General features: G+C 47.4%; 1 protein-coding gene across 1 annotated transcript; it reads right to left on the bottom strand.

Annotated features, from left to right (window-relative positions):
* Positions 1-24,959: 24,959 nt before the first annotated feature.
* LOC121836395 (solute carrier family 22 member 12-like) lies at positions 24,960-56,035 on the bottom strand. Its single transcript, XM_042291287.1, has 4 exons — positions 55,976-56,035; positions 51,202-51,319; positions 41,708-41,856; positions 24,960-26,773 (listed from the first exon to the last, which is right to left on the bottom strand). The coding sequence occupies exons 2-4, from the start codon at positions 51,296-51,298 to the stop codon at positions 26,450-26,452; spliced, it is 570 nt and encodes a 189-aa protein (XP_042147221.1). The 5' UTR covers positions 51,299-51,319; positions 55,976-56,035; the 3' UTR covers positions 24,960-26,449.
* Positions 56,036-72,089: the final 16,054 nt, after the last annotated feature.

Here is a 72,089-nt window from a genome sequence, read left to right on the forward strand (position 1 = left end):
GTAAAAATGTGTGCGAGGCATTTTATTTTCAAATAACTACAAATTGAAAATTTTCAAGGGGTTAACAAAAGTTTCTTAAACTTTTTACAAATAAAAAAAAAAGATATTCAAACCTAGATCGTTGCACTCTACGTATGCCAAATTCTTGTATTATAAGAAAATATAAGAAAGATTCTTGTCTGCAAACTGAAGACTTTTCAGAAATGTGTTTAAATGTTATCATAGATGTGCAGCGATACTCTTTTGCAGTCAGGAAAAGAATATTTTGGTAATATTTTTCTGTGGAAAATTTAAGCTATAGAAGGCTACTAAAGAGAGGAAATGGCCAGCTTTACTTATTTTAAATGTGATGGCGGCTGTCACAATTTCAAGAACCGCGCAAAAGAAAATTGCTCAAATTTATGCCATTTTTGGCTTGCTTCACTGCTGCTTCACTAGTTATGATCGCCGTTTGGCGATCATAGCTGGCGCTTATTATTTCTTTTTTTTTTTTTTTTTTTATTAAATATGATGACACCAAGATAAAACCCCAAATCAATTTTTTTTTCCTTTTCTTTTTTCTTTTTTTTTTTTAAGTTGTGCTGTGCAGCTTGGGGATTCCGGGCCGGAAGTTCGGGCCCGGGGACTCGGCGAAAAACGCGGACGCACACGCACACAAAAGTAGAATGAGAGGAATGCTATGTGCTTTTCCAACACCCCCACCAAACAGCCCACACCAGCTCTAACAAAACATTGCACAACAAAAGTTCGCTGTGTTTTTGTTTTGGGCTCCACTGGGAAAAACGATCTTGGAGCATGTCCAGTCTGATTGTTTAGTCATTTCTTTGTGTGTGTGTATGTGGAATGTCTGATGCAGTTGTGGCTACCTGCATGCACAGTCAACTTCAGTGCTAGGTGGTTGGTTCAGTAGCAGGCGACTGCACGTTGCAGTCTTCATTTTGCCCGCCCAGTGCTAAGGGCTCCCGCTGTTTCACCTCCCCTGCATCGCGGCTGTGTTCATATTAGGGAAGCAATTCTAGGTTTGTCACTGTGCCTGCAGTTTGTCTATTAAAACAAATGCTCTAACGTTTGGAAGCATCGCAATTTCTATTTTGCTGTGATCTCAGGTACAAAATCCACTTAAAGAACCGCTAAAACCCTATCTTTAGTCAGTAACGGGCTAAGAGTTAGGGGAAACTCCTTTGACCCCATTCCATTTTAGCAGAGGGAGCGCTGAAAGGGAGGTTGCCTCTCCAGCGTTTGCTCTGCTCAAGTGTAAAGGGGTGGGAATGGTTACACTTGTCTGCAGTTACGTGAAATCAGTTACCACGCTGTACTCTTGGACAACTTTCTGTGGCTATGCAGTCAAAGCTGTGGGAGCATGTGCGCTTGCTCATCTTGAGTGCCACTGCCCATCAAGGCTCTCCACGTGCACTTGTCACTTCTGACAAGTGCACGTGGTATAAGGTGTTTTCACTGACATAATTTTGTACACCATTTTGTTGTGAGCTATTGTGTGTGCCAAACTTTAGCATTCCAAGGGTTTACGTATGATCCCTCAAATGCAGACTTGGACGTAGTTCAACTACTCTACTCAAACTACTGCAGTTTAACTACTTTTCCGAGTAACTTGGTAACTTTCAATTACAACTTTATTTGCGTAATTAGTAGTTTAACTACGTTTTTTCAGGTGACTTCTACTCAAATTACTAACTACTTTCAAAATCTAGTGATAATTTTGCTAATCATAAAAGTTTGAGCACAGAAATAAATGAGACTCCTTCAGATGAATTGGCATTCCCGAACAAGGGGCCTCCTCACAATCTGTTCCCACGCCCTTCTAATCGGCAGCTGTAGAAAGTGCATCACAGGCGTCCTTGGGCCAAGGTGGCGACGAGCAGCCGAAACATGACACCGACGCTCATGAACCAGACTTGTACACGTTACTGGAAAAAAGTAACTGATTACAATTACAATTACTACAGTCAAAAAAGTAACCGATTACCGTTACTGATTACTGCCTCCCAGAAGTAATTGAACAATTACTGCAAAGTAATTCATTACTTTTCAAGTTACTTTCACGTTACTTCTTATTGCGATGACAAAAATACACAAATACACAGTAAAATATTGCGTACACAATTTTGTTTGGTTATTGCTCCCTTTTTTGTTTTCAGACCCGGACCTTGTCGTGTAGCTGACGCGTCGACCTAAGGAACAAAGCCCACTAAAAAGTCAATAGCGAGTTCCCGCTTCCCGTCGACTTTATCAGCAATCTGCAACGAGATCCGGAACTCCCCAGCCAAGGCTGGTGGCGCGCTTGTAGAAGAGCGTGGCGTAAAAGAAAAAAGGATTTGCCGACTAATCCTAGTTTTATTTTTTTTTTAGATGTTAAAAAAATGTCAATCATTTTTCCTCCATGGCTGAGTGACTATGCTGATTTTTGTGAGAAAAAAGAATTGTGGGATGAAAAATGTAATTCGTAATTGTGTAATTGATTTTGTAATTGATTACAGGAAAAAAGTAATTGAATTACTCCGAGCGTTACAGCTTGACAAATGCAATTGAAGCGTTACAAAATTACACTTAACTGTAATTGATTACAAGTAATCAATTACTTGTAACGCGTTACGTACAAGTCTGTCATGAACGCAGGCAGAGATGCTTAGTAACAAGCCTTGGTCGAGTATTGACCTAATCCGGTAATGCATGCAAGCGCCGCGCCTCTAGCTACAACCGTGAAAGACTGGAACGCTCCGAGGGTGGTTGTTTTCATGTCTGCGTTTACTGAGTTCCGACTCAAGCGGTTTGGGGTTTCCACGGGAGGCGCCACTGGAGTGACCTCAGAGCTGGGCACCTGTTTCCATGGTCGCCTCCTGTCAGCGCATACTCTCTTGCCAAGCCAGACTCCCCCGCGCACAAACGCAGACACGGCCGGATAATCCATTCATGGGAGCACATTCCCGCTTCCAGCTGCAACTGTACGAGCGACAATGCCTGTTCACGTAATCCTTCGCGTCCCCGACCTTCCACGCCAGGGAGGCCTCCTCTTTTTTTTAAAAAAGATTTACTTGTCAGGTGCGTCAGGATACCGTAGTCGCCGGCAAGGATTGTGAGTCACATTGGGGAAATCCATTTGTTTCTGTAAAACCAAAGCAATTTTTTTTTTTTTTTTAATACTGTAGCACTAACATTGCAAACGAGAAGCGCAGCCGTTCGGATTATTTCATTGTCGTGGAGCGAGACTTGATCCCTTGACGGTCAGGTGCACTCCTTCAGTGTACTCTCAAAATGTCGTGGGAATACAGAGGGGCCAGTCATAACAACCTCAACTCGCCGAAGAAAAAAAAAGAAAAGGCGGAGAGTTTGTTATAAAAAGTCCCTCTAGCTAAGGCAAACCTCCCGACCCTGCACAGCCTGTTTCTGAAATTCAACGCTGCCGTTCCATCCAGTGCGTCGTCGGTGGAACGTCTTTTTAGCTTGCCTGGGGACAACAAATGGGACAACGAGTTTGGCTGGGGACGTCTTTAGGGGGAGAAGGGGAAAACTTTCAGAGAAGAATTTTGAAACTCGACTGCTTCTGCGAGCGAGTAAACTATTTTTGTGAAAATACAAGCCATAAAATGACTGCATTTGTTTTACGCTCGCAGGGTTTTTCACGGATAAAAACTACTGTTCATTTTGCTACCAAGAAAATATAAAAAGTAACCTGGAAAGTAGTTTCAAAAGTAGCTCGCTACATTTTTATGGTAGTTAGTAGCTTACCCAATTATTACAAATGTGTAATTTTACTACCAGAAATCCCTGCATGCAACACGGCGCGCGGCCAGGGAGGAGAGTGGCTTGGTTTCGGTTTTGATCGACAAGAGATACACACAGCGTGGACTATTAACTGCCGTTATCTCGTGCCTTCTGGTCCCGAGAGCGTCATTTGTGTCTCTAAACTAAAGCATGCTTGTATTTTTGTATTGAGCCTTTTAGTTAGCGTTTCGAGGTATGTGGACGAGCCAGTGCTGGGAATCTCGACTCTGCGAAGCTCGAGATCTCGCTTGTGTACGAATCAACAAGCTGTAGCAACCAATAAGTATGCATACATCGAGCTAGCGCCTTTACATTAGTGTTGTTGATCAGGAAGTTTCGTCCGTCCAGACGAAACATAACTTTTCGCAGTTACTATTTGAACACACTTCCCATCTCTATCTGTACTGCCCCGCAGCACTGCACGAAGGGAAGTCCCCACCTGCTTGCATTCCACTAATATTCAACATGGGGTATGCGCATAAAGTTATCCTGCAATCATATAGGCACATTCGCTCATACAAACCGTTTCAGACATCTTAAAGCTAGCCCACCGTAAACAGAAGTTATTCAGAAAAGCTAAGAAAACCGGAAATCCGCAGATCCTTAACCTAGCCCGCCAAGTACAGAGGGAACTAAAGAAGAAAACCCGTGTGTCCTACACGGCCTATGTGCAGCATATCGCAGAGAAGGCCACTAGAAATCCAAAGCTTTTCTGGTCTTTCGTGAAGCGCCACAAAACGACTTCCTCTTCTCCAGTGTTCCAGAACAACGGAATAACAGTAAGAACGGCTCAAGAGACAGCTGCCATTTTCAGTACCTACTTTGCGTCCGCGTAAACACCGCGAGAAAATCCTCCGGCTCATTCCTTTCTGGGAGACCAGCCCCCACTTCCTGAGCCTCTTGCACCTTTGGACATAACCTGTGATGACACCTGGGAGGCATTGCAAAGTGTGAATCCGTCCCAACGAGCAGGGCCTGATGGCATACACCCAGCGTTCTTCAAGGCTTGTGCAAGAAAACTCTGTCCGATCCTCACCATCAGTGGCGTACCAACTTGTTTCTGAGTGGGGGGGCAAACCAGACCCTCCCTCCCAGACTTGTACGTAATCCGTTACAAGTAACGAAATTACTTGTAATCCCTTACATTTATCAGTAATTTAGTAACGGAATAATTACATATTCTCTAGAGTAATTTTAAAGTAATTCCCTTACATTTTTGACGTAACGGATTCCTTGTAATCCGTTACCTTTTTTTGGCAGATCCAACCCCCCTCCCCCCCATTTTAAATAAAGTTTTTTTTTTTTTTCATTTTTGTAAAGTTGAGCGCAGTGACACTGTCACGCGAATCGACCAGCGCAAAGGGAGGCTTTCGAGAAGGAGGTCGAGGCGGTAAGTGCACTGAAAAGAATTAACAATGTCCTTCTCGGTTATAGTTTCATAATGTCACAACACAAGACAACGCTCCGTCTACCCTACCCTTTTTGGGAGTCAGCTTTTTGCGAGCACTTAGAAAATGCTAATGGTCTTTCTTTCTTCCTCTTCCTGTTTTGCCCCAGCAGGACGCATCTTATCTCAAGCAGATATTTTTACAAATGAAACATAATGGTGGCTGACATAGACTTGATATTCTGGGCTTGGGGAGAGAGTAAATTCGTGAGTGGGGCCATAGCGCGGCTTACTTAGTACCCTACCCTTTGCTGCCCGTGACATCAGCGGACATCTATCTGGAGAACACCGGAGTAAACTGCAGTCGGTTCGTGCTCCGTGCGTTTTTGAACGGCACCAAGAAAGGTACACGCGGCAAACGTGCGTTTACATTCCCTTGTATTAACCGACGTTCTAATTAATTGTTGTTACGAGTGTCCTTCCTTTTCTTTTATTACTTATATGTATATATAAGAAACTTTTTTTTATTCACCAACGTCTCAAGTGAGGCTCGAACTGTTCAGAACCAAAGGAAAAAGAATATCGAGCCAACCCTTATTTATTATTTAATTATCACCTTACTGTTACAGCTATGTTTTGCTATTGATGACCTCTACAGCTTCGCGATTTAGACAATGGAGAATTTTAATAGATCGGCCCGATGACTCTAATAACGATATCCGATACTTTGCCGCCGTCTTTGCGTATGCATCATATCGTTATCGGGTGCCGTTATCGCGAGTTTCGGAGGTATCGGAAGGATCTACTCACTCTCTCGAATAGCAGGCAACGGCTGCAATGACGAAGCTTTGCTCTACATTCGAGGTAAATAGTACTTTCCTTGCTTCGCTGAAAAAGGTCAATGCTCAAAGCTCACGAATGCATGAAGCATTCGTGAGGAACAATGTGGCACTCCCATCCAGTGTCTCAGCTCAAATGGTGTTCAGCGTAGCAGTCGACATATTGAATAAGGAATAACGCAAAATGTCTGACGAGACATTCGAGAGCCAGCTGTTGTTCAAAATACTCATGGTCATTAAATGGAACAGGTGGCAACAATAAGAATTTGAATAACCCTCTTCCCTTTGTTTCTTACTTGAGGGCAATAATGTTAAAAGTAACGCCACGAAAGTAACGGATTACTTTTTGTGGTAACGGTTAGTTACTTTCATGGGAGGGTAATTGTAATTGTAATAAATTACAATTGAGCTTTGAGTAATTGTAAATGTAATTCCTTACTATTTTTCAGTAACGTGTACAAGTCTGCTCCCTCCCTCCCTCCCTCCCTCCCCCCCTTCCCCGGGTTGCACATTTTTACAAGTGGTGCACCGAAATTTTGCCGAATAAAAAATTCGGCGCAACTTTTGCCGAACTTTTCTAAAGATTTCGCACTGATTCGGCAAAAATACACTGTTACCAGACTAAACATTGATATCTAAGTTTCTCTGACTAAAAACGTTTTTTTTTTTTTTTCTTAACGAAAATACGACATGTAGTGCCCATTGACACAGTTATGACTAAATAAGGTGATATTCTACAAGATAATTGTATCGGTGTCGCTTTTGTCTGTTTTCTAGTAATTTTAGTGTTTGCTTGCAGAAAGTGGCGTGACAACAAGGTTGGTTAGAACTTAGTAGCCGGCGCAGTCACGAATCCCGCTTCGAGAGTTTTGATTTCGAGGCTTCATCAGCGCACGCCTGCAAGTGTGTTCACATGGTTAAAATAAAGGCAATTACTGCGTTCTTCCTTTCTCTGAGAGTCACCCTTTCGTGTACGAAAACGAATGCAACGGTTGCTGAACCTTCACCAGAATAAATAACAATAATGTAAATATGAATGTTTTTCGATTTGAGTCACTTGACGTCAGTGTTGCATGAAAGTGTGCGTTCCATATTCGCAACGTGCCGTTTTTGAGCTTTAAAATTCCGGTTTCTGGTGTTAGACAACACACGGATGTTTAGGAAGTTAGGGAGAGTGAGGAATGTCGAATGTGCAACGTTGAGAATGATAGTCATGTGTTTAGTTTTATGCAGATACATAGAAAATCCCGAAATAACGCGAACTAAAAAGCAATATTATTCTGTTTTGGCACAAACTACTTGTGAGCCGAAAACAGGATTGTTTTAATAATAATAATGATAATAATAATAATTTTAGTTGCACATACTAGAAGGGGCCCATGTGGTGGTGTGCGGGGCTAGGCAGATGGTAAAAACCCTTACGCAGAGCGCCTGCCAGCCAGACTTGTACGTAGTTCAACTACTTTACTCAAGTTACTGTAGTTTAACTACTTTTCTGGGTAGTTTAATAACTTTAATTACATTTCTATTTTGGTAATTAGTAGTTTACTTTAACTACTTTTCCGATTTTTGCTCAAATTACAAATTACTTTCGAATATTAGTGGTTGTTTTGCCTATCAACAGAGATAAGATGTTGGAAGATCAGCTGATATTTGCAAAGGGGGAAGCATGTGGCGTAGGAAAAGGGGGGGGAGGGGGGGGGGGGGGAGGAAGAAAGTGATTTGGATAGTTCAAAACCCCCAAAAAGTTTTACGAGCCCCCCACTGCTAGAACACTGCTATGACCCACGTAGCAGGAGAACGTTCTGAGAACATTCCGGGAATGTTCAAAATAACATAGACAACATTCATGGAATGTTGAAGATTTACGTAAGAACATTCTATCAACGTTGTCAGAATGTGGCGCAAGCACTTATCGCTACATTCGGGGAATGTCTTCAAAGGGATATTCTTAGAACGACATAGAACAATACCAGGTCATTCAACCGACATTGAAACATCCTAACAACGTTTTAAGAACGTTCTCAGTACATCCGAAGAACTTCTGCAACATTCTCTGAATGTTGCAAATCTACGTAAGAACATTCTTGTCAGAATGTGGCGCAGGCACTTATCGCTACATTCGGGCAATATTTTCTAGGGTACATTTTTAGAATGTTCTGTGCACGACAGAACATTTAATCACCATTCTAACAAGGTTTTAAGAACGTTCCCAAAACATTCAAAGGACATCTGCAACATTCTCCGAGGAATGTTTACAAAAATTCCTCAATTGTGGCTTGCTTAGCTTACAGCGGATATACATCGAAATATATATTTTTCAGGCCTAGCACAATCTAGCCGCTTTTCCAGCGCATTAGCCAGAGCCTGTACTATAACGGCAGCTTACTCCTACTTATCAAAACATACTGCATGCATAACCGATTACTCACTCTGAGCATAAAAATAGATACCTACGGCATCCCACACGCAAGCGGGACATACCTTCTTCAAGGTGTTCAAATCCGAGATGCTAAAAATCGGGTCTATTCAAAACTGCCCCTCTACGTGCGCAGTGAGTGCCAAGCTCATTATCAAATTTTGAAGACCATTGCTTTTCTCCTACACCTTATCTCACATTCCTCGGTAGACTCGTATAAGAAAAACTGATCTCTTATGCTAAGTTTCCAAAACCTCCACTTAATTTGCATATTTTTGGCACAAGGTGGCATACAGTGGATGGTGTTTCGAAACACAGGTTGCTTGAAAGCTCCGTAAAGTTGGCTTCACCTGCGAAAATTCTAGGAATGCTCGCAAGCGAACGTTCCAAGAATGTTGCACATATGAATGTTCAAAGGGGAACGTTCCGAGAACATTGTGCATATGAATGTTCGCCAACAAACGTTTCTAGAATGTTGAGCAGCTTACCTTGTAAGGAATGTTCGCATACGAACGTTCCTAGAACGTTCCGAATGGTGTTTTAACGTTCCTTCAACATTCAGAACACCCAGGGAATGTTCGCACGACATTGGATGCTACGTGGGGAGGCGCGGGGAGCGAACAGACATGACGCAAACGAGTCCGAGTAACTCCGGGATTGGCGCCGAAGACCGGCGTTACTCTGAGTCCCGAAGCTCAAGGAGACTTGACTCTTTTGAAGAAAGGACTGGTCCCCGCTTCTCCCCAACGTAGAAACTATCACCCACTACAGGAGGTGCACACACTGCATCCTCACTCGAAGGAGGTAACAAAGTGCAGCACCCTCTCTGAAGTTAATCTGGTAACACCAACTCATGTTTACAAACAAACCGGAGCGCCCCTAGCGGACGCCACCGGCGCCGCGCATGCGCGGTGGATGGTGGGCAAGAAGCCCGCCGTCGCCCATAAACAAACCATTGAATTGCGTTGTTGTCGGCGTCAATGGGGGTCCCCGTGCTCTTTTTCGCGTTGGAATTGTTGATTCTACGTCCTCCTAACAATGTCTGCTTACTTGAGCGGCTTCAGCAAAACTATCGAGGCAAAACTTTGCGTGAATAATGTGACGTGCGGCGATTCATTTCACGCCGCAGAATGGGCGCTAAAGCCTGACTCCCACGATGAGATTCTGCTCGCTATTTTCAGTCGCGACGTCGCTCGGACTGCAAAAGCGTGGACCGTAGCTGAGATGGCGGACATCGATACTGAAAACCGCAAGTAGAATCGGGCATTACAAGTCGATGATGGCCACTGGTAACAATAATCAACAACTTCTTGTATCTGTTTACACTTAGCCGACTTACCCCAACCAACCTTCAAATGTGTTTTGAGGCCTGCACTTAGTTCTTATCGCAATTACCGGGTCAACGTTTGGTTTACAGGCCGCTGTCGTTTGAACGAGCTGACGACAAAAAGCAGCCAAGTTTGAAAGAGCAGACGACAGTTCGAACGCATGCGTAATGGGGCACGGGCAAGAAGCACCGCGTCCCGCGTCAACAAACCACTCGAATGTCACGTTGTCGGCGTCTGTGTGAGTCTGCATACTCTTTTTCGCGTTGGAGTTGTCAATTCTACGTCCTCATCGCAATGTCTTACCACTTGAATCGCCTGAGCGAAATTATCAAGGCTCGTTACGCCGCTAAACTTTCCGTAAATAATTTGACGTGCGGCGATTCATTCGCATGAACGCTGTAGAAATGGACGCCAAAACCATGAAGAGATTCTTGTAGCTATTTTCGGTCGCGACGACGCTCGTGCTGCAAAAGTGTAAAAGGTAGCGGCGATGATCGACGTCGATACTGAAAATCGGAAGCGGGAACAGACCAAGCGTAACAAGTAGGTGATGGCCACCGGTACCAATAATTAACATCTTGTATCTACTGTTTACACCGAGCCTACTTAAGCCTTTTGAGGCCTGCAATTACTTCTTATTGCAATCACCAGGTCAAAGTTTGGTCTACGGGCCGCTTGTGTTTGAACGAGCAGACGACAAAAAGCAGACAACTTTGAGAGAGCAGACGAAAGTTCGAACGATCAGGCGGCCGTGTGAATTTGAGGACGCACCTGAACCCGTGGGTGGTCCGGACGACTTGGGGTTTTCTCTCGTTCATGTTAGAACAAAGAAAATACATCTGGCGACCACAAATTGTGGCCCGCACACGCAATCGCAGTTCGACAGCGTCTGGTTTGCCCTTTTCACGGCTACTATCCACGTTCCCGGACGAACGGAGGGTGCAAAAACACATGAAAACTGATCTTCAAACCTTTCCAGACTCTCTTGGTACAACCCCCATCGCAGCATTTAGACGAGAAGGCAGGTTTTTTGTCTCGTTTCTTCCAAAGGAACACAGAAATGCATGTCTGGCACGGCGACTTCTGCCCACCGCCCCAGACCGGAAGTGCGTCCGGCGCGCCACCACCGCGGCGTGACGTAGGAGAGTTGAGTTGGTGTTGTGCTGTCTTTCGAGACGTCACGTGGTCATTTCTCTGAGTGAAGAAACGACGGCGATAAAACCGATACAAATAAGTGCCTTATGAGATGTCCTCTGAGGTTGAGCACTGCCTGAGCTTGATTTTGCAGACAGTGTTTGATTGCTTACAGTGTTGCGTAAAGTATATAACCTCTCATTTACTTTATACTTCCAAGTAGTTTTTAGACGTACTTTACGCAACACTGTGAGCAATTAAACACTGTCTGCAAAATCAAGCTCAGGCAGTGCTAAACCTCAAAGGTGAAATGATACATCCGCAGTACATCCTTGACCAAAAAGAAGTACGCAACAATTAGGCATGCAGAAGCAGAACCAGCTATTAAAGCATTTCTGTGAAAACACAAGCCACTTTATATTCGGCTAGCAGAATTTCGCTAACGCATCAAAACCTACGTAAGTACTTCCTTGTTAGCATAGAAAAAAAATGAAAGTAACTTCAAAAGTAATTTGCTACTTTTTTACGGTAATTAGTAATTAAGTGAATTACTCTCCATTTGAGTAATTTCTACTCTACTCATACTACTTTTGAGGCTAATACTCAGTAATTTAACTTAATTACTTGTTTGAGTAGCTTGTACATGTCTGCTGCCAGCCCGCCATCACATAGGAGAAAACAAAACAGATAAATAAATGTACAGAATATACACACTACAGAAAGTACGTAAAAAGGAAAGAAAATGAGGAAGAAAATACGTATTACATTATGACGAGGATGCCAACTGCATCCCCTACATTGTGGCAAGCTCTCGTGACCCTGCCCCGTTTGACGGCAGTGGGCTGCGCACACTGAGCGTAATTGTGCAGTTGTCAGTCAATGTTTCAACTACCTCGTTGCATCAATGGAAACGTCAAATAAAAATCACGTTATCCAGAATGCACCGCATCATTTGTCACTTGCGCAGTGGACTGCGTAAATTACTGGTCGATCTTCTGTTCTTGAGGCAGAAAATATTCAAGAGAACCACACTCGCAAAAGCTCACAAACGCACAGTTGCCGTGCCGCCTGCTCCACACCTCTCCGTAATCGCTGGTTGTACTAAACTGTGCGATGGTAACCGCGCGACTGCGCGGCTTCCATTTGCGATCCATGGCCCCGTCGCGTTCGTGCGCGTGCGCAGACATTTGCCAAATTTTTGCTGTATCTTTGCGAACTTTCCTTCAAAATTTCGGCATGTGTGGAACTTTTCCGTATCTGAAGTTCGGCAGATTTGGTCCATCACTAACTTTTACAGCGTGTGTGTGTGTAGGCGTTGTAAAAGAGGGGGGGAGGAGAGGGCCAATTGTGTATGCGCACCGGGCGCCTCTGGTCACTGGCTCCTTTTACGGCGCAGGCGATAGACTCCTAGCAACGACGTTCACGCCGGATTGGCTGCTCAGCAACGCGCGGGAACTTAAATTTTGGGTTGGGGCGGCGCGTTTCTCATTCGAAGCGCGTTAACCCATCCCCGCGGCGGCGTTCACGCCGCTTCGCGGCGACAGTGTGCGGCTGCTAATAACTAAACTACTATCCCACTTAGCAACCCACCCTACACGCCGCTTCGCGGCGTCCATTCGGCAACCCAATCCCCGCTGTCCCCCATGCACTGCCCTAAATAGAGTCCCATACGATTTTGTTCAGAGATGTTTCGTCAACAACATTCGTTTTTTTCAGTTTTAATCGGGAAAAAAAAATGTCGTAAATATCGCCAAATGCCTCGACAAAGCAAAATGTTCGAGGAAAAAAATAAAAGAAGTAAGCCCACACCATAGATAGAACCCGGGTCTGATACGTATGAGGCAGACATCTTACCACTAAGTTAGGGTATACCGCTTCGGAAACTCGCATTGTATCCGCTGCCTATGTTGACGGCGGCAGCGCCTATCTCCACGAACCAGCCAATCCGGCGTGACCGCCGTTGCTAGAGTTTGTATCGCCTGCGTGTTAAAAATATGCCGGCGGGTCAGGAGGCGGTGCCCTTGGTATTCCTTGGGCGCCGCCGGCCAGTCTTTGCCCTGCCCAGTGACCGCCGTTTTGGGGGGGCAAAACACATGCCTTGCCCCCCCCCCCACTCTGAGAGCTGGGGGGGCAAGCGCCTCCCTTGCCCCCCCGTTTGGTACGCCCATGCTCACCATCATGTTCTCATCACTTCTTGAACAGGGGTCAGTTCTATCCAAGTGGAAAACGGCTTTGGTTAAACCGATCCACAAGGGAAACGGCACTTCCGTCACGTCCGTGCGCTCCTACCGCCCTATCTCTGTTACATCAGTTGTGTGCAGAACAATGGAGCGAATTATTAACACCAAGATGCTTCATCAACTGGAGGAGCGGAGCTTACTCTCGACTCACCAGTACGGTTTCCGCTCACGCCGTAGCTGCGAGCTTGCTCTGGCCACACTGGTGCACCAAGTAAGTGAATGCTTGGACGACCGCACAGCATGCGAGTTGGTCCAGCTGGATTTCAAGCAGGCATTTGACAAAGTCGACCACAGCCTTCTTTTGTGGAAACTGTCGAGCTTTGGCGTGGCAGGTGCAACACACAAATGGATTGCAAATTTCTTAACAGGCAGAAGCCAGAAGGTTGTATTTCGAGGAGCCAAGTCCGAGTCCTTAGAAGTAGTCTCGGGCATCCCTCAAGGCAGCGTATTAGGCCCAACACTCTTCAACATTTTTATTGATGATGTGACCCGTTCCCTCAGTTCAACACCATTTTTATATGCCGACGACTTAACTCTCCTTCTGCCTATCAGGGGCAGAAACCCTTACAAACGGCTACAAGAGGACCTTTGCAAGATTGAAGAATGGTCCGTGAAAAACGGGCTACCCCTCAATGCGGAAAAGTGCTCTACAATGCTGTTCACCACCACCCGACAGCCTCCGCCTCCTCCTGACTTGACGATACGGAACAGCCTTATCACAAGGACGCAGCGCACAAAACTGTTGGGAGTCACACTCGATCCGTACCTCCGTTTTTCCCCCCACATTGCCGAGGTGCTCTCGCGAGCGCGACGCACGCTGGGCTTCGTCCAACGAGTGTCAAGGGGGCCGGCCCAAAGGCACTGCGGAGTTTATACACCGCACTAATGCTCCCGCAGCTTGAGTTCTGCTCGTCGGTGTGGAGCCCTAGACAGGTCGCCGCAATTGCCTCGCTGGAGAGTGTGCAACGGCGCGCGGCCTATGCTATCCTGCGTCGCCAATCGCCGCCGCAGCTGAGGCAATACAGGGACATTGGCACCCCGGAACTTCTCGGAGCTGTAGGGTGGAACTGCCTGTCTGTTCGTAGGCAGGTGGCTTCGCTCCGCCTCCTAGCCTGCACGCTGGGTGGCCCTCCTACGCCTCTCCTAGGGTATGTGAGGAAGAATCGCGCCGATAAACTACAACCCCTCCTTGGACGGACGGAGCGTCATAGAAGCACGCTCCTCCCGAGAACCATCGAGCTCTGGCGCTCCCTCCCGAGTGACGTCACACAAGGGACATTTGAAAGCAAAGCGGACATAAAGGAACTGTGTAAATGTGCAACCATCCATCTGAAAGAACTGTGATCTGACACTCAATCCGACCCAAATCCCAGTGTACATATATATATAATCCCAAATCCCAGTGTATATATATATATATATATATATATATATATATGTATATATGTCTGTGTAGTGGGTACAGTGGGCCTCTATGGCATGGGCAATAGCCTTTTCACTGTCGCCCGGGTTTTAGAAACCGAATAAAGCATTATTATTATTATTATTAAGAAAGCAAAAATCGAGCACTTGTGTGAAGAATGTCGCCCCGTTCGCCGGAAGTGCGCCGGACGAGCATGAACCAAACGAACGAAATTGTTCAAAACGCAGTTGACGGTTTCTAATGGCCATAATATCTGTTATGTGTTTTCTTTCTTTGTGACTGAGTATGCGGGGATAATTTCAGACTCACCGTTCAGCCACAGACCTTGGGCGTCAGGAAAAGCTTGTCCAAAAAGGCTTAGCGAGGAGTAGGGGACGCTTGTTAGGGCCTCCGTCGTAGCTAGCCGATCTCAGCGTTTGCGAAAACTTAACTTTCTATCAGCATAAACTTTGGCTGTGAGATATGTGATGACACGAGGAAGACATCATAGTAATTTTTGTACAGTAGTGAGGATGCGGTTTGCTTTTCGCCCAATGAAGTAACCAGAAGCAGACGCTTGGCAAACAAAATGTGTAGGGCTCAAGGAGGTTAGAAGTACTAAGAGAGGGCACGTTGCAATATTGGTGAAGCCTAGTCATAAAAAGTTTAAACGATGTTGTGGCCAACGTGACCGAAGATCTCTCTGGCAATTGGTGCGCGTGACATGTCACGTGTGAGATGGATGGTTGATTGTAGAAAGACTCCTTGCAGGCTTGCGCGCGCTCCGTCCGGTGCGTTTTATCAGACCCAAAACTAGACTGTGGTGTATTCTAGTACCCCATGGCTAGACTCTAGCTAGACGAAGGCTAGCTATGGTCACGTGGTCTGGTCACGTTACCCTGGTAAGTGAGGAGAGTAAGAAGGAAAATGAGAGAGGCGAGGCGTCAAGGGAGCATGGCTTGTGGAGGCTACGCGGCTGGCGTCATGCCCTCTCCTACCCTTCTATCCTCCTCGGTAGGGCTCAAGGTGACAAAATTTCAGTTGTAGTTCACTGGTACTAGACGGGATTACTGCCACTGCGCTCAAAGATGCACTCTTGGGGTGAGGGGACTAAGCCACGTACGTTTGCATACGCACGCACAATATCCAGTGTTTCGGGAACCAAGGAAAGTGCCCTGGTCTTCGTTTTGTATCGCTCGAGAATGAGTGTATTGTACATCCGTAAAAAGTCAGATAATCGAAAACGCAAGCAGTGCGTTCGGTCGCGGCGTGATAGCATGAGATGATCCTGCTCAGTCGAAACCGAAACTGAGGGACGAGCTAGTTCCCAGAGTGCACTGCGTGGTATTTCGCCGCAATGGGGCGCGTCGGTTTTGGAAGAAGCCCGTCGATACTCGGTAACTTAACTACCTTTTCTGAGTAATTTGTACATGTCTGCTCAAATGCCTAGAGCACAGAAGCTCATGTCTTACCACGCTGGCATCTCAACCGGTTGCGATGTAATCCTTCAAATTAGTAAATTTGTTTGAAAAAAACAAAACAAAATGGACGATTGACGTCATGCGCAAACCATAGAGTTATTATAATAAACGCTACAGGCTCAGCTGGCGCTAGTGTCTATGGGACTTCCGGTTGCAAATTGAAGCAGACAGCATGCAGTCTACTTTCCCAGTCTTCCTGTGTATTCCTATGGAAAAACGCGCGTGAGTTTTGTCTCGTCGCCGGAAAATAACATGAATAACGCTTGTTATTTCGGTTGTACCGTATAGTATGCACCTTTATTACTATTGTGAAAGTGTAATTGCTTTAGTTACAGCATTTTTCTTTTACCCCTGAACGATGTTAAGCTTCGCTGTATTTCAGGCCCAAACCTCTTTCCATGGCAGGTATGTAGAAACGACTGACGATTCTAAGCAAAATAACGATCGAAAGGAATGTAGAGTGTGTTAAAAGTCCGCCAGCATTCCGTTGGTGCTTATATATTGCTAATATGCCTGTCCTCTCACTATAAGAAAATGACCCCGTCGTGCAACTTTACGAGTGGCTAAAAAAACGTTCGAAACGTAAAGAATAAAGTACGTGGGCTACGAAAGGTGTGTTTTCTTATTATTTCATATGTCGGGCAGTTTTTATCGCGCACCTGTTCTCTGGCTTCCTCCTATTTGCAAGATTTGGAGCGTGCGGGTGATGATTTGAGCACAGAACAAGTATCTTCGCACATATTCATGAGCAGAAAGAATAAAGCCGTACTTATTTATTGCAAATCGGACTATATTACGTGACTTTCAATTTATTTTGATCGTCTGCAAGCACAAAGAGTTCTTGCCGTCTCTCTTGGTTTTCCACATGTCCTTCGTTCGTTTGGCACGTATATCCCCCATGCTGGAAAGCGCCGACGCCGTGTTCGCGCTAACAGTGTCCGACAGTGCACATAAATACATGTACCAAACAGTTTTAGCACCGTTCTTCATGCCACGATTTTAAAATAAAAACGCCGTAACTGACCAATTATTTCATCTGCGTGACTGGGAAATTTTCCAATGTGCCTAGTAGGTACGAATTGTTCGTGATATTTGCTCTTATAATCGAGCGCAGGGAGGAAATGCACTCGCTTTTTTCCGTAGAAATGCATTACCGGAAGTCAATTTCGGACTGCTTGCTGTCTGCTTCAATTTGCAACAGCACACTAGCGCCAGCTGAGCCTCTAGCGTTTATTGTAATAACTCTATGGCGCAAACACCCCACCGCCGCCTGTTTCCAGCTGGATGAGCATCGTGCCGGCGTGCGGTCGTGTATCTCTACCGCATGATCCAAGTTAAAAACCCCAGGCTAGCGGTTCTACTTCACTGGCTGAATTACTCATCTACAGCTGCGGGACAAGTCTCCTGTTGAGGCAGACTAACTTCAGGTTGTGTAAGCTCACACAAACAACTGCAGTAACTAGTGAAGCCAGACAGACAGTTTGGGGTGACTTAACTATGATGAAGGGTGTCGTTGTAACCAGGGTACAAGAAGGGAAAATGTGTTTGGCTCATTCTAATTGCGCGTGTAAAAAATGCTAGCATTAACTGAAAAATAATTTTAAAAATCATCATTATTTATGACATAGCCAATTGAAGTTTACATTCTCGCTGCTGTGAACAACAGTTTCCGAGGAATGGATGAATGTAGCAAACTACAATTTTATCAGATTTTTCTATTAAACAAAAGTTAATAGTTGAAGTTTGTCATTTAGAGTTCAAACCCTCAGTTCATTGCAATCCACGTTAAAAAGCCCCTAAAAGTAAAGTTATTTTTTAACAGTTTGGTTGAGAAACGCGTGTCAAAAGATTTGACTTTTACGCGAAAAGAAAAATCTTTAGAGCAATATTGACAGCGCGATTTAGTCGGTAGTCTCCTTCTTTCCAGTTGTTTTACTCGGCATTTCGGGCGCGTGGAGGAGAGGTGGTTCGGCCTCGGCCTCACGTTGAGGTGGAAAGAGCGAATGACCAGTCCGTGACGTCATGGACTTTGCGCGCAGCATTTCAAATAAATCTCTCGCCATCAATATGGCTCTAAAGATCTTTTTTTTTTAGTAAAATTTATCTTTTGACAGGCGTATCTCAATTAAATTGTTTAAAATAAGTTTTTTTTCTTCTTTTGAGGGGCTTGCTTGGTGGTCTGGCAGCACTGTGCACGCGACCATCTTGGTAGCGTCAAGCATCTTGAGTTTCGGTTTCCCAGCATTTCCAGGGCATGGACACTCTGCCACTAAGTGCGATTGGGAAACTATGGTTTTTTGACTTTGGATAACCCAACGTGGAAAAAGCGCGAGGCCGTCGTGCCTTTCATCTTTGGGTGCACTTTCAATTCTTTTTTTTTTTTTCGATGTGAATACGTATGAAGTCGTACTGTTTAGCAGGACTCTCCAGGCCAAGACATAAGACTCAAGGTTTTTTTTCTTTTTTTGGTAATAAAAATTTTTTTTTTCGTTTTTTTTTTTTTTTTTTTTTTTTAAGTTTTGTGTTTTACGAAAAATTGCCCCGGGCAATATTTTTCAGGCGTTGCGGAGAGCTTAATTTGGTTTCAGATAGTATTGACCTCAAGCACAGTTGACGGATATTGCGCTATTATTTATTTATTTATTCATGGTACCTCAAAGGCCCAATTAAGGGCATTACATGAGGGGGGGGGGGGGGGGGTACATTCAGGGTAAGTATCAATCAGAACAAAAGAATAAGAACAAAGTCAATAAAAAAAATAATAATAAATAAATAAAAATAAACCACACACACAGACATTAATTTTCTATTAATGAAGATTTGTTCAACCGTGGCAGGATAACTGCATTGATTTTCTCAAAACTACCCCCGAACTTCTTTGCACTAAACAAAATCTTATCCTCAGCTGCGACCAAAAAAAAAAGGGAGATTGTGAAATGAAGTTGGCACCGCCCGTGTTGCTTCACTTGACGTCCACAACGTAATTTTTCGTCACCGCCGACATAGAAGTTTGGCCACTGCAATCCAACTAAGTCAAACGCCACGTTCGCTGCAATTCAAACGTGACTTTCGACAGAAAAGACAGCAACATCCCGTATCTGTGAATGTTGAGCAAACAGACACATCGTCCGTGTCTGCTGTGTTTTCTATTCTACATGACCACGCTTTAAATATTCAAGAATATTTTATCAACAGACCCCTGTTTATCTTTAGAGGTGTTTTACAACCCTCCTTTACCGACCGACGCCAGATCATGTGTATAGAAATCGCTGCAAAGCAATGATATTGTTTCCTAGCTTTCCAAAGTAATTACTTCTCTTTTTTTTAATGTATGACATTCAAATGAGGGCTGTGTGGTGCTTTCAGCTTCTGTTGTTCACTGTTAACCTTCAATTATGGTTAGTGGTGTATATTATTAAAACTAAACTTCAATTGTCTCGCTTAAAGGGGCGATGAAACAATGTTTGTACTTTGCGCCAACACCGCTTAGAACGAATTCCTGACGCTAATAGGGAGTTTTCGTAGATCGTTATCGCCGTCCCGCAACGCTCTCCGCAACCCGCTACGATAGCCGGAACTCTTCAGTTAATCGGCGCGCAGGCGCAGCATTCGCTTCTTTGTTGCGGAGGGCTTAGCGGAGGGGGGAAACGCAGTCTACGAAAACTCTCCATTGACCTATGCAACGAGCGATCGTTTTTCACTACATGCAGAAGAAGTCGCAGAAAAGTTAAAGAAAAACGAGCAGCGTTCACCCCCTCAACTCTCGCAATCAGAACAAGCGGCCTCGTGATCTGGGGCCCAGGGGTTTCCCCAGGAATTGAAATTAGGAGGGGTGTCTAAATGTTTAGGGTGGATTCGGGACGGGGGCGGCATTGAGAAAGAGTATTTTTTGTGAATTAAAGGGATGCTGAACCAATCATTTCAGTGTCGATAATAAGTGGTGCACAATCTTTCCATGAGTCAGCCAGCTGCCGGTGAGCGCGAGCACACGCAACGAAATTGCCGTCATCATATCCCCCATTCAAGCTGGATATGATGACGTCAATTTCGTTGCGTGTGCTCGCGCACACCGGTGCCTGCTCACTCATGCAAAGATAGTGCGCCACTTATTATCGACACTGAAACAAGAAGGGGTGTACCTTGTAAGGGGGGGGGGGGGGGGGTGCAGGGAAATCACTGCTGGAGTCGATCATATGCCCCTGTGGCGGTCTCCTCAGCGCCAGTCACACCGACAAGCAAAAAGTGCGGTCCACGCGGCAAGAGCAGCGCGGCCCCTTCTCTTGCGGGGTGAAAATAATGAGAACGCGGCCGCCCCAGCGGAGGGTCATAAAACAGGGCCCCCGCGGGGCTCGCCGCTCGGTCTCTTCCGTGCTGCCGCCTGAGAGGACAATAAACAGAACCGTTTTGTACAAACACGGAGTCAGACGTTTTTCCTTCGAGTCGTCAAAAATCTCAGAGCACTGCCCCACATTCCCAATGTTGATCATAGCCACGTGCTGGGGTTAGCAAAGCACAGGACACGCGCTGAGTTCCAGACATTAGGGAGTTTTAGCGAGTCGTTTTTCGAGCATACGGTTCCGAAATCACGAACGGTGCAGCTGGTCCGTTCCGTAAAACCGTACGTGAAATTTGACATATTTTAGCGAATCGTGAGACTGGCGCAACCATGTAAACGATGATGATGATAGTGTTTAACGGTGGCGCCATCTTCTAGTAAACATGTGAAACATTCTGCAACGTGTAAGTCTGTGGCCGCTCGTGTTTCCGGCGTACGCCTGATGTAAACAAGACGGCCGAAGTAACATTTGCCGGTCGGAATTTCAAGATTTGCGAAGCTAGATAGTGTAAAAGGTATCTGAACGAGCGTAAAGGTATGTGGTGTGTAACGTTACTAGAAGCACTCAGTTGGGAACTGCCATAGAGACAGCTTTGAAAACGTGGCCCCGATCTGTCCTCCAGAACCTAGCTAATGGCGAACACAACGCCGCCATTTCTCCCGCAGCGGCCACTGGAGGAACTGGACGTTACTTCTATTTTGGCTTTAATCGGCCATTTTGGCGCCAAAAGAGATACAGCGTAAGAGGTTACAGGGGTGCCATCCCCGTCTCCCCAGCAGGGACGGCGCCAGGCTTTTCATAGTGAGGGGGCAGTGGGGAGGCGCATGGCATTTTTTGGGAGGCATTGGCCTTCGATCCGACTAAAAGAACAAATATTCAGGGACGATGACTTGGCGCTTCGGGAGTTTTTAATAGAAATCAGCTCAGTTTATTTCATTATTTTACAACCTATCTACAACTCTGGTTAATGTAGGATTTCACGTGCAAAATATTCAGGCAATATCTGCTCTTTAGGCAGTCCCCTGCTTCGCGGAAAACCAGACCACGTCAGCGATCATGTAGATGTAGTGACGATTCTCTCTTCTCTGCTGAATACGCCTGGCAGAGGTACGCGGCGAGTGATTTAGCTGCGCCACTCTTCATCTGGTTGAAGGAAGCCGATGATGTTTGGGACACCCTGCGTGTTGCACTGTTGGAGTAGCGTCGTAGACCGCCTTCCTTTTGAGGAACTTTCTTCTAGTTTCGACAGCCCTCTGTCAAAATACAGCACTTCAACTGTTTTGCTCCCTCCCTCCCTCCCTCCTCCCCCCCCCCCCCCCCCCCCTCCAAATACACAAACACTTTCAGCTTTCCTCCAACCTCCTGGGATAGCCCTTCGATCGACTCCGTGCCCCAGGGTCACTAATGATGGGAGCGTGGCAGTTCTCGAACCGCCAGGCTCCGACCTATACCCTTTTCCAAGCACACACAGTCGCCATCACCAAAGTTGCTGCAAGGACCCCATAGAGACTTGAAATAAGCAGGATGGCCTAGACACATCAAAGCCGCCCCTTAATTGGGAACTCGCCAGTCGGCCCAGGCGTCTCAGGAATTTGGAAGATTTCCTCGGTCAGAACATGAACAGTGCCCTCGAGTTCCTTTGTCTGGCAGGTACGAAGCGACGGCGCAGTGCAGATGGGATTCTAAGCCTCTCCGAGTAATCACTTGGGTGAAGCTACTTTCAGGAAGCCTTTTATGGTTGGCGACAGAGGAATTGAGTGGTAGACGACGCTCCTTAGCTTCGGCAAGCCATACCGATATGCATGCATCGTTCTTCACGGGGTACAAAATAAAGCGGACGGCGCGAAAAAGTTGAAAACGTCCGGTATGAGGCCTCTTTAGGCTGGCTATCTTTAAACCAATGCCTTTTCCATGGGACGAGGAAATGAGGAAAATGACGAGCCATGTAGCGTATGCGGGTCTGCGCGCGAAAATTAGGGTGAGGAGGGGAGGTGTAAAGGCTGGCATATTTTTGGGGTGGCAGGACAAATTTTAGGGGAGGCGCCCGCGACCCCTCGCCTCCCATTGGCGCCGTCCCTGCTCCCCAGCAGACGCGCCGCGAATTACTACCAAAGTTAAAATGCACATAGGTCGGGACGCGCTACCTGAAAGCACCGCTGAGGCATGGTTGTATAAAAACAATATTAAGTGTTCCGCAAAAAATTGCAAACTAAATATTATAGAAACATCACGCGCCCTTCATTTTGTATTAAACTCGAAAAACTTAATAAAAAAAGTCTTTTCCGTTTGTTTTTACGCAAAAACAGGCTTTCTAAAAGCACAATGTGACCACAGTACAGACAAATGACAAAGAGTGGCGCTGTTGTCGTATTTAGCTCGGTCTCGGTGGACGCCAGCGGCCCAGGTTTCGAAGGCGAGTTTCCCAACGGAGTGTTTTAGTGACGTTGGTGGTGTGTCTTCGCCATCTTGAAGTTGAACTATCGTTCACGTTGTGTGCCATCGAACCAAATCATTTCGTCTGCTCGCGGTCGCCACGGCAGCTAGTCTGCCCGCAGATCGCAAATATTTACTCATGCGCAGTTTACAGCATTTACGATTGCTTACCATTGTAAGCAGTCCTCGAAATGATTTGCTCCAAACTCTCGAATGAAGCAGAGTAACAGGATGGAAAATCGCCTCCCGCTGTCCTAAGCCTAACGCTTGACGGGGTCGGCGAAGTAAATCGGCGAACCGACCGCCATCTTCTTTCTTTTCTTCTTTTTTTTTTTTTACGCGAGTCGTGAACGGTGCTGGCTGCGTTGCGCTGACGACTCCAGCGGCCGGAATGGGAGAAACGAACGAGAAGAGCCTCCCGACGCCCCGAACGACTCGCGCGCGCATGCGCAGTGACGTCGCCGATGCGTTCGAGGGCGAACCGTTCGCGTGGAAACGACCTGCTAAAATTCGGCTACGGTCGTCATTGCAGCTACTGGACACGGGCAGTGGCACGGGCCACCACCCGTATGCTTGTCGAGCTATTGATTATCACGAGCTCAGATAAAGTGCTCACGCAATGCTCGGGTCCAATCTATGAGCCGCATTAAATATCGTCATTGTGGGATACTGCGACCCCGAGGCTACCAGCATCAAGTTTTGCAAAGGAGAAATGGAAAGAAAACGCTCATTTTTGTCCTTCCTTGAAAATGCGCCGCAACAAAGGAGTTTCTAGTCAGTTAGTTGCGTGCGAGTATACTTGGGTGCCACTATACTCTGTTTCCCCTTATGATGTACCGGAGGAAAGGCTACAAGCGCGAGCTCCTTTTTCTAGGGCACATCTCGGCGGCACAAGCTCTCGTGCATTAAGGGCAGCTGCCAACGCTGTGAGCTCGCGCTTCTAGCCTTCGCTGCGGTACAACATAAGGTGAAGTGAAAAACGTTCCAAGCGAATATCTTTGCACCGCCCCTTTAACAGCCTTGGTCTCGTCCGCATGCATTGAGATTCTTGCGCACCAAGCAAAACGCAGGCGGACACTACAATGGGCATAAAAGAAAGAAAGAAAAAAATGTTGGGAAACCAATTTGGTACAACTTCGTGAAAAGATAGGGCTAGTTCAATTCGCCTCAAGATAGAACCGTGTCGCTACCGTGCGGCCAAAATCTGTAACATGCGAAAGCGGGCATGGCCTCCGATGTCCCGCGCGCTTCGGGATCTCAGAGGCCATCAAGCGTAAAGCCCCTTTATATGGAAAAGTCGCGACATCCTTTGAAGAATGCCGCCTGCTATCTTGGGCCAATCCAAGCGGCGCTACAGTCGACGCGCCGGTGTAAAAAGCAAATCATAAAGACAAAAGGTGTGGGCGTCAGAGGAGGAGGGAGAATGAATGCCTATGCTGGGCGGAGTGCAGTGCATGTTATGAGTTCATGTTACCAATCAAATAACGCCGACTGTTCAACAATTTCATTGTCTTTCTTAGAGCACATTCTTCAAGGCTGGTAGACCGTGACAGTGCGCTTTTAGCCTGTGTGTATGTATTTGCGTGTCTTTCAGCCTTTGACTGGTGGCGCTACAGTTGACGCGCGGGTGTGAAAAAGCAAAACATTATGTTAAAGGTGTGCGCGTCAGAGGAGGAGGGGGATGATGTCGCTACCTTTTTTTATTTGGGGGATTTAATCAAGCGGGGATACCGCCGTGCGTCGTCTGCAACCGGTGCTCTTCCAGTGACATGAATCTCGACGACGCAAGCCCGTTTCCGGCCGAGCTGGAACCCTCCCTATTACCGTATATGCTTGTGTTTCGTTGTTGTCTCTTCTTGCTAAAGGTTGTGTTGTATCGTTTCGCACGCGTGGAAATTCAGCAAAGCAATACATATTAAGTCGAATGCTTCCATAATCTTAGTGCTGTGGTTTGTAGAACTGCTGGTTCTATATATTTTTGTTTTCTTTCGCAATCCATAGGTTTCATAAAACATTGAATGGTGATTGGAGCTGGGTGTTGAATAAAAAATTAACCCGACTGGTCGCACTCTTCTTTAATAGACTCATCAATTGATCAATCCGTTGGTTCATTGATGTCCCATTTCAAACTTGAGGTTGTGACGCCTATAAAGTATGCACACGGAAGCCTTTTCAAGTGAAGACATTTTTAATTTATTATTTAAACAGTATAAACACCCTCGATGACAATCACAAACAATTCACACAGAAATGGTTTACCGTGCACTGACTCCTAAAAGAAATAAAGACCTCAAGAATATAAAAACAGGCATTTCTTTTACTTTTTTCTGTTTTTTTTTTTAGCACAAAACTCCAACTAAACGAGAAAGAAAAATATCGTAATCAATGCATTACTCGCATAATCTGAACAATAACCAAATAACGTCCGCATGTGTTTTCGCGTTGTCACCGATTGTTTTTGTCAAAAGCTGTATTTGAAGTAACAAATAAAAATAAGAGAACAATGCAAACCCTGTTTGCGTTTACGTCACGCACGAATCGAAGGTTTATCGCTGCATCCGCAGCGATAAACCTTCGTTCTCTTGGTCGAAGCGCGGCCGCTGGTTTACTTACATGGGCTAAGCTCTTTGACGGTCGGGTCTCTGGTTTCGTTTTCTCGCCGCCGCCAAGATGGCGGACGTAGTTCTCGACGCGCTACTAGATGGCGCTTTACATTTCGCGTATAATTTATTGTGTTTCAAGGGGAAAAAAATTGTGTCGTACGTTTATACAGCCTGAAGTTATGTGCCTCAAGGGACAACTTCTCTCTCAGCTATAGATGAGCAATTTAGACAGAAATTGCAGTTTGCAGGTGTTTATAAGGCCCTTTTGTAAGCGTGAATGAACGCACAGATAGAGGTGGCTACACCCCTGGGACAACTTTCTGTGGCATTTTTGACGAGAGGAATGCACATGCACAGTTCGTGCAAGCGGTCAATATAACTTTGACCGCATCGCCAAAGAAAGTTGTCTTCGAGTATAACAGCCATATCTTTGGAATCTCCAAAACACGGCTGCTGCCAAGTCCAGTCCTGTTAAAGGTAAGAAAATTTCGCTGCGCTGTACAACCCAAACGTAATAACACAGTGGAGCACCAGCAGTGGAACTCTGAAAAGTACCTTGAATAGTTAATGCTTGAAAACGTCGCTTGTTACTATCCAGATACTGTGTCGTTCCTTCTCTTCTTGCCATTCACTTCGACATCAGAACCTGGGTATCACATCTCCCCATCTATTTATTGGGGTTTCTTGATTTATTTCGTCCCTGCGCTAATATGTTTTTTTGAACCTTTCAATGTTGAAGGTGATTTCTAGAGATCATTTCCAGCCGTTTTTGACATTGGGACGAAGAAACAAAAATGCATTTTGGGTTTTCAGTGCACCTTTAAAGCCCTAATAGTGGGGCACTTTCGCATCTCCAAATCTACCAGAATTATTTGGCATAAATAACTTCTGAAAAGAGAAACAAATCTTTTGTTGCAATAACGAGGCACTCTTATCGCATTACTTAAAAGTCAGTGAAGCGAACACAGTGTCACAATTAAACAGTCCTATTTAAGGATGTTCACGGGAGTTGGGCTGCCGTGTGTGTCTTCCTTATACCATAAAAAACAAATATATATATATATCTTCAGATTGATCCAGTTATTTCTTGGTGTTGTACGCTCCTTGGATGCACCCATGGTAGATCCGCTGTGTGCAGAAAGGATGTTCGCCCTGGCTCGGAGCTCGACCGGCCTCGCGACTGCAGCTGTAGCTGCTGCTGATGCCCGGTCGGCTCTGCGAACTGCGCTCCGTCGGAGGACGGCGTCGGGTGGCCCCCGACACCGAACTCGTGGTTTGGCAGGAGCTGGTTTCGGATGTCCGGGAGTCGTCTGGACAGTGCCGCTCCGGCCAGGCACATCACGGTCACCAGGGCCAGGCTCGGCCGAGGGTCCCAGAGGTCTGCGTCGGCCTGAAGAGAAATTGCTCGCTGCACTGGTGAGTGCAGGCATCCAGTTGGTGAGTGCAGGCATCCCTGCCGGGCGTTTAAAATAGTGGCTGCAGGATGAATTTTCGGAGCACGTGACCGACTTTTTATTTGTATATGCTTTATTTTGAGTGCAACACAAACAGCGCTAGGTCTTTTTAGTGGTGCACTAAAAAACGTAACGTCCAATCCACAAAACAAAGGTCTACACTTTGCGGGGAAAAGCGCATCGTACCCGCCGCCACTGTTCCGTGCTTATGCAACAAATATTTGGCATCGAATCCGTTCTTGGCGAGAAGAGTAAGTTCGATGGTGTGAAATGTATGCTGCAGAAGGCACGGGTGCGGAGCAATGGCGGCTGATGTGACGTCAATGCAAGAACACTTCAAAACGCGCGTAGCGCCACTAGCGGAGGAGCTGAGCCTGCGGCGCCTTTTCGCACGCGAAGCTGTGGAGGTGAAAGCGCGCACGGACAGAACTTTGGTTCTTTGAGCCGATACGTCGAGGGTGACGTTGCATGAGGGCTGAGGCAGACTTAAGAAGGTCATCTAGCTTCTTATATATCCCAAGATATATAAGAGGTTTCTTACATATATCCATGCTTATATATCCTAGGAAATGGATTTTACATCTATCAATCACAGTGCATGCTGGCTTCCGACGATAAACCTTCCCAGCTCCTAGAAGGTGCAACCGCTGCACTTTTTCTACAAATCGACGAGGCGTTGATATATTAATATTAGCCACCATAAATTCATTGAGTTCAGGGTGGAGAATAAAGATTAAGATAATTTAAATCGTGATTTAAGCCACGAATATCACTATGATCACAACTAATTTCATAAATATGTTTTGATTGGTGCGTAATTTGATGCCGCCCATGTAAACTTATTGTTTTTAATTAAAAAGAAAGACAGGAGGACACTCAAGACTTCTTACGCGTAGGAAGGCGAAATGCCTTACAGTCCCGCGGGAGAAATGTTTTCGAGTAATGTTTCGAGAGATTGACACTAAGTATGGCGTCTAGGACGACCTATACGACGACATCGAGGACGGCGTCTAGGATGACGCCGAGGACGACCTGAAGGACGGCGTCTAGGACGACCTTTGAAACGACGTCGAGAGCGACGCCTAGAGGACGACCTCAAGGACGACACTTAGAGGACGACGCCTAGGATGACCTTAAAGGAGCGGTGCAACGATTTTCAGTCTTTGGCCAATTAACTGCGGAAATAAATCTGTGTCACCGATGGAACGAAGAACAGAAAACCGCATTTTCTTACGAGCGCTGGTTTTTATGTAAAAAAAAAAAAAAAATAAAAAAAATAAATAAAAAGAAACAAATTGAAGGTCAAAGTGCCTCTCAACTCTCCACGTCGCCTTCCGAGTGACGCACTCTGGGGGATTACGTGGTTTCCACTTGGGTTCACTCTTCAGATACCCCAGCCGCCTCCTCCGCGATTATCGACTTCTAATGGCGAATTCCACTGGTCGTTTTGGAGCGCGCCGCGATCGACTTTTCTGGAGCGAGCCTATTTCACTGGGCGATCGGGATCGAGAAGGACGTGTTCGTATGGTCGTTTTGGATTAGCTCCCGCTTCAGATCTCGATCTGGATCCGAGAAAAGTCGCTCCCACGATTCCGGCGGATTCAACCGGAAGCCAGCCGGGCCAGCCCACGGCGCACACACGTGACTTCCTTTCTCGCGGGGCATCTGGCCTGTTCTCGCCTCAGAAGAATTCATAATGGCCACTTGGTTACCCCCCGCCTCGACAGGTTCGATTTCCAGGAAGGAGAAGAGAAGGTTTTGCCGCGCTACGGGCATTCCGGCAATCTTTGCTAGAAGCTCCTGAGCCATTCCTGCCGCTCGTGCGTCGAACATTGCGAAAACGTCTTCGAAACGAACGCGGCGGCCGCAGAAGGGGGATTCCCGGGCAGTTGAATCACGGGAAGGCATCCGCCGATCCCGGAGTTGTGGGGATGTTCCACTGGGAATCCGTAGGCGGCGCGACCCAGTTCGGATCGTGTGCTCCATTCCGGATCTGGTCAACTCATCCCGGCGCGCTCGGAAACGCCCAGTGGAATTCGCCATAAAGGATTAACATCGTCGAAGGTCGCGGCGAGCGATCGACACAAAAGACGGTTCGCCACGGGGGTGACGGCGAGTGTAACAGTGGAGGGGGACAGGTTTTGTTCACTTCCGCGTATCCCGCAGAGTACGTCACATATGCCTATTGAAGTTAGCATCGCCTGTGTTGCTTCACTCGACGTCCGCAGCGTAACTTATTGCCGCCGCCGACACCGAAGTCCTAACCGCTCTGATGAACGCAGACTCGTACATAACGCGTTACAAGTAATGGCTTACTTTGTGGCAGGGGGGTAAAGGTGGGTGAGGAGGAGTGGCAAATCCCGTGCGCCGACATCCTGGGTCCCGAGTGAACGATCGCAAAAGAGAGCGACAGAACACGAGAGAAAGAAAGCAACGTTGCCATGGTAAACGCGAAGAGTGAAACTCTCAGCAATATAAACAGTGATAATTTAACGTTGTAAACTAAATTCTGAGCTATTCTAACGCTTATAAAAAGCAATAAAGTCATTACGCTGCATTAACTTCCATTCTGTCGAAATCTCAGAAATCTGGTGGTTGCGCAGTTTCGTATTCCTCAACCGCGCCCATCCGCGCCCCACTTGCGAAGCCGGGTATATGGTTTAGTTTAGCGTTAACGCGAGGCCGTACATCTGCGCGCTATGCAAAAAGAAAGCTTCGAAAGGAACGCGAATATCTTTCCACCGGTAAGTTCGTGGATTGTTGAACTTCACGAAACTGCTCTGATGATGTAACCGTGTTTGGGACCCCGAGGGTCTGCCTGCATGATCCGCCGCTTGCGGCAGCCAGAATGTATGGGAAAATGGCGGACCTTTTCCTCTAGAGTTAGTATGTAGGATCTCTATGCTTTGTGGGGACCCTCTCCCTGCCTCCTCCGCTCTCCGTGACCTTGCCGCTCCCTGCCGCCGTACTGTCGGGCGCTCCTTCGTTCCCCGTGACCTTCCCGTTTCCTGTCGCCGTCCTGTCGCGGAACGTCCGAACTCTCCGGGAGGAACGGGGCAAGCGCCCCCTCACCCAGCGCTGACGTCGGAGGGTCGGCTTGCAGCAATGTTCCCGATTGGACGGTCGGCGGGACAAGGACTTGGGAAGGTCTTAAGAGGGGAACGGAGACAAAGGAAGAAGGCTTGGGCTGCCGACTAGACAAGGGACTGGTCATGGAGGCGAGCTCGGACGGCGCTGGACGCTGGCGCAGGGAGTGCGGGCACTACGTCGAGTGGCGGACTCGACAAACGGACCGGACAGCGACCCTGGACGACGACGTCCCCATGACGCGGTGTGGACGACCACCGCTGGGACTCGGAGAAGCTGCTGTGGCAGCGGACCCTCCCCCGGCCTCGCTGATGACCGTCCCCCGATCCCGAAACCCCCCAAGGCAATGAGTGAGTGAATAAACCCTTTTGCCGAGAGCGAAATATTGAAGTGTCATATTCATCCGGAGACAGGGTTTGTGGGAATCGGAGGTAGAAGATGCCCGCATAAACTGGCGCCGCAACGTGGGGCCTGATTTTTGATCAGGCAGGCATTCCGATTCCTAACCTGTTTCCGGTTGAATTGGGGCACTGTTTCGCGCTCTTTTTGGGGGTCATCTTTGTCGCGGGAGCGCCGCACGAAGTTTCGTTGCGGGAGCGCCGCACGGAGGCCCTGACATGATCGCCTGTCTGACTAGGAGGCGCAGATTTTGACCGCTGTTTTAAGGGATTAACCCTTTTTCCCAGCCTGTCAGGAACTTACTTATCCCCCGTTACAAGAAGCGCCATTAGTCTTTTGCTGTTCAGCGCGCCGATGAATGCTGGCAGGTTGATCCTGCTAGACAAGAGCGCTGTGTGCGTCGAAATTGCCGCACCCCTCGAGGCCTGTAGCGTCGGGCGTTCCCCCACCTACGCCTCCGGCCGTCCGCGTCCGCTGGGAAAGATGCCGGCTCACGGTTTGGGAGATGTGACGCGCCTAACCGCCTTTGTTCGCGTATCGATGTAATGGTTTGTAACGCTTGTTACTGATCGGACGCGTTAAAGAGGCATCGCTTTGGGTGGAGAACGCTCCCATTGCGGATGGCGGTTGCATGGACTGTGTTTAGAAATTATTCCCGCATTGCATTTTGTCCGTGAGGAGACTAGCGTCTCGGTTTGACCGCATGCTAGCTCCCAGTTGGCCTTGCTTGAGCTGTCAGCGCGGTTTTGAGCTTCGTTAATTTACAGCGTCTCAAGGTACGGATGCGCTCTTGTGGTTCCGACCAAAATCGCTTTGAACGAGTACCTTGCGGCCAGAGGCTACATTTAGGGGCTAAGCCCACTAAATCGTGCCGGATACGCGATGTCTGGTGCGCAGATATTGGAATCCAGAAAGCCACAGAGTTTCCGTTTTCACTTTATCAGTGGCTGTGCGTGTGTAATGCTCCGTGGAGTCCAGTCTGACGCGATGGGGATGACCCGTGCGTTTCTAGTTGTAGAGTCGTGAGGTTGATTCCGTTTAATTGTGCGCACAGTTGGTTCCGGATCCTCACACCGCTATATCGATGGTTGAGCCTCGCGGCGGGAGTTACTCTATCATTTTGTTTTCTCCGCCTCCGGAGGGGCGGCGGCTAGCGCGCGCTTTGCGCTGCCGCCGGATGCAGTACGGTTCTCGGCCGTGCTTTGGTTCGCGTTGGGACGCGAGGGCGTAGAGAGCGTAATTGGTCGTGCAGAGGCCTGGATTAGAGATAAATTATAAATTTAGGGGAGAAAAGACAGCTAGGTAAGAAAAGAGCTGGGCTCGTGCAGTGAAGAGCTGCACGAGGGGAGTGGCGGTCTTGCGAGGATATGTGACGAGTGGTTCATAGTTTTATCCTGTACAGATGCGCGGTTGGCCCGGAAAAACGTACGGTTCACGTCGGCGGTTACGTGCCCGGGAAGCCTAGAAATTATGGCAGCGGCATGGCCGTCGGCGGCCTATAACTGTTGTGCGTTGGGTCAGCCCGTCGCTGTACTAACTGCAGCCTTTGCGTGAATGGGTAGCGAGTGTTGGAATGCGGCGGTAGATGCGGTAGACACTTCGACGCTGCGGAAACTGTTTATGCAGAGCAAATATAGTTTATTAGCTCGTCCATCTCCAAGACTGGCCGGTTAGATAATTTGGCATTTCGGTATCGCGCTCGTTGCGCGGAAGTTGAGAGGTGCGTGTGTGGGATACTTACATTGTTCGAACCCTGCCTGTCCTCACAGTCGCAAGAAGACTTTTCAGTCATGCGGCGTGTTGACTTGGCTGGGGGCGAGCTTTGTGCGTAACCTACTGCGTTTGTATGTGGACACGTTGCTCGATTCGAGAACGTTGAAGAGTCGCGAGACGCGTTGACGGCGTACCTTTATTGCTCGATCCCGGCCGGCCTTGACATCAGCTGGAAGACTTTTTAGTTATGCGGTGTCGGGGTTTGGCCGGGGGAGAACTCTAACGTGCGTCGATGAGCTTATCGCGGTTGTCGAGCCCGTGCGGGGTTCGGTGCGGACCGCAGTTACGCGCTCGTCGCTCCTGTTGGGTGGTCGCCTCCGAGCAGTGAAGCGGTAACGTCTGGTACATGCCCAAACGTTACGGACATGGCCGTGTAAATAGGCTGTCCAATGAGATCTGCTGTTCGCACGATCCAGGTACTGTTCCCTTTGTACGGGTGCAAGTGGCCGGTACCACGGAACAACGGCCTCTCAGTAAGGTGATTACCCCTTCTGATGAAGGCGTGCTGCGTAGCTTGGCTGTAGCGTGTTTGTAGCTCGGGTAGCGTGAACGCCGAGTGCATGAGTGCCCGTCATGGGTTGTTGGCAGCGTGTTCCTTCCGAGTCGCACCTCGCGAACGGGACTGGATTTGTGACCGTTTCTGTTTTACGGAAGGTTATTCTTAGTTTTTGAGGTTTTGTGCGTTCTTCGCGAGTGTGTTGGAGATTAATATTGTTTGTTGTCAGAGGTGTGCGGTTCTGACGCTCTGGTAGATTGCTTACTGTTTTAAAAGAATGCGGTTGAGTTTGATAGGAGCAAATGTTGTATAGTGGGCGTATGTACGATTTGAGTATACAATGAGTGCTCATACTTTTTAGTTAAGGAATAGTTTTCCTCTTATGTACCTCTTGAACGTGTAGCGTGACGTTCTTGATGATTGCCTGCCCGTTAGTATTGAAATGAAAAGTTTTGTTTTTATTTCGTGGCATGTCCAACGATCGAAAGATTTTGGTTTCGTCGCGCTGTCTGATATAGCGTGCCGCTATTCGTTTTTGCGCATTTCGCTGTCTGTTACATTAGGGACGGAAGCGAACTTTAAGTGCCGGCGTGTTGTGTGTGCTTGAGTGCCCGTCCGTGTTGTGAGCTGTGGTGCTCCGGACCAGTTCGTGGACCGTGCTCCGTCGGTCACGAGCTTCCCAGTGAATCAACGTTCACCGCTGACCTGCTTGGTTTGATGCCATCATCATCATCGAGGGTGCTCGTCGTCATCGGTGACACTCAGCTGAACGAGCTCCCTGCCAAGGGTCCTGGGGACCACGCAACCTCAGGCCCCCCGGGGTCCGAGCCTTGAGGGAGGGGAGGTGTGGGGACCCTCTCCCTGGCTCCTCCGCTCTCCGTGACCTTGCCGCTCCCTGCCGCCGTACTGTCGGGCGCTCCTTCGTTCCCCGTGACCTTCCCGTTTCCTGTCGCCGTCCTGTCGCGGAACGTCCGAACTCTCCGGGAGGAACGGGGCAAGCGCCCCCTCACCCAGCGCTGACGTCGGAGGGTCGGCTCGCAGCAAGGTTCCCGATTGGACGGTCGGCGGGACAAGGACTTGGGAAGGTCTTAAAGACCGACCAACGAAACCATTTTCCGCAAGGTAGGAAAATGCCCCTCGCGCCCTCCTCTTTTCACCCTCTCCCAAAAATCACGTGACGGCAGAGGCTTCTTTTGTGTCGGCTTTTTCTGTAGGGATAATCCTCAAAAAGCGCGAAACGAGCGGCTAGCTGCGAGCGCCACAACGACCTTGAGACGTCCAGGTGTCTTCCCTCGTTGACGCGGGCACGCGCAATCCGCAGGATTGAGGAAGCCAGCGCGACCGCACGCTTTTTCCCATGAGCTGCAGGTCCGAGGCCGCTCGGTCGGTGGAGATCGAGGGGTCGTGGTATGCTGGGTTCGTTCCAGCAGCCGCTTGCTGGCATCGCGCGGCTGCTGGAACCATTCCCGTGTCTGCACACGGATTGGCTTGCACAATAAAGGGTTCAGGTCGTCGATAATACATTTATTTCCGAAACTTATAAATCAAGTGGCTTACCCTAATCTCTTCAGTACTGTTTGAAACACGTCTCCTCTCATAGGTTGTTCATCCCATTTTGGATTCTTTCGCGTATTTATTCCTCCTTACGTCTGCTTGATGACTGTTCTGTAACTTGATAAAGACATTTAAATATTGGCGCGGGCTTGCGCGATCAACGCTGTCCCGGATTTATTCAAAATGGGAAAGATTGGCGTCAGGAGGGGTTGAAGAAGCAAACCGAAATTCTTGCTTCTAATGAGGACGCACAATCGTAAGATAGGTCTTTGCTTCACCTGTATCCACAACGCCCCATCGTTTGCACGATCATAATTTCTCAGTGACATAGGTGTATACCACATTTTACTCATGGTCACTATAGATGTGGCCCCACAGGCTTTCCCGTTATCAGCGAGTCGACTTTTTGACGACCGGCGACTCTCCTGAGTGAGAATAAATATTATCACCTTCAAACAACATCCACCCCTTTCTCACCCCCCCCCCCCCTCCCCCCTTTTCCGAGTTGGGGAAATATCAGGCCACTCCAGCAAGCAGCCTGCAGACTGCGCTTTTCGGCTACAGATTCTCAACACATTCGAACGTGGAAGTAAACACATCAATCACAAGAACGACGCCCTGTTTATTTGCAACCTAAATAATGTGGCTCTTCTGTTGGGACCCAATCAATTTCATCATCAATCATTATTTGTTATAACTTCATGGTGAATGTGTGTTCGTAGTGATGCCACAAAGTGGTCGATTCAAAGGGAGAAATAGGTCTTTGTATTTATTTTGCGGAAATACTCGCTCCTGTGACGCTGAAGTGCGCAAGGTCAACGCACCCGAGGCAGTGCGTAATACTTTAAAACTGTCGTTGACGATGAAATATTTGTGGGAAGCGCGTAAAATTGTTTACACCACGAAAACATACCTAAACACACAAAAATGTCGCAATTGCAAAAAAAAAAAAAAAAACGATCAGCCTGCGAAAATTGTTGCTTTCTCCCTCCCCCCCTCCTCTCTTCTTTTTTCGCGCCACTACAAAAAATAGTGGCCGAGCAACCAAATTCTATCAAAACCTGTTTTTATTTTGGCACGGAAATAAGACAAAAATACGTAATAATTTTTCACACCAGTGCAATGCAATACAGACTTCTATTTTCATCAAGCTGCTTTCCGCCATGCTTCCATGTCATCCTCCAGGCCTTGAATGTTTGTGCACAGTGATTAAACTATTTACATCTAAAATGACATGCACTAGAAATCTGGTACTTTCTTTTAAAAGCAGCATGTTAGTGCACATGAATTCTCCCAGAGTCTTGCCTTCTAATCGCGTGGAAGGAAAATGGAAGTATCGCGGGCATGATTCGTGCAGAAGGCTAGATTCAATGGTCGCCCATTATTTCTACAAACTCCCTGGCATATTCACTACCATATAACCTGGTGTCCTTTCTTCAAGAAGCGAGGTTTTGATAAAATTTCGTTGCTCGGCCGCGCTTTTTTTTTTTTTTTTTTTTTTTTTTTGTAGCGGCGCGAAAAAAAAAAAAAAATAGAGAGAGAGGAAAACAACGGTTATCGCAAGCTGATTTTTTTTTTTTTTTTGCAATTGCGACATTTTGGTGTGTTTAGGTATGTTTTCGCGGTGTAAACAATTTTACGCGCTTCCCAGAAATATTTCATCGTCAACGACAGTTTTAAAGTATTACGCACTGCCTCGGGTACATTGACCTTGCGCACTTGAGCGTCACAGGAGCGAGTATTTCCGCAAAATAAATACAAGGACCTATTTCTCCCTTTGAATCGACCACTTTGTGGCATCACTACGAACACACATTCACCATGAAGTTATAACAAATAATGATTGATGATGAAGTTGATTGGGTCCCAACAGAAGAGCCACATTATTTAGGTTGCAAATAAACAGGGCGCCGTTCATGTGATTGATGTGTTTACTTCCACGTTCGAATGTGTTGAGAATCAGTAGCCGAAAAGCGCAGTCTGCAGGCTGCTTCCTGGAGTGGCCTGATATTTCCCCAACTCGGGAAAGGGGGGAGGGGGGGGGGGGGAGAGAAAGGGGTCCCTACTGAAAAAAAAACATTTGGCGCCTATATGAAAATAAACGGGTCCATACCGGTAACAGTTCAACCATACCGGTCACCAGTTTGTCAAAGGGGTCGCCCGTATGGCTCAAAGGGGTCTCCCGTATGAGCCATAACGGTCACCTATTTGGACAAACAGGTCACTCCTTTGTCAAACGGGTCGCTCGTCTGGGCAAATGGGTGACTCGTTTGGGCAAAGTTGTCGCACGTTTGTTCAAACCGGTGACCATGTTGCAAACTGTACCGGTTTAATCAAACGGCTCTCCGGAGCCCGTTTGATACTGAACGTACAGATCGGCGGCGTGGGCACGCCTAGCGTTTCATCCGTGGCAGCCAATGTTTCCGGAAGGCTGGGAGCGCCGATTCATCGATTTCAGATCGTCCGCGTAATGCAAGTAATTTTATTTATATTTTAAGTGCGCTGATGTGCGCTTATACTGCAACTAAAAATAACACCTTTTTTTGCTGTTGTTTTACGTAAACGGGCGACGTTGGTGAGCCGATATTTTTGACAGAACTTTAAAACTTTGTCCATCCTTGTTGCCTCAATTTACTTATTCAGCTCGAATCTCTCTCGCAGAAGACGCGACCGCGTGAAAGAACGCATCTAGACTCCGTTTCACTTTAATTCAAGGCGCAGCGAAGGTAGCACGCGTACACGCGGCTGCAAGAACATCGAGCATTACGAGAGCACGCCCGCCGTTGCAGCAGTCAAACTACGAGCTCGCGCTCAGTAATTTCTTCGCTCGGGCCCGCCGCTATTTCCAAGGTTCGAGCGTGCTAAAATGCGCGCGCGCGTGTTTTTTTTTTTTTTTTTTTTCGAGGTTAAAAAAACACATCTTAGTGCGTGGGGAGAGGGAGAGGGGCCGTTGCTGTGGTCCTCGCCCTCCCTTCTCTCTTGTCACCCGTCACGTGACCCGCTGCCGCGCGCGAGCTACACGCTGATAAGCATCGAGATCCGGAAGGGTGCGCCTAGCAGCCGCTTTTTCTTTGTCTGCTTGTTGTCAGTTCCATCTCGAACTTAGCGCGTCCCTGCGGTCTTATTAGGATGTCTCTCGACAACGTATTGGATGTGCACCAAAGCTATCAGTGTTCAAAAAGTCCTACGTCTATATCGGCAACAAGCGAATCTTCAAAGAAGTCAGGAATTCTCGCGGCTTGGTTGGGTACGGCAACTGACAGCTTCCAAGAAGCCGTTCCCTCTCATTTGTGTTTGTGTGGTTGTCCTGCTTTGACCGTGTCGACAAATATCACGGATTACATGTTTGAAGTCCGCTATTTTTATGGTAAGTGCACTGCAACCTACTTCTTGGCAACGATTGACCGTTCTTCTACTCGTACTCTTTCAGATTATCTACTTAATTATGCAGCCACTATTCTCGCGGCAGCCGGGCGAATAATTTCCCGAAAGTCTACCCTCATAGTCTAGAATTACCTAGGTTCTTGTTTGCTTTGCTATCTTCTCAGTTGTATAAAAGCTTAGAGTGCCTCTCACATTTCACAGATCGCTTGCACGTTTGTAATGTCTACAGAAGACGTAATAAACTTTGAGGAGAATTGAAAACAATCTTTTGTGTCTGTTTTCCTGTCCATTTGCAAGCACCTACGTGAGCACATTTGTTCTACGTGTTTCCTTTATGTTATAAATAGGTTTATGACTTTCGGAACGTCTTAAATAAGTTTAGGATAACCAACCTACCAGACGATTCACGTTTAGGGCTAGCGCATAATTTCCCGAATCGAATGGCACGTTCAAACGTGTGGTCACGTGCAAGGTCGAACGGGCACCTGTATCAAACGGGCACCTGTATCAAATGGGTACCGTTTCGAGCGGGTACCGTTTCAAACGGCTACCCGTATCCCATAATCACGTTTAATCCAAACGGGTCGACAAGTTTGCACCCGTTTGATTTACCAGTTTGCCACCCGTTTGAATTTCAAATGGTTTTTTTCAGTAGGGGTGGATGTTATTTGAAGGTGATAATATTTATTCTCACTGAGGAGAGTCGCCGGTCGTTAAAAAGTCGACTCGCTGATAACGGGAAAGCCTGTGGGGCCACATCTATAGTGACCATGAGTAAAATGTCGTATACACCTATGTCACTGAGAAATTATAATCGTGCAAACGATGGGGCGTTGTGGATACAGGTGAAGCAAAGACCTATCTTACGATTGTGCCGTCCTCATTAGAAGCAAGAATATCGGTTTGCTTCTTCAACCCCTCCTGACGCCAATCTTTCCCATTTTGAATAAATCCGGGACAGCGTTGATCGCGCAAGCCCGCGCCAATATTTAAAGGTCTTTATCAAGTTATAGAACAGTCACCAAGCAGACGTAAGGAGGAATAAATACGCAAAACAGTCCAAAATGGGATGAACAACCTATGAGGGGAGACGTGTTTCAAGCAGTAATGAAGAGATTAGGGTAAGCCACTTGATTGATAAGTTTCGGAAATAAATGTATTATCGACGACCTGAACCCTTTATTGTGCAAGCCAATCCGTGTGCAGACACGGGAATGGTTCCAGCAGCCGCGCGATGCCAGCAAGCGGCTGCTGGAACGAACCCAGCATACCACGACCCCTCGATCTCCACCGACCGAGCGGCCTCGGACCTGCAGCTCATGGGAAAAAGCGTGCGGTCGCGCTGGCTTCCTCAATCCTGCGGATTACGCGTGCCCTCGTCAACGAGGGAAGACACCTGGACGTCTCAAGGTCGTTGTGGCGCTCGCAGTTACCCGCTCGTTTCGCGCTTTTTGAGGATTATCCCTACAGAAAAAGCCGACACAAAAGAAGCCTCTGCCGTCACGTGATTTTCGGGAGAGGGTGAAAAGAGGAGGGCGCGAGGGGCATTTTCCTACCTTGCGGAAAATGGTTTCGTTGGTCGGTCTTTAAGAGGGGAACGGAGACAAAGGAAGAAGGCTTGGGCTGCCGACTAGACAAGGGACCGGTCATGGAGGCGAGCTCGGACGGCGCTGGACGCTGGCGCAGGGAGTGCGGGCACTACGTCGAGTGGCGGACTCGACAAACGGACCGGACAGCGACCCTGGACGACGACGTCCCCATGACGCAGTGTGGACGACCACCGCTGGGACTCGGAGAAGCTGCTGTGGCAGCGGACCCTCCCCCGGCCTCGCTGATGACCGTCCCCCGATCCCGAAACCCCCCAAGGCAATGAGTGAGTGAATAAACCCTTTTGCCGAGAGCGAAGTATTGCAGTGTCATATTCATCCGGAGACAGGGTTTGTGAGAATCGGAGCTGGAAGATGCCCGCAACTTGTAATCGATTGCATTTTACTGTAATATTGTAACGCTTCGATTACTTCCTTTAAGGAGTAACGATCCTTGGAATTCAATTACTTTTTGCTGTAATCAATTACAGAATTACCCATTACAATTTTCCACCTTTTTTTTTTTTGGCTATTGAAGGGGTTGGGGGTTGGATGTCAGAAACGGGACGGGGCTCCGCCGATATTTTTTTTCTTCCCCTACTTACTATATTTTCGGAATCACCACCCTTTACCCTTTCCGGTATACTATCTAGTACCGCAGAATTGGGAATAGTTACCTATCGTGAAATCGGCAAATGAAAATGATACCAAAATGAACATTCAAATATACCCCCGCTTTCAGTGCCGTGCCGTCAGGTAAAGGCCGGCTTGCAGGCCGTTTAGGCAGTCTAAAATATGACTATGCCAGGCGTTTGTTTCGTGCTGCTGCGCGGGTGCTGGAACGAGCTTCCAAAGCATTCAATTGATACCATGAAACTGCTTGTAATCAGTTGGGAAGCAATTCTACAGCGGAAGGCAGAGAGTGAACCTCTGCCTTCCGCTGACATCACCTTTTTATTGCTGCCAACAGAGACTTTCACATTGAAAAACAAAGTGAGGACCAAACTTGCAAATTCAATAACTTCGCATGAAATTAGGATGAAGAGCGCCGTGAACGTAGGCGTCTGGAAAGTCAGGCTGTCGTTGAGCGTTTGTGATTCTACATACTACAACGTTTTACGTGTGTAGCACAATTGCCTAGAAATTTGCCATTAATGTTTAGTATGCTGGATCACCTAGCCGACCTTAATATTTTAGTGTTATATACTGTCTGACAGACTGGCGCTTATCAGCTCGTGGCCACTCGAGGAGCGTGGGCACTGAGCGCTCGAGGCTCGGCGTGCGCATTAATTTGCCATTAATGTTTAGTATGCTGGATCACCTAGCCGACCTTAATATTTTAGTACTATCAAATATCGTTGTATGGGTGCTTTAAGATAATTTTACGATAACGAATAAAAAAAGAAAAGGAAAGACGTTTACAATTCTTTGTAATACGAAATTAGAGCGCAGCTCTCGAGGAGGAGGAAGGGAAGGTACGGAGGGGAAGCTATGCCCCTCCGTAACCTCCCCTCCTGCTCCCGTTCCATTTAGCAGAAAATTTTCGCTAAATTTCCCGCTAAATTTAGTGAAAAATTTCCCGCTAATTTTCCTGCTAAATTTAGCGGGGCATTTAGCGAAAAATTCGCCGCTAAATTTAGCGGACAAGCAGCACGGATTTTGGCCAATGGCCAGAGAAACGTCACTCAACAGCCAAAGGCTGGCCACTGTCTAGCCACTGGCCAAAGGACCATTGCCAGCCATTGGCCAATGATTAACCAACTCTGTGCTATTCGGGAAGTTTCCTCGCTAATTTAGCCGGGAAATCGACGTCACGTGACCTCAACACCAATTCGGTTTCCCCGCTAAACTTAGCGGGGAAACTGTGACGTCCCATAATGCAACGCGCGCGGTTAGGCTGACGGCGACGCCACTCAACCCTGAAACGGGCGCCTAAAGCGCGATCCAAACCAACGCTTCTTTTTGCGCCTGTAGGTCGTGCGGCTGCGGATGTGACGCATTTCGTGTCGTTTTTGCTGTTTCCGGGCGCGCTTTCTGAGTCAGAACCGTGCGCTTCGGTTTGGACGGGCGAAACTTCGGGCGAGCGCGCACGCGCGCACGCAGGCACGAGCGCACAAGCAAGAGAGAAAGAGAGAGAGAGAGAGATCGCGTTGTCATGTTGGAAGAGAATAAAAGGGGGGGGGGAGGAGAGGGCAGCCAGACGGCGAGAAACGCGGAGCCGGAACTAGCTTGCCCTCCACCGATTGGCCGGGACACAGGCGCGCCCTATACGTCACCGCGCGTTTTTGTGCGCGTTGATAAAGAAGTTGAAATCAACCAACTTTTTTATGCGCGCCCGGAAGGAGCGAAGAAGCGGCGCGACGTCACGAAAATACGTCACATCCGCAGCCGCACGACCTACAGGCGCAAAAAGAAGCGTTGGTTTGGATCGCGCTTAAGAGCTGCTCTCTAAAAAGCGCAATATATGTTTTTTGACAGGAAGGTTGGTGCTTGTCTCGGTTCTGCAGCGGAAGCTCCCACGACTCGGATCCGACCTTTGGGCGGCCGCTGTGTAGCGGTGCCTCATACGGAGGCTGAAGAAGCCTGATGACCTCGGAGGTGGCGCGGCAGAGTCCCAGGGCTGATGCGCGGATCCGCGTCGGAAACAGCTCGGCCGTGGACAAAGTGAGCAGGAGGCTGGCCGCACCCGTGGACATGCTCGTGAGTGCCGCCAGAGTCGCCCGAGGCACCAGGACTGCCTCTACAAGGAGGCCGGAAGGATGACGTCGCAAGAGTTTTCAGAGCATACTTGAACAGGCATTTCAAAATGAACACTTAAAAGGAAAGCTTCTGGATTTAATCTTCTGCAGAACATGCAAGCACAAAACTACTGCGGAATTACTACTAGGGAATTACGAAGCTTGACATAAGATAGGGCTTGAAACATGAGACGTGTGTAAGTCGAATGAGCAAGTAATACGTCATGTTCATTGTTTCTGTACATATCGGATTTTTGAAGTCAAAACGTGCTTTGTGTTTTCTCATTAGAGGGGATGCTTCTGCTGTTCGCGATTGTCATCTGCCTCCGCGTTCCGAGGAAAAGCGAATGTACTGAATTTTTTTTTAGAGTACAATGTAAATAAGACATAAATATAAATATGGGCGGTTTTATTTGGATTCAGGCAACGAGGTGCAGTCGTATTTTTTAATTTGCCTCAAATTTTATATATTTTGTGGCGCATGTTCCAAGAAAAACAATCCTTTTTATTTTAATGTCCTGACATGTTTAATTTCTGAGAAAAAAAAAAAAAATCTCAAAGAAGCGGGAAAGAACGACGAGGTTTTGACGACTGTCGTGTGTGGCGTTTTTGAATCGAACCTTAATATTTTATTTTTAAGGTCGGAGCGCGATGGCGATGCTATTTTTAGGGCACCCAAAGTGCTTGCGTACGTTATTCTAAAACCCTCTTATTAATGATCTTGATATTTTGGAGAGCAATAAATCGGACAGGGTGACAGGATTGCGACTTTATTTTCTTTTACAATTTCAAACATTGAACACTCGCGCCCACGGGAAAACATCATAGACCAGAAAATGCCTTCGCCTTGTTGAGAAAGTCCAACAAGGAAATCGTGCCATCAGAAAGGCGACACACTAGTTCTGATAGTTTGCGGTCCCTGCAGACCCACTTGAGCCCCCTGGCCCGCGCGGCGCCACTCTTTGCAAGCTGCTGCAAAGATACCCTTGCCAAACCTCATCCCGTTTGATAAAATCAATGAAGCTGTAAAAGTTCGGGTGAGCCCTCCCTGACACCCTGTTTATCTTACGGTGCCATGTCTCCAAGGTTGTTTCGGGAGTGGGAGATGTGAGGTCAGCAAGGAGGACAGACATTCGACACTTCAATCTAAGCAACTGTTAACGAACAATACAAACGAACCGACCTAAATGATAACAAACAATGGCCGAATTGGGAAGGTTGTTTCAGGATAGGGCGAAATGGGAAAGGATGAAACCAGAGGGTCGTTTTGAGCCGGGTCGAAACGGGAAGGTTGAATTGGGAATGGGTCGAAACGGGAACCACCTGAAGAAGAAGCTCGGTAGAGAAAAACGATCCTCGGTTTGGCGGCGGATCAATTTGCTTTTAACCATATTTTGTCGGCGTCACGGGAAACATTACATGCTTCCAGACACGCTCTGCAAATCTACCGAGACGTAGCAATTGCTGTTAAGTTAAATAGATTTTGTTGTCCGCTGCCCGAGATATCTCTAATGATTATGGACAATTTTTCTATCTACAGCGATGGTCTCACGAGGGCATGCGACCACTAGGGATTTCCCCGTCGGTTCAATGCACGTCGAGTTAAAAACGGGCAGGGTTGGAGAAGCGGTTTATTGTTTTTTTTCCCCGTTTTTCACTCTCAAAGAAGCGTTTTATGATGCTTGGAAGATTGCCGGTACACGAAGCTTTCCTGCGTTCTATCCAAACGCTCGGGCGTCCACCAGGACGCGCTTATTTCCACACCTTCCCCGGTCAAAGTTCTCACACGGAAATCGATTTATGATAAATTTTGTTTATAACCCCTTTCGACTACTGTAATTTTCTAAATCCATCAGAAAAAAAAAAAGGTAAATTACGCAGCACCCGTGATTTCTACACCAAATTAAGGTTGTTGAATCTTGCACCAACATAGCCAAATGATTTTGCTGTAGGCTCGAGTTAATTTCATAGATTATAACGGTTTAATTATGTCTTTGTGCAGAGGCAGTCTAAAGCTCTGCCTGAATAATAAGCGACGAAAATCTATAGAGAAGAACGCTCTCCAGAGAGTGGCCAATGTGCTGACTACGCATGCTAGGAAAAGGTTAGTGATATTTTTTAATTAAATACATTTTAATGCCATTTCGAAGACGCCGGCGATAAATTTGGAGTACTACAAAGCGCTGGAGTGAGAGGCCGAAATTTACATCATTTGGTTGCTACGGTAATCTAAGTAATAAAAAAAAAACTGATTAAAACAGAAAGAAGAGAGAGAGAGGAAAAAAAAGCTTATTGTAATACAGGAAGACAGCACGTTTTTCATAGGCGTTCTATTCCAGACACCCTTTTTAATTGGTACGTACAAACATTTTTTTTTTGTGACTGCATTTGTTTGATAACAGGAACTTCAGGCATTTGCAGGGCTCATCGCCAGTCAGGCACCGAGCCTTCTTTCGACTACATGTACTGACCACTTCCAAGATGCAGCTAAATGCACAAAATGCAGATCTGCAACCTACAGAGCAGCGTTCATTACAGGAGAAGCGAAGTGTTGCGCTTCCAAAATGGCCAAGTGTCCAGACAACAGAAGATTACTGTGCGGCGTTTGACACAGTTCTCGCTGAACGGTGATGAATATGTTAACGTGTCATGGGGCCAAATGCCAGGCGGTTATGTATTTTTTTAGCCGGTGACTGGGTCCGGAAATTTCGTCGAACGCCGTTTCATCGAACGCCATTTTGTCGAAAGTCATTTCATCGAGCGCTGTTTCATCGAAGTCGTTTAATCGAACACCACCTAGTTAGCCAGTACGGATTTTTACCTAAGAAATAGTTGTCTTTTAAAACAGGAAAAATAGCAGAGCTTCCTTTTCTTACAAAGAACGGAACCAATAAAAAAGAAAAACTTTATTTTCTCCGCTAAACTTTTTTCCCCATAGTAACTATGACTTGTGCTTTTAATGTAGCCAATAATAAACAGGAAGGTCTGCTCATCGGGTGCAGTGACGAAAGTACGTCACTCCAACTAGACTTGTACACGTTACTGAAAAATGGTAAGGAATGACATTTACAATTACTCAAGGCTAAATTGTACTTTTTTACAATTACAATTACCTTCTCATAAAAGTAAGTGACCGTTACCCCCAAAAGTAATCCGTTACTTTCGTGACATTACTTTCAACAATATTTTCCTCAATAAGGAAACAAAGGGAAGAAGGTTATTCAAGTTCTTAATGTTGCCACCTGTTCCATTTATTGACCTTGAGTATTTTGAGCAACAGCTGGCCCTCGAAAGTCTCGTCAGACATTTTGCGTAATTTCTTACTGAAGATGTCGATTGCTACGGCTGAACACCCTTTGAACTGAGGCACTGGATGGGAGTGCCGTATTGTGCCTCACAAATATTTAATGCTCTGCATTGAGCTTTTTCAGCGAAGCAATGTAAAGTAGTATTTAGCTCGAAGATAGAGCAAAGCTTTAGCGTTGCAGCCGTTGCCTGATATTCGAGAGTTTTAGCTGAGTTGGTAGCAGTAAGGTGATAATTAAATAATAAATAAGATTTGGCTTGATATTCTTCTTTCTTTGGTTCTGAACAGGTCGAGCCTCGGTTGAGACGTTGGTGAATAAGAGTTTCCTATATATAAATAAAAGTAATCGAGAAAAAAACAGCACCAGGACACTCATAACAACAATTAATTAGAACGTTGGTTACAACAAGGAAATGTAAACACACGATGGCCGTGTGTACATTTTTTGATGCCGTTCAAAAACGCACGGAGCACGGACCGACTGCAGTTTACTCCGGTGTTCTCCGGATAGACGCCCGCTGATGCCACGGGCAGTGCAAGGTAGAGTACTAAGTAATCCACACTATGGCCCCCCTCACGAGTTTCACTCTCTCCTCAAGCCCAGAATATCAAGTGTACGTCAGCCACCATTATGTTGTATTTGGAACAATATCTGCTCGAGATAAGATGCGTCCTGCTGGGGTTTAAACAGGTAGAAGAAAACGGGATACGGCCCATTCGTCACATGTCGATTCGTCATAGGGCAACTGGTAACAGGCCCGTTGTCACAGCGAAACATTCGTCATCGGATGATTCGTCATGCTGGCAGTTCGTCACTCAATAACCCCAGCAGGCACGTAGCCGGGGGGGGGGGGGGGGGGTGCATGGGGCTCGGCCCCCCCCCCCCCCCCCCCCCCCGAAATCTTCCATTTTGCTGGGACCTCCTCTCCCCCCTCCCCCTCATACAGCATCTTGTCATGGGCCGCCCCCCCCCCCCCCCTCCCGAAACAAAATCCTGGCTACGTGCCTGGACCCCAGGATCGTTAAACATTTTTTTTTAATATATTTTGTTTTCTTAGAAAAGTTACGAAAGGGGAACGTTTTTTTTCCTATTTTGTTTTCTTAAAGAAGTTAGGAAAGGGGTCACCCAACCAAATCCGTACAAGGTCAGTGAGGTTGACTACTGTACGAACGGGAACGAAATGACCCCAAGATAAGGCAACATGCAGCCTTTAGCCTGCATGTTGTCTTATCTGGGTCGCCTTACAATAAGAAAAAACCCACCAAACCCGATTCCTTTTTTTTTGTGTGTGTGTGTGTGTGTGCCCCGCCACTGGGCTTACCATGCCGGTTGCTCTTGGTTTATAAAAGACAGATCTCTTTTGCTTCCCATCTCACTCTCGATTTCTGAATGGAGGTTGTTACTACTAGGAGAGGTGGCGATATGCTTCTTCACGAAGGACATTCCCGCACTTGCATTAAAGTTAATGAAACTACGTTGCATTGGGCCTGCCGGCGAAGAGGAGTTTGTAAAACTAAAATAGTCACCGATCACGCCAAGACTCGTGTAATCTCTTATTCCAGTGACCATACGCATGCTGGTGACCCCACCGAGATAAACGTGATTCGGGTTCGTCATCAGATAAAGGAAAAGGCTGGTATGTACCAGAGTCTGTTCCTACTCTTATATTCCCAAAACAAGTTCACTAACGTCCTTCTTTATTCCATTGGAAGGCCGTCTAGCACCGCACCAAAGACTTCCGGATGCGGCTGTCTCTGTCAGTGACGGCACTACATCGTAGATTCCCGCACCGTCAACACTTCGGCGCACAACCAGCAAGCAAAGGCAGCGGGCGAATTTCGAGTACAGCGTACCATCTTGCAGAGCCGACATACGAATGCCCACAGTGTTTAAGGTAAAGTGTATTGCAGCGCAAAATCACAGTGCGCGACATATTATGATAATAATGATTGTTTTACATGTATGCAGACCACAGCCAAAGGAGATTCCTTTTTCCTCCACGACAGCGGAGAGGGCGACAGCGAAAGGATCCTGATCTTTGCTAGCGAGCTCAACTTTAGCTGTCTGGCTAAGGCGACTACGTGGTTCGCGGACGGGACCTTTAAAGTCACCCCGGCACAGTTTTACCAACTGTACATGGTGCATTCCACATTCAATGGCGTGGTAGTGCCAATGGTTTACGGCTTGCTGCCCAACAAATCTGAAGCTACCTACAGAAGGTAAGCATTCAAGAGCTCTGATAAACGCATAAAACGAAACGCTCAGTGGCCCTATTATTGGATACATGTTCAAGCAATTCAAAATATGTTCGCTCTTTTTAAGGTTTTTCGACGTCGAGCTGATTCACATGGGGTCCAACTGCCGTGAGGTGGCTTACACGGACTTCGAGATAGCGGCCATCAACGCGATACAGATCTTGATTGCCGGCGTTAGGACACAAGGATGCTTTTTTCACTTATCCCAGTCGGTGTACAGGAAGGTGTGCTCTAGTGGTCACCAGAGTCGCTACAATTCAGATGAAGAGTTTGCTGTTCTGGTATGCGGAATTCTAATTATACGCCTTATTGTTGCCTTCAGTTAAGCCAGTTGGTTACTTTATTTCTTGTGGATTTTCAGATGAGAATGCTTACAGCATTGGCCTTCTTGCTAATCGCCGACATTCCCGAGGCCTTTCAAAACCTTCTCGAGGTTTTTTCCACCGATGCCTCACTCGTGGCGGCCTACTTCGAGGACGTGCATATCGGGAGACCCCATCGAAACGGCTTGTCATCGGCCACCTTCCCTCCTCTGGTTTGGTCAGTCAGAGAATCAACACTAGCAGAAATACCAAGGACGAACAACAGCATCGAATAGGCGTGGCACGGGGGACTGCAGATAAGACCTAACCTAATCCTCTGAGAACTTGGAAGTTTTCTGTAGCACATTTTGGCATTTGTGCTGAAATGCTCAAAATTTCGGTACGGTGCCCACTCAAAAAGCTTTCTCCACGAGTGTGTGTGTCCTTTTTTTTATGCCAGAGCAACGCGGGCTGCAGTTGTCCCAATATCTGGGCTTCCTTCTCTGCATCAAGGGAGAGCAGCCCTTGACAGAGATGAAACTGGCTCAAGCAGAGGGAGGCACGACATCTCCGAGGGTGTCGAAGAAGCACGCCGACTGCAACCGGCGTCTTTAAATCATTGTGAGCCGCTACGATGGTCGCAATCGTCTTGAAACTTCGAGGGCGGCAGCTCGGAATATCACATTTTAATTTGTTTTTATTTCGCTCAATAAACCTGTTGTTTTCTAAGTACAACGATGACTTGTTTGGATGTTCCATCTCTTCAGTAAAAATAAAATATAACGTACTAATCTTTATTGCATGCAAAGCCAAGTGAATATAAGTTGGGCAAATTCGAATATCCGGTTCGCACAGTGACAAACTTTCCTAGTGACAAATTCCCCTATGACGAATGTTCCGCTGTGACGAACGGGCCTATTACCAGTTGGCCTATGACGAATGCGCACATGACGAACGGGCGGGTCTAGGCCAACTCGTCGAAAGCCAACTCGTCGACGGCCAACTCGTCGGCGGCCCATTCGTCGAATAGGCCCATTCGTCATGGGGCAACTCGTCGAAGGAAAACTCGTCGCAGAGGCCAACTTGTTGCCGCTTTTTTAAAGCCAAATATATAATTTTTTCTTTAAATTTTAAAGCTAATATTGTTCTATAATAATCCGTGTTCTGCCTTTTATGTGTAACTCTTCCGTAAAAAAATGTGCACAATTGATGCTCTCCTTAAAAACTGACCTCCAGTCTGCTCTTTCTTGTCGCAGGTAACACCTTGACGCTTTCGCCACTTTCACGGTGCAGTGGGGCAGGGTCACTACGTTGCTCGTGTATCACTGGGGCGCATGTTAACCTTCCCGGCCCATCAGTTGACGCCGCTTCGCGGCGACAGTTTGCGGCAATTCATTAACAAAATTGTCAACCCACCTAGCCCACCCGTTCACGCCATTCCCGGCGACAGTCTGCGGCGGCTCATTACAAAATAAGTAATAAAAAAGGTAACAAAGGGACGATCCTGAGATGACACATTTTTCAACTTATCTAAAGGTTCTCTCTTGTCTATGCCTTCTTGTTACCATTTTACCATTTTTGAAGTGCTCGCAAAAAGCTGACTCACAAAAAGGGTGACTGAGATGCACATAGCGTGGCAGGAATTCACAAAAAAAGTGGGCACACTCTAGAAGTTGGACTACAAAAAAGTAAGTAGCTCTTAAAACAGGTTCAAATAAAGTGAAAGAAGCAGAACAGAAATACATCCTTTTTTCTAAGAGATGATGATAAGTGTGCAGCGACGAACGAGGAGGCTTGTGGCAATAACACCTTCACATATTATCGCATCTCTTGTAGTGGATTTTAGGGTAGACGGAGTGTTGTCTCGTGTTGTGACATTATGAAAATGGTCGTAGTCACTATAACCGAAAATGAGATCGTTAATTCTTGTCTGTGGACTTACCGCCTCGAGCTTCTCGAATACAATCACTTGGTGTCCTTCTCTCCTTCTTTGTCTTTGTTTTTTCTTTGATCCCAAAGAAAAAACAGACACTAAAAAAAGCGGATATAACTCCCCCCCCCCCCATTTTTTTTGTAGAAACGTTTATTTGGATTTTTTGACATTGTTATTACGGTGTAAAAAAAGAATAGATTCAGGGGCTTGGTTTTGCAAAAAAAAAGAGCTTTGCGTAACTGAAGAGTGCCAAGCCTCCTTTTGCGCTGACGTGACAGTCACTGCGCTCACCTTTACTAAAATAAAAACGACCTTTGTTTTAGAAGGGGGAGAGGGGGGAGGGGGCTGGTCCTGAAAAAAAAAAATTGTAACGGATTACAATGAATCCGTTACGTAAAAAAACGTAAGGGAATTACTTTAAAATTACTCTAGAAAATATGTAATTATTCCGTTACTAAAGTACCGATAAATGTAAAGGATTAGAAGTAATTTCGTTACTTGTAACGGATTACGTACAAGTGTGCCTCCGAATTGCCGAAAAAGCGTTTTTTTTTTTTTTTTTTTTTTAAGCACAAAGACGGTCTTGAGGCAATGACATGTATTCATGTCGCATGAAACAGAAAGAAAAGCGTGTCTCTCTTTCTAATTCTTTGTCATCGTCCCGAACCGTGGACTTAACGGCTTTGCAGTTTTTGTTTTTAAGGCCCGTTCACACTCTTGCGACCGAGTAAGGCCGAGAGAGACCAGACCAGTTTTAAGCCTCTTGCAACTTCTTAGGACCAGCTCCGGTGCAGCGCATCCGGTCCTAAGACGCCGCAAAAGGCTTAAAAACCGGTCTGGTCTCTTTCGGTCGTAGTCGATCGCATATATGTGAACGGCGTTTTAGACAGAAAGCTATAGATTCTCGTAGGATAAAATGAAAACTCAAGTATTTTGATAAATAAAAGAGGCGCAGAGATCCAGATCCAGATCTACCTTTTATGGGTGAACAAATAGGAAACCAAGTATGTGGTGGATTACAGCCGCTTATCTTACCTGAAAACAAAACACTAATTACTACCCACTCAAGTTCTGTTATGCTCTATGATTCAGTAACTAAACTTTTAGCGAAACCGGGGTGGTAATTTTATTTCTGGTGATTCGACAGCACCGCGAAAACAACTCGAGCGATAGTAAATAATCTAAAACGCACTATAATGCTTCAAAATTCGGTGAAGTTAGATAAAATGGCGTCACTCTATTCGATTAAAGGTCCACTTTTTCGATGGCGACCACCAATGTTTCCCGATTGAATTTTGAAAAGGGCTCGTTAAAAACGAGTGCCGCGTCAGTGTTCGGATGGGAGTCGTGAACTCGTGTTCACACTGAATGAACACGAGTTCCAGCCCAACGTACACGCAGCACTCGTGTTCAAACTATGCCCTTCTCTGGTCCTCTTTATGTGACGTAGAAGCACTTTGGCCTAGTCATCTAGAAGGTGTTGACTCAATCCGAGTGTGAACCGGTTAGAACAGTTGCTAGACAGTGGCTAGAAAGTGGGCAGACTCACCGCGAAATAAAAGCAGCTCGAGCGCGGAGAACAGTCCAGTCGTGAGCAGCAGCGATCCTTGGACAACTTCACGCGGAAACTTGGCTGTCGCCAGCATCAAGACGCAATCGGCAGGAACCTGCAGGCCATCGATTATAGAGCGCAGTCACCATCGAGGTATAACCTATAGTAACTAAAACAAATTTCCAGCCACCTTTCTCCCCAAAGATTTATACACCAACTCATGTTTACAAACAAACCGGAGCGCCCCTAGCGGACGCCACCGACGCCGCGCATGCGCGGTGGATGGTGGGCAAGAAGCCCGCGGTCGCTTATAAACAAACCATTGAATTCCGTTGTTGTCGGCACCGGTGGGAGTCCCCGTGCGTTGGTTTTGCGTTGGAATTGTTGATTCTACGTCCTCCTAACAATGTCTGACTACTTGAGCGGCTTCAGCAAAATTAACGAGGCAAAATTTGGGTGAATAATGTGACATGCGGCGATTCATTTCACGTGGACGCCGCAGAATGGGCGCTAAAGCCTGACTCCCACGATGAGATACTGCACGCTATTTTCAGTCGCGACGTCGCTCGGACTGCAAAAGCGTGGACCGTAGCTGAGATGCTATACGTCGATACTGAAAACCGCAAGTAGAATTGGGCATTACAAGTCGGTGATGGCCACTGGTAACAATGATCAACATCTTCTTGTATCTGTTTACACTTAGCCTACTTACGCCAACCAACCTTCAAAAGTGTTTTGAGGCCTGCACTTAGTTCTTATCGGAATTACCGGGTCAACGTTTCGTTTACGGGCCGCTGTCGTTTGAAGGAGCTGACGACAAAAAGCAGCCAAGTTTGAAAGAGCAGACGACAGTTCGAACGCATGCGCAATGAAGTACGGGCAAGAAGCACCGCGTCCTGCGTCAACAAACCATTCGAATGTCACGTTGTCGGCGTCTGTGCGAGTCTGCATACTTTTCGCGTTTGAATTGTCGATTCTATGTCCTCATCGCAATGTCTTACCACTTTAATCGCCCGAGCGAAATGATCAAGGCTCGTTACGCCGCTAAACTTTCCGCAAATAATTTGACGTCCGGCGATTCATTCGCATGAACGCCGCAGAATGGACGCCAAAACAATGATGAGATTCTTCTAGCTATTTTCGGTCGCGACGTCGCTCGTGCTGCAAAAGTTTAGAAGGTAGCGGAGATGATCGACGTCGATACTGAAAATCGGAAGCGGGAACAGACCAAGCGTAACAAGTCGGTGATGACCACTGGTACCACTGATCAACATCTTGTATGTACTGTTTACACCGAGCCTACTTAGGACTTTTGAGGCCTGCAATTACTTCTTATTGCAATCACCGGGTCAAAGTTTGGTCTACGGGCCGCTTTTGTTTGAAAGAGCAGACGACAAAAAGCAGACAAGTTTGAAAAAGCAGACGAAAGTTCGAACGATCAGTTGGCCGTGTGAATTTGAAGACGCACTAAACCCGTGGGTGGTCCGGACAACTTGGCGGGTTTCTCTCGTTCATGTTGGAACAAAGCAAATACATCTGGCGACCACAAAGTGTTGCCCGCACACGTAATCGTAGTCCGACAGCGTCTGGTTTGCCCTTTTCACACAAAAACACATGAAAACTGATCTTCAAACCTTTCCAGACTCTCTTGGTACAGCCCCCGTCGCAGCATTTTGACGAGAAGGCAGGTTTTTTGTCTCATTTCTTCCAAAGGAACACAGGAATGCATGTCTGGCACGGCGACTTCTGTCCACCTCCCCAGACCGGAAGTGCGTCCGGCGCGCCACCACCGCGGCGTGACGTAGGAGAGTTGAGTTAGCGGGGATTGTTTACATTTATTTCGAAGACATTAAACGTTCGTTTTTTAGTTGCGGACGAGAACATGTTGCTTAATAATTTAATTAAAAGGCCTAGGCGCGCCGTCACCTTACCGGATCAGGAGGGTTGACGTCATCACGTGACACCACGGTGACACCGCAAAGTGACGCCAAGTCACGTGAAGTTAATTCCTCAGCTAAATATAGTGGGGAAATTGAAATGATGTTTATGCCACGGTGTGATTGAGAATCACTGATCTCTATGACAATTGCTGGATCGCGCTTCCCCGCTTGTTCGCTGCAGCGCAAGTGAAGCCACCGGGCTTCACTCGCTTGGGATACGATTTGCCGTTTTTGCTAGCCTTTGCTGCGGTTTTCCAGCGTGCTGACGACACGTTTTCTACTCGTTCGTCGTCATTCGCCGAAAAAGCTTTTTGAAGACTCTGTGTATTGTTGAGACTTGCCGTTGTGAACACGTGGAAAATTTTACGAAAGTGCAGTGTCGCAGGAAAAAGGCACAACGCGTCGAAAGGAAGGGCTGGCGGCGTGTTCAAAGCTTCATTGGCACGCCGAAGTGCCGTGTCTCTGTGCCTTCGCACGCTTGGATACCGACCAAGAACCGACGCCGTGTGTATGTGTTCAGCGAGTGCAATGTGCGTGAAGCTGTTCGTGCCTCTGGATCAGCGTCTTTTCCTCTCGCGGTTTAGGAACGAGCTTAATCCAGCGTCCACTAGCGACGGAAGATGGGGAGAAGGTACGTCTTTTTTTCGTCCTTAGACGATTTACACAATACCGTGCACAACAGCTCCTCATCACTGATCAGTGCTGGCCTATTATCAACCTACTTAATTGCACTTGACGTTTGAGCGCGGCTCGCCTAATTGTAATTGGTCAACAGATTGCACACGACCATATCGGCCGCGCTTCAAAGATTTTCATTCTCGCCGTCTTGTACTTTTGCTTTCGAAAACCCCCCTGGCTCCACAACGTTGCCCTATTCGTGCTCCCACGGAATCTATTAGAGTAGATTTGGTACATAGCCATGGTTAATATAGTACATAAGAACACGTACAGATCTCCCCCTTTTATTGATAGCAACTCACCGGAACAGCTGGACGATCCAGAACTCCGTGGCCGATATATATAAATGATCTAAAGGCATCTACGCGCGACACACGTTCAGAACTTTGGCGCGGCGTCAATTCTTGATCGGTATCCAAGCGTGCGAAGGCACAAAGATGCATCACTCGGCGTGCCAAGGAAGCTTTGATCACGCCGCGACACCGGCGACACGTTTTCGACGAGTCGTACCTTTTGATACGGCTTCACGCACATTGCACTCGCTAAACACATTCACACGGCGTCGGTTCTTGGTCGGTATCCAAGCGCGCGAAGGCACAGAGACACGGCACTTCGGCGTGCCAAGGATGCTTTGAACACGCCGCCAGCCCTTCCTTTCGACGCGTTGTGCCTTTTTCCTGCGACACTGCACTTTCGTAAACTTTTCCACGTGTTCACAACGGCAAGTCTCAACAATACACAGAGTCTTCAAAAAACTTCTTCGGCGAATGACGACGAACGAGTAGAAAACGTGTCGTCAGCACGCTGGAAAACCGCAGCAAAGGCTAGCAAAAACGGCAAATCGTATCCCAAGCGAGTGAGGCCCGGTGGCTTCACTTGAGGGAGCGGCAAGCGCGATCCAGCAATTGTCATTGAGATCAGGGTTGAGAATACGTGTAAAATTTATCCGCTAAATCTAGCCAGAAGATTAGCGTCCCGTAACGTCAATTTCCCCGCTAAGTTTAGCGGGGACGTGCACGGACGGACGAACGGACACATTTCTGGGATTACGAGGGAATGGGGGCGTTTCTGCAATTTAATATACGTATTCTTCTATTGTATGGCCGCACGGTACTCCTGTTCAGAAACTAGCAGGGAACTGCACCGTTCGTGAGTCACCGAGATCTTTTACACCGCGGCATTCAAATTGATTCACTATTCTCAACCCTTTTCATGGTTTGCACTTGACGTCATCGTACCCTGTACGGGTTGCGATTCTTTCTCGTTCTTTCCGTGAAAAACAAATTCGAGGGTCCCAAATGTATCCTGCAGCGGAAGATACGCGCTCAGCACCTAGGCCACCATAACGGCAGACGGTGCTATGTAAAGGCATGCCATGAAATTAGATACAGTGCGCGTCCAGCGGCAAGTTGGGTCAAGTTTCAGTGGTTGTGAGGAACAAACGCTTAAGTTTAGCATACACAGAGAAAAGATAAAAAGAAAGACGTTTACAATCCCCTATAACGCCGAATTAGAGCGCAGCTCTTGAGGAAGAGGAGGGGAAGGTACGGAGAGGAGGGTATGCCCCTTCTCATCTGTACCCTCCCCTCCTCTTCTTCACCCCTCTCATTTAGCGGGAAGTTTTCACTAAATTTCCCGGTAAATTTAGCAGAAACAATTCTCGCGAAATTTAGCGGGGAATTCTTTCGCTAAACTTAGCGGGGAATTTTTTCTGTAAAATTTTGGGGGGAAGTATTTCCGCTAAATTTAGCGGGCATTTTTTCCTCTAAATTTAGCGGAGAACTTTTTGTGCCAAATTTAGCGATGAATTTCTCCGCTAAATTTAGCGGGGAATTTGTTCCGCTAATTTTAGCGGAACTTTTTCAGCTAAATTTTGCGGGGAAATGTTTGCGCTAAATTTAGCGGGGAATTTTTTCTGCCAGATTTAGCGGGGAAATTTGCTCATATGCAACGCGAGGTGACGCCAATATAGGAAACGTTCCACATTGCAACGTGCGGTTCTGCCGGCGTCGACGGCGACGCCGCTCAAGCCGGAAACGGGCGCCTAAGAGCTGCTCTCTAAAAACAATACAATGAATGCATAACATGCTTCGAGTAAATTATAACTGTGTGAAAGAAGCATGATGAACACTGTCGATGCTTTTATAGAGTACCTGAACCGCGGCCAGCAGAATCGCTTGCGCGTCTGGTACGAGTGGCTTGAGTGCCACCGACCATGGAAATATTTGGATGGTTAGGGACAGGGCCACCCTGTATAGAAGAGAAAAATTCTGGTTGTCGGCACAGTAATCACACTTAGTCGAGAAAACTTCACGCGTTGTACGGTTTCCTTCAGTTTAACTGAGCAGAATTCAAAATTTGCTATTAATAATAATAATAATAATAATAATAATCTTTATTTCCATTTAAAGAATGGTGGAGCGAAAGGGAACAAGAAGCTTGACTGGCCCTCAGCCCCATCGGCAGCCAGTGAACGAACAGTTTTCGTGCAATAAGAAAAAAAAGAAAAAAGGAAATCACAGAAAATTATACGTTATAAAATGGGATAACAGCAACAAGACTCAGAACACTTAAATATGTAAAAATATATTACGCAACTCTTTAGGAGATATCGTTTCTATATTTTTATTTTCTTCTTCAAAGTTGTTTAGAAGCTTTGGAATTAAATATCGAAGCATTTGTTGCCCATAATTTGACCTGCAAGTGGGAACCTTCCAATATTCATTATGACGGGTCAAGTAAACCGTATTATTTTTTTCTAATCTAACTATCTCGTTTGAAAGAACACTTTCTTTTTTAATTTCATTCTTAACGGTCAGTAGAAGTCTATAATAAGATAGCTTATGAATTTTTAATATTTGCTCCCTTACTTTAATATTACCAGGAAAGTGGAGACTTACACATAAAACCGTTAACCGTTAACGAAAACTTTGCCCGCAATGTTTTCGTCGTTTTGCTTCAGTCGCGAATAGTATCGCTCAGTCTGTGAACGCCCAGCGGAAAGTATAGAAAGTTGCCCGCATTTTCCGTCGGCAGGTCCTAGGAGCCGCGTGTCCGCAGGAAACAAATTCGCGTAAGCTGAATCTACTCCGCTTGCACCATGCCGACAGCAGAGTCACCGCTGCGGCATAAGGTCGTAGGCTTCTGCAGCTCGTTTGACCGCGAGTTAAATGCATTAATAGAATCGAAAGAACACAGACACAAGGAAGTAGACACAACGCGTGAGGGTACGGTGCTCTTCTGCGTTCAGTTCAATTACCCAACGAGAAAATGCTGGCAAAAATTACGGTAACATATACGGACAAAAAAGTGTGGCGCAAGCCGAAATTAAGCAGACGGTAATCTGAAGACGTACTCAGTTGGGCATAGGTTTTTCATCAGAAAATCGTCTTCTTTTGCCGATGGTATGTTTTCACTCGGTTCTTGAACTCTTTATGTCGGTTTATTATTGTTTTTGTAAAAATATAATGCGGTTGCATCGGGTGGGAGCAACATTAAGTTAACTGGCGCTCTACAGTTTGTTTTCTAGCTGTCGCTGTCTGCAAAGGAACCAGGGAATCGACGTTCTTACCAGCAGTAAATCAGCGTAGCGACTTTATCACCGTGGTATCTAGTAGACGAGATCTTGTCGTCGAAGTTCAAGGAATGTTCCCGTCGTTCCTACAAAATATATAATATATTAATTCAATGCATATATGACCATGTACAAGTGGATGCCGCATGCAGTAAGAATATGCGTGACACTTTCGCACAGTAGGTGTTCCTCAGTCAGGTCCATACTCGCCGAAACGACAGAAGGTATCCTCACACCGACTATAGGACACGGTCCGTCGTCCAGAAAATTTCGACAACTATGACTAGACTTCCCTTTTGTAACACAAAAATTAAGAATTGAAATTAACACCAACATTTGAGACCAGCATCCCAGGGTCTGCTCACGTGATGACAACAACCGCAGGGCCTGTGACAGACATTACCCTCGTCTTTATCAACTTCCGCAGCCAAACGGGAAGATTGGACCTGTGACCCAGGCTAAGGCTCGGCACCTCCTTTTAACGGATTATCGCCTTAGTAGCAAGTAGATAGGAACGGGGATTAAGTACCATAGAATAATTCCATTTTATTCTATCTTTATTTATGAGTAAAATTCGAAATTGCAGCTCCAGTTTGCCTTCTGTTCATTTCCCAGCCTTAAAAAAAAAAAAAAGAAAAAAAAAAGATATTTACTGCAGTTTGCGCAAGAAGCCAATTGCCAGTCAAGTCAAGGACAGATTTTGTTAAAAATGTTGAACTGATGAGGAACACAAGCTTGTGAAAATCAATCTCAACGCAACTCGTGTTTACCCCTAATAAATAGGCCCAATAAATGTGCCGAACAAACATGTCAAAAGATTGAACCAAATACATATCCCAGATTAAACGGGACCCCGCAGTTACTAACTGAACCCTACCACCAGCCCAGCGTACGAGCGACCATTTTGTGAAGAACTGTATCCACCTGTCAGAGACTCGGTTGAAAGATTTCTCGTCAAAAAAAAGAAAGAAAAAAAAAAGTGCGCATTTAGAAAGGACAGGGAAGAAGCTTCTTTGGAGGAACAAATACATTAATATAGTCACTGACAAGAAGAGAACGACAGGGAGGAGTGCCCCGCCCTCAGCACGAGCTACCCATTTTCGACAACTCTTCGGCGTATCGTGCGCCTCGAGCGTGCGGGCACAGCCAAAACACGGAGGACGCCACGGAGTGTGTGCTGGAGGCCGGGCGTTCCAAAGACACACCCTGCCGTTCTAATTCTCTCAGCGACTCGAACAAACTACATTCTATTCCGCTCATTCGCGTTACACAGCGTGCCTTGTAATCCACCCCCATCGGCATCCCGCATCCTAGAGGACGCATGCGCGTCACCCCTCCACGTTGTTCCGCTTTCCTGTGGCGCCAAGGGAGAGGGCCTGCGCCAACACACCGAGACACCGTATCTGCCAAGACAGCAGATACGGTTGTCTCAGCTGCGCCGGAGGCTGTCCACGACGATAGATCGTGGCAGCCAACCCTGCCAATTGAAAGGGAGGCTGAACCGAAATTAGGATTACGCAAAATAAGGCCGCAGGAGCGTAGAACGGGACGCTGCATGCCAACTCCAAAACATTACTCGGACATCGATATCTTGAACGGATGGCCGTATTTTTAGAAACTAAGGGCGCGATCGAGTGAGTGCTGTGACGTCGCGATCTTCCTGGTGAGAGTTGAGAATGAGGGGAAGCGGCCTTGCTTCTCTCCTCCTCGCTTCACTTCACCTACTCGAGGGAACGGAGCGATAAGGAGAGGGAAGGAGTATCGTGACGTAACATGTCTCGTCTGCCTCGTCGGCTGTGCTCAGTCGCTGACTTTTCCAAAACTACAGCTAACCGTCTGCTGAGCGTTGGTTTGAGCGCACGCGCCCGCTTGAGTCCCATGACTACGCTGGGCAGGCGACGGAATCAACAGAAGCTCGGCAGATCCTTTGTCAAATTCGAAAGTGCGCGCAGCTTCGCTTCCCTGCGAGCGACTAGGGTTTGTATCCCTGTTTTTTTTGTTCCCCGCATTTATCGAGCTTCCGGTACGAAAAAATACGGCATGTAAATCTTGACACTTCATAGCTCGATATACTCTGACCGGTGGTTGGGGCAGCGAAGAGCCAGATAAAATTCATGAATGGTCATTTCAACTGTAAATAAAATTTCTTTCTCTCCCTCAAACATTATCAAACTCCACAGCCTTTTCTTTTCTCATTCCGATGGAAGCAAGCTTCAAGAACTCGCGCGTTCTAGAAACGTGTTATGAAATGAGCACAAAGCAGCATTTAGGATTTACGAGATTGCAGGAAAATGAAATCCCGTGACGCGATTTTTTTTTTGCACAGCCTTCCAATTTTTTTTCTTCCGTGCAATCCGCGACCAGCGCAATATTGGTTCCTATGTCAAGATTCATGGATGCAGCGTTTATATTCCTAAGACTGAGTGGAGAAGAAAAATATGTAAGCGAGGTGTGTGTCAGTTGACGGCACTTAAAAAACAAATGGCATTGATACCACATTCATTGTCAACAGTGCGTGGCCGAACCGTTTTGACAGGAGCCGGTAACCGTTATTTTTTTTCCGGTTCAGTTCCGGTTCGGGTTCATCGCGATAACAATATAACGGTTCAGGTTCGGGTTCAGTTCCGGAAAAAATACCGGTTCGGTTCCGGTTTTCGGTTCGGTTCGATTCCGGTTCAACACCTTGATATATATTGTGGGAGCCGGGGGTGAAAGACGAGGCAGAGGGCACGTGACAGAAGACACGAGCTGGCGCGAGACATTGCGAGCTGAGCGAGGCTGGTAGCTGGACAAGGAACGACGAAGCCAGGCTGCCTAGCCTGGCCCATAACGAACCCCGGAGCGGTCCGCCAGGGAGGTCTGGAGCAAGACCGGTGGAAACGGCGAGCCCGGGCTATATGACCTGGGCTATGACGATCCCGGGGTGGTTCCGCAGCGAGACTCGGGCATTGATAGCCCGGGATAGCCAGCCTACGCAGCGCTGGCGTGGGAAAGGCGATCCGCAGGCCTGGACAGGGACCCCGACTGTGAGCTCTGATCGACGGGCGACAACAAGGGTCGGCGGGCCTGGACTACCGGCTCTCGACGACGGGCAACCGGGAGGTACAGTAAACCCATTCGCTGTCTTCTCGTTGCAATGTGTGATTCCCTGGGTGACGGGCAGAAGGCATACCGATCGGGCGACGATTATTAGGATAGAGGGACCTCCCCCATAAAGAACCCCACATTAAAATGGCGCATCCAACGTGGGGCCCGTTCAGTATGCCTCTGCTTCTAGTCGTCCCCAGGGAGACCCATGGATCCGTTAAGCGGGTGGTTCACTAACGCTAACGATGCCCGTTGAGACAAAGTATTTCGGAATTTTGGTGACTTGTCTCACAGCAGAGCTCAGCAGGTGTCTCCTCGAATCGAGTACTTAAAGGTCTCGAAGGACGAGGTTGCGGACGCGCGTTCTCGGGTACCCCAGAATAGTGGTTGGCAGAAGGTGAACCAACCGGGGGGAACACGAGGAGCGCTGTTAAGGTGTAAGTAAGTCGTCTTCGGAGGCAGAGGAGAGGCACGGCAGGTTCGCTGGAAGGCAGGATAGCGACTGGCAGGAGGAAAAACAGCCAGGGCTTATTGCATATTTAGGATTTAGGCTTGGAGTGACGCGGTGAGCCAGTAAGCGCTTGTGGAGGTCCGGGGTACAGATTGGTTTTTGTCAGTGGGTGTCGGAAAGATTGCGGGAATTGCAGTCGGCACCGGGGACACTGGCGGACGAGATTGTCAGCGGGTGTTGGATAAACTGGCGTAAATTGCGGTTGACACCGGGAACGCTGGCAGGCGAGTTAAGGAGCAGTATGATTTGTAACCGTTGGGCCAAGACGGCTAGTTGCTTCGCGTCACTCCAACAACCGACGAAAGGCAGAGGGACGACTCTCCCTTGAGGGGGTCGTTCCGAGAAAGCTACGAAATGTTTTATAGGATACTTTTTCGGCTTCACTCTGGCCGGTCGTGGCAGTGACAGCAAGACTTTTAATAAGTTATGTCGCGTCACGACTTGGCCGGGGATGAGGCGGAAGACATTTAGGTGGCTTGTAGTTGTCCAGCTTGCCTTGAGGCGTGAACGGTTTAAGCGGGCTTGCTCGCTGAGCTACCGCCCCCTCTGAGGACCGAGCAGTCCCTAGAGCTCGTATGCACGTGGACGGAATGGGACGCTGACGCTTACATCGAGTAGCACATCGTATATGTAGCCGTTGCGGAATTGCGGGTATGGTATCTGGTCCTCCCGCCACAGGCTTTGGATCCCTTCGCTTGCGCAAAAGATGGACTAGGTTTACGCCATCGTTACCTGTTCTGAAGGAAACTCACGCTTTGAGCAACGCAGCTAGTGGTTTTGCCGCATCGCTTACTCCGAGGTGAGAAGGGCACCCGAGGTATAAAGACGCGAGCGTCGTGTCTTATTTCTAGGCTTACTCGGCGAGATACAAACGGGGAGGCTTGCCCTGTTCACATCGCTGACTTGAAAGGATACTACCGTCGTCGCGATGGGGAAGGCGTATAGCATGAGGTTGCGGTAGGACACAAGAAATCCCCTGTTCTTAGCGACCCACAAGCGAGCTCTGGAATGCAGACTTGCTGAGTTGGCCGCATGGTACACGAACCCGTCGGCAAGCTATGTGGCGGTAGAGGCTATGGCCACTGCCACATTTTGCGGCAGAGTATTTGTTCGCTGTGCGTTGTTTTTACGGTTTGTTCTGCGCAGAATAGCTTCTTGGAAAGACGGCCGTATACAGACGGCGTAACCCAGGAAGGCCACCGGGAGGGAAGACGGGACCATTTGTTTTCCCAAGTGCTCAGGGTGGCTGACAGTTGTTCGGCCTGACGAACGGTTCAGGCGGGCAGTTCTAAGCCCGCTGTGACCTCTAAGCGGAACGGGGCAAGTCCGTCTGCGTCGGCCGGACCAGCTTAGAGCAAGCCCCCTGCTGCATCGCGGTGAGTGGGACAGCGAGCGACAGACAGGTCGGCATTGTCTGCCGGCTTCGCTAGCCACCACCACCCACGCCGCTTTCGGACGCTGCAACGTGGCCACTCCGGCAACAGCAACCGCGGCCGCCCATGAAACCCAGCGGCTCCCTGAGGCCCATGAAGTCCCCCGAAGTCCGGGCCTTGAGGGGGGGAGAGTGTGGGAGCCGGGGGTGAAAGACGAGGCAGAGGGCACGTGACAGGCGGTCGGCGGAGAAGACACGAGCTGGCGCGAGACATTGCGAGCTGAGCGAGGCTGGTAGCTGGACAAGGAACGACGAAGCCAGGCTGCCTAGCCTGGCCCATAACGAACCCCGGAGCGGTCCGCCAGGGAGGTCTGGAGCAAGACCGTTGGAAACGGCGAGCCCGGGCTATATGACCTGGGCTATGACGATCCCGGGGTGGTTCCGCAGCGAGACTCGGGCATTGATAGCCCGGGATAGCCAGCCTACGCAGCGCTGGCGTGGGAAAGGCGATCCGCAGGCCTGGACAGGGACCCCGACTGTGAGCTCTGATCGACGGGCGACAACAAGGGTCGGCGGGCCTGGACTACCGGCTCTCGACGACGGGCAACCGGGAGGTACAGTAAACCCATTCGCTGTCTTCTCGTTGCAGTGTGTAACTCCCTGGGTGACGGGCAGAAGGCATACCGATCGGGCAGCGATTATTAGTAGAGGGACCTCCGTAAAGAAACCCCACAATATATATCAGTGTGTCGAACCGAAAAAAATACGGGTTTGGTTACGGTTCAGGTTCAGGTAAATTTATTTTGTTCCGGTTCAGTTCCGGTTCGATTAATTCGATCCGCGAACCGGTTCGGGGCGCTGAACCGGTTCGCGAACCGGTTCGGAAATTATAAATGACAAATTGCAACATCAAAATAAATTACAAATAAAACATCTGAAATCAGCACATACGAAACGGGATACATCGTAGTGTAAGGCTCAGGGATTTCTACCAGGAATGGTTTCTTTATGTGCACTCAAAGGTTACCTCACCGACGTTTACGCATTCGGACTTCATCTAATTGGATCCGACGCAGTAGCTGTAAAATCCGCGACCTCCTTACAAACCCACTTACAAGTAGAACTCGCTAACTATCCCGCCACCTCGGCGTGTAAGCAATTGAAGCGACAGTGGGGAGAAAGTACAGCTTTCTTTCATGAACTAGCCTTCGGTAACTGGGCGGCGGAGAAAAGCTCACCGGAGAAAAGCTCACCGGAGATAAGCTCACCGGAGAAAAGCTCACCGCAAAGCCGGCAGATGCGAAGAAAAACTCACTGATATTTTTTTTTAGTTTAGCTTGATTCTGTGTAAAACGTGGCAATTTAACACAATTCGCGTTCGTCACTTCATTAAAATTTGTCCTCGTTTTTGTAATATTCTTGAGGTTCATTGGGCATATTTACTAATTCCTCAGAAATTAGTAATCACCCATTCTGTAAATTAATGAAGCCGCAAGTATAAAATCAGAACGTCGTACACCGGTAAAAAAGGCAACAATTTATTGACAGCTGAGGGTGCGCCGTCGGTAGCTCTGTCAGATAAAGAGGTTTGTTTTTTGCGAGCTAATATGAATAGCGGTGTGTGAATCTCTTGAGGTCCAAATATTGTATAGTGCCTAATAGATAACTAGATGTTTGTTAATGTAATCAGTGTCGGCTACGCTGTTTTCTTTCTGTTAATTTCACTAGCAAAATTTTAGTTGCGAGAACAGCTTCGTCGTGTCGTGTTTGTTGTCTTCACTCCGTCGTCGTCGTTTGAGCGGTTTTCATCATGTATAACGTTTACCAACTCGCCCTATTCGCTACCTACCTTACAAATGACTAGTTCTTATATAGCTCACGAACAACAACGGAGACAGTGTGCACCTCTGAAGGTCATGGGTGGCGCACCATAGAAGGGCATTATCACACAAAGGGAACGTGTAGAAACACCAGCACGAACGGTTAGAAAGCGTGCATGTCCGTGGAAGAAAGAAGCCTCGATATCCTATTGACTGTTTTATCCTGTTTTCAAATGTTAACAAAAGCTTCAAAGAGAATTTCAGGCACCGCGGTGTTGCGCGTGCACTTTTGGATTTTCGGCATTTACACCTTTGATTTTTAGGTTTTAGGCAGTCATCATTACGTTTTTTTTTTTACTTTTTCCTGTTCTTCAAGTTCATAAAGATTTTAGTTAGGCATTCGTTGCCTAGCGAGTAAGCCACAAAAAACACTGGCCCGCAATTATTAATTTGGGAGCAATATACCCATTAAGCTTAAAAAATATTACAATAAGGACATTTTATTTTTTACAAAGCTGGCGAATTTTAATGATATTAAATTGATATATGTTACGCACGATCCAACAGCCTCCATATAAAAAGAAGAAAAAATATCGGTGAGCTTTTCTGCGCATACGCTCAGTGGCCGGTGAGCTTTTCTCCGCATCCGCCGGTTTTGCGGTGAGCTTTTCTCCGGTGAGCTTATCTCCGGTGAGCTTTTCTCCGGTGAGCTTTTCTCCGGTGAGCTTTTCTCCGGGATTCTCGGTAACTCAAATTAGACCCTTAAAGAAGTTTTCATTAAACAAGATACGGAATATGAAAAACACTTCAACGAACGCAACGCCAGAAGGACGCAATAGGATAAATATTAAAATAGAAGAGTTCGCTGTCTCACAAATATGTTAGCTTCTAACTGCCCATACGAAACCGGATGCATCGTGGTGCTGGCTTTCGTCAGCGGCCGCCACTCGCACAAAACTAATTACACCGCACACTATATTACCTGGACGTCTAAAGGGTGCAGCGTTTGCCAAGATTCATGAATGCAGCGTTTATATTCCTAAGACTGAGTGGAGAAGAAAAATATGTAAGCGAGGTGTGTGTCAGTTGACGGCACTTAAAAAACAAATGGCATTGATAGCACATTCACTGTCAACAGCGCGTGGCCGAACCGTTTTGACATGAGCCGGTAACCGTTATTTTTTTCCGATTCTGTTCCGGTTCGGGTTCATCACGATAAAAATATAACGGTTCGGGTTCGGGTTCAGTTCCGGAAAAAATACCGGTTCGGGTCCGGTTTTCGGTTCGGTTCAATACCGGTTCGACACCCTGATATATATATATATATATATATATATATATATATATATATATATATATATATATATATATATATAATAACAAAAAAAAATTGTACTGCGACAACTGCAAGCTTTGTAAAAGAGCAACAGTTCTTCAAAATTCCAAACAAAAAAGATTGAAATTTGACGTGTGTGTGGGCAGCGCCACACGTGTTTATTAATTTGCCTTCCCATTAATTTTATGATTTAAGGATCCTGTAAGCTGTTGGGACTGGGTTAATGTCAATATTTAGACATATATCATAAAGCCGCGTGTGCTTAAACAAATCTCACAGAGTTCGACTTAATGTTGTTGACGTATGCAGCATGTTCATGTTAACAAGCTAACAAACCTCACGCGCGAGCCAGGCAAGCAAAAATGCCAGTTGCCGGCATTTTGTGTTCGGACAAAGGGGGTCACCTGGTGCGCCGCAAGCACGTATTTGGTTGGCGGTGCCGCTGGCAAGGACTCGCTGTCGATTTGACCACCCGAATTCGCCTTTAGCATCAACTGTCCATTGGAAGTATTTGCGGAATAAACTTAAAGAACATTTCATCACTTGCCCCGATGGCGGCGTCCAGGCTGCTTTCCACGGTCCAGTCGGCTCCGAAGCGGGGCAGGCAAGGCTCCTTTGGTGGACGGATCGGGCCCTTCGTACACGCCAGCCACAAGGAGGACTCCTCGACCCTGGCGGAGGCAAGAATCTGTGAAGCCGGGTTCATGGCAAAAAAGAACAGATGATATCCGAAAAAAAAAAAAAAAAGAACTACAATGGCAACGAATTCACCGACCAAGCGATCGCCAAGGACTATCTCGGCACGCTGGCCGGAGTTGCGAACTAGCTTTTGCGACTACTGCACACACCATCAGCAGCTCCCTAGATGGCCGTACACCTTGCGAATACATACAACTAAATTTTAAACAGGCCTGTTATAATTTGTGTGCCTCCTGTTGCGCGAGCACTCGCACGGCAAGCTTAGGAGACAAGGAAGTTTTTCGAACCCAAGGAGTGCCCTTGTTTCTGTCTTCCTTGAGGTTGTCGGTATGAAAAAGCCTTTGATAAGGTGGACCACCACATCCTATTGCAAAAACTCTCCGACGTAGAAATATCCGGCAACTTCTTGAAGCGGATGACCTCCTTCCTGCTTGGCCGTACCCAGCGCGTGGTCTTTAGTGGAAAGATGTCAAACGTCGCAGAGATCAAGTCTGGGATCCCTGAGGGCAGTGTCCTGGGCCCTACCCTCTTCAACATCTTTATGATGACGTCACCCGGACCTTGCGTTGTACGCCGCTATACTGTATGCGGACGACCTCACACTTTCGCAGCAACCCATTCGAGGCCTTCTCGACAACCAACCGATTTAGGAAGACCTGGACAATGTTGCCGCGTGGTCAGACAAGAACAGACTCCCTTTAAACAAAGCCAAGTGCACTGCGATGGAGGTATCCACATTTAGACAACACCGACTTGCGCTCCCCAGTTTCAATCTCGGAAAAGTGGATATTCCTAGAACGTCCAGCACCAGATTGCTTGGAGTCAAACCGGACTGCCGACTCAGTTTCAGCACCCACACTGCTGAAGTCACTTCCTGGCTCGTAGAATGCTGGGATTTGTGCCCCGTGTCTCAAGACAAGCAAGAGCAAAGACACTAAGGCACCACTATACCGCACTGGTGTTCCCGCACCTTGAATACTTGGACGCAGTCTGGGACCGCTTACACTATCGAGCGGAGGCACTCCCCTCATGTCCCACGTTATCGGGAGATGGTACTAGAGCCCGCACTTTTTAAGTGTGTGATAATAATCTCTGCTTCTGCAGGGAAATCTTTAGTGGTGTGGGAATCGGGGTTTGAATCGAATAGCAATTCGTCATTCAGAACCTTCACACAAGAAGGAAAAGCCACGACAACCGGTTTTTGTAACATTAGACAGTTTTAGTGGACCGTACGCTATAGCTTTGCGTACGCAAGGAAATTGCGGGTCGTGAATGCGCATGCGCAGAACGCAATAAAAGGGCTAGCGTATTGCGTACGCACGCAACGCTGGGGATTTTCCGTTGCTGGCTAGCGGGCCTTGCGGGACGCTCTCGACAAATCTCGGACCCAGCGAGAGCGCCAGTTTCAAGATGGCAGTTGCCTTGACTGGCGCAGCAAGGGCGACGTGGTGTTTTCGAAGTTCTGTGTTATGTGAAAATGTGTGGTGTTCAGCTCGGTGATTCTTTTTGGGACCTACCGCGGTCGAATCTGATCGCCCTGCAGCTGAAGGTGTGCACAGTGAAAATGCTCGCCGCTCGCAGTGTGCGTCGACGCTGCGATCTGCTCAATGCTAAGCCTATTCCCACGTACAGTTCATCGCCGACGGACGAACGACTCTAAAAGGAATTGCCGAAGTTCTCGCTAGGCACTGGACATCAGGGTCATGAATTTCATTCCGTGATAGCATTGATAAAAGGTGCCTTTTCCACAGGACGACTGACGGAGGCTCCGTGATCGAATTTGGCTACGCACTCGTACTCGTAGCCTCTGTACCCCACAGAAAAGCGCGCTTGACGAGGCAGCTGTGGCTTGGTTTAATCTGAAATAAAATGATTGGACACTTTTTCTTTTTCAATATTTCTTTCCAGGAGCATAGTTGCGCTATAAGCACGCGGAATTCTACGGCTCTAGCAAATTTAACCAAGATCATGCTCGGTGTTCACTCGAAAACGTAACGCACAACTAAATTCGGTCCGAGCAGGTTATTTTTAGTGGTACGCTATACTATTGCGTATTGCGTACGTATAGATCCAGCAACGCTATACTAAAACTGTCTATTAATTGTTGAAGCTAGGATTGACAGTGTGAAATTAAGTTCGATAAAAAACTCACACACCCCTAGACATTTGTAAAATCTTCGGAAAATCGGTTGGGTAAACGGAAATTCAAATGGACCTGGGAACAAAAATGTCTATCGTGTCTTTAAAAACTGTGGTAAACACCTTTGTTCCTAGATCAGCACTGTTTATAACAAGGACATCACTTCAACTATAGTTATGAGTATCCACACTGTTCAAAATAATCGCCCTTAAGGTAACACTAGGCATCGAACATGTACTATGAGTACAACTTGCTTGGGGCGGTTATTATTAGATACATTTTAAACAAATTGCGTAAACACAATTGGTGTTCAGATATGTAACGATGACTTGCTTTTTTGTCGAATTATTTGAAAACTGGTGGCGGAGTGTTATGTATAATACGAGCAACATTCCGCCGCTTTGTGGAACTCTCTACGGCGCCACTCGGGCACTCACGTAGTGCCGCCATTCCGCCGCCGCGGCATCCGGAGATCGGGTTACCCGAGCCGCCCGCAACGCGAGCAGGCTGGGCCGTACGAAGATCGTGGAAATAAAAGCAGTTCATACTCAGCCAGCGACTGAAGTGGTCTCCCTCTATATACGGGCCGAGACGCCCCAACATAACATTGGCGACGAGAAGCTATCTGAACCTACGAAGCCTGACTTCTATGGTGGGACACCGGGCCACAAGTCATGACGACGGAGCGGACAATCGAGGTTTTCACGGGATAGTGCTGGTCTTCCTGGAGCGAGCGGCTGAGCTTCTACTTCGTGGCCAACTCGATCACCGATCCGGTGAAGAAACGTGCACTTTTACTAACTTTGTGTGGCACGGAGACGTTCGAGACTGTTCGTGCTCTAGTTGCACCAAGAACACCATGGAGATGTCAGTTTTGAAGAACTGGTCTCAACCCTCAGAACGCACTTCGATCCTCAACCGTCTGAACTCTACAGTTGCTACAAATTCCAGTGTCGAGATCAACAGCATGTTGTCGACGCGTACAACAAGTGGCTAGAAGTACGCTGCATGCGCAACATACAGTCCATCCGCACACTGATTGAGGAATTGTGGGAACTCTTCGCAACGTTTGGAGTCCCCGAAAAGATGGTAACGGACAATGGACCATCCTTTGTTTCGTCCGAGGTGAAAGACATCCTGAAGAAAAATGGTGTGACTCATATAACAAGTGCGCCTTACCATCCCGCCACAAACGGACAGGCGGAAAGAATGGTCCTCGAGACGAAGCAGGCGTTGGCAAAAGGTCAAAACGAAACAGCAACATTCGCGTGCTGACTGACAAGGTTCTTGCTAAAACAGCACACAACCGTCTGTACTCTACAGTTGCTACAAATTCCAGCGTCGAGATCAACAGCAAGGCGAGTCGATTAGCAGCTACGTCGCAGCACTAAAGAAACTTGCAGCCGACTGCAATTTTGGAATAGTGACAACAGCGACCACGACTGCCGTATCGACAACGGGTTCGTCGGGTCAAGCAGCCACGACGACGCCCGTACATGCCACCAAACTGCCACTATACGTCATGCTACGTGACAGGTTTGTTTGTAGTGTAAAGGACGAGTTTCTGCAGCAGCGCCTGTTTGCGGAAAGGGATCTCACTTTCGAGAAGGCTTTCGAGCACGCTACCAGAGTCGAAAGCGCTTCAAAACAGCAACAGAGTATCAAGCATAAGACTGACCTCCCCCTCGTTCACAAGACATTGAATGGAAAAGCTGAGAACCCTGGGCGATCGTCCACTCGACCTTGTTTTCGATGTGAAGGCCAGCACAGTTCTTCGACTTACAAATTCCGCAACGAGGAGTGCCGTTACTGTCACAAGCGTGGACACATCGAAAAAGCCTGCATCACGAAGATAAAGCAAGGTAAAAGTGCAAGCCACAAGAGCAGTCAGCACAACGTGGACTTCACGCCCACAGCAGTCAACCGGCAGCGAGAGGAACATGGAGATTTTTACCATGAGCTCAACAGCGTGACAGCGCACGGACCGTGTCCAAAATTTCTTGTGAAATTGAAGATTGAAGGCAAATCACTAGAATTTGAAGTGGATTCCGGTGCCTCGTGTACCCTGATCAGCAAGGAGACGTACCGCAAGGTGTGGCCCCATAACCCTCCTCGGCTACACGAGGACAACCTGCAGTTGCGCACCTGGACTGGAGAAGGCCTGCAACTTCTCGGTGCAGCGCAAGTGTCCGTTCGCTTCAAGTCGAAGGACTTCTTGCTGCCACTACTCGTCATGAAAGGGACTGGATGCAACCTTCTTGGCAGAGATTGATTTCAAGCGCTTCGGATTCGCGTCTGTGGCATAAACCAAATGCAGCCAACTCCAGTAGCCGTCACGACACCGGAGATACAGGAGGTCCTCGCACGCCACCCGGATGTCTTTAAAGAAGATATCGACGGTAACACGGGCCCTTTGGTTCACTTAATTGGAACTGGAAGACGGAGCAGCACCTAAGTTTTGCAAGGCTCGTTCTGTGCCCTTGGCCCTGCAAGGACCAATGGAAGAACTTGATCGTTTGCAACATCAGGGCATCCTGGAACCGACGCAACATGCTGAGTGGGCCACACCAGTGGTGTTCGTACGCAAAGGCGACGGCACATTTCGTGTTTGCGGCGATTACAGGAGCACTGTTAACGCAGCCGCAAAGAAGGCATCGTACCGCTTGCCAACAACGACTGAAGTGTTCGCAAATCTGCGCGGTGGAACTGTCTTCTCGACTCTGGATCTGTACCAGGCATACCAGCAAATGAAGGTCGACGATGAAACTGCTGCTGTGCTCACCATCAACACCACCAAGGGACTGTTCCAAGTGAAACGGCTCCCGTTCGGAATTTCTGCAGCACCAGCCATCTTCCAACGCATGATGGAGACCACACTGGCCGGAATTCCGGGGGTGAGTGTTTACCTTGACGACATCATTGACAGTGGGAAGGGCACTCTCGAGCAAGCGGAACGCCTGGACCAGGTTTTATCGAGGCTAAGCAAGGCAGGACTACGCCTCAAGCAAGAGAAGTGCCGATTTGGCATCGAGTCGGTTGAGTTGACATGGGCGGAAGTTCCGGTGCTTTTTCTGCGCCTACTTTCGGAATCAGGCGGCCGAAGCGTGAAAACTCCGGAACAAATATCTCGTACCCCGTTGGCATTCCACAAACAGTTATAAACTAGCTTAGCCTTTTTTAATGTCTTTATGAGTGGAATAGCAACATGACCCAAAAAACTAATGATTCGAAGTTAATTTAAACATTGTAGTTGGTTAGCGAGCTTATTAACATGGTTATTCCTTTATGTGTGAAAAAAAAAAAAAACAGGATAAATAGCTCGCACTTTTTTAAACAAAATTTTGTGCGAATTAAAATGAAACACCCAGAAGAATTCTTTTAACGAAATCTCTTTTAAATGAAGCTGTTCATTAGTATTTAAATTAATGAAATAGCAATGTGTGGGAAATTTTCCAAAACGTTTTTGATGACTTAAGCGCGAGACACATGCGCGAAAAAGCCATCCGATCCGACGTCCGATCCGGCAATACGACTGCCTGATCCGAAAAATTTGGTCGCTTCAGGCGTCGGATCGGCGATCCGACGTGCGTCCAACGCGCCAGATACTTTCGCACGGCGGACGGATTGTCGGATGCGTCCAGCCAATCACAACACAGCTAGCGCGAACGTCATGATGACGCACTGGGTCTGGCGGGACGAAGCGAACGCGATAACGGGACGGGCGAGGG

The sequence above is a fragment of the Ixodes scapularis genome, unplaced genomic scaffold, assembly GCF_016920785.2.
Source record: "Ixodes scapularis isolate PalLabHiFi unplaced genomic scaffold, ASM1692078v2 PGA_scaffold2__306_contigs__length_199485367, whole genome shotgun sequence".
Taxonomy (NCBI): Eukaryota; Metazoa; Arthropoda; class Arachnida; order Ixodida; family Ixodidae; genus Ixodes; species Ixodes scapularis.

Coding starts and splice junctions, on each gene's coding strand:
- LOC121836395 (XM_042291287.1), bottom strand. CDS start 51,298: ATGCTGGCGACAGCCAAGTTTCCGCGTGAAGTTGTCCAAGGATCGCTG. Junction 41,857..51,201: donor CGAGCTGCTTTTATTTCGCG/GTGAGTCTGCCC, acceptor GCCTCCTTGTAG/AGGCAGTCCTGGTGCCTCGG. Junction 26,774..41,707: donor TCTGCCGCGCCACCTCCGAG/GTCATCAGGCTT, acceptor ATTTCTCTTCAG/GCCGACGCAGACCTCTGGGA.